Source organism: Salmo trutta, chromosome 18 (genome assembly GCF_901001165.1).
Source record: "Salmo trutta chromosome 18, fSalTru1.1, whole genome shotgun sequence".
NCBI lineage: Eukaryota > Metazoa > Chordata > Actinopteri > Salmoniformes > Salmonidae > Salmo > Salmo trutta.
The window spans coordinates 37943194-38013944 of NC_042974.1; the positions used below are offsets into that span (position 1 = coordinate 37943194).

Consider the following 70751-nt stretch of genomic DNA (forward strand, 5'->3'; position numbering starts at 1 on the left):
TTGAGACTGGTGTTTTGCAGGTACTATTTAATGAAGCTGCCAGTTGAGGACTTGTGAGGCATCTGTTTCTCAAACTAGACAATCTAATGTCCTCTTGCTCAGTTGTGCACCGGGGCCTTCCACTCCTCTTTCTATTCTGGTTAGAGCCAGTTGGCGCTGTTCTGTGAAGGGAGTAGTACACAGCGTAGTACAAGAGCTTCAGTTTCTTGGCGATTTCTCGCATGGAATAGCCTTCATTTCTCAGAACAAGAACAGACTGACAAGTTTCAGAAGAAAGTTCTTTGTTTCTGGCCATTTTGGGCCTGTAATTGAACCCACAAATGCTGATGCTCCAGATACTCAACTAGTCTAAAGAAAGCCAGTTTAATTGCTTCTTTAATCAGAACAACAGTTTTCAGCTGTGCTAACATAACTGCAAAATGGTTTTCTATTGATCAATTAGCCTTTTAAAACGATAAACTTGGATTAGCTAACACAACGTGCCATTGGAACACAGGAGTGATGGTTGCTGATAATGGGCGTCTGTACACCTATGTAGATATTTCCTTTACAGAATCTGCAGTTTCCAGCTACAATAGTCATTTACAACATTAACAATGTCTACACTGTATTTCGATTCAATTTGATGTTATTGGAATGGACAAAAAATTTGCTTTTCTTTCAAAAATAAGGACATTTCTAAGTGACCCCAAACTTTTGAACGGTAGTGTACATACCAACATCCAGGTGGTAAATGAGACAGTTTACTATCTTTGGCAGCCAGGTAAGCGGAGAGTTCCAAAATACAAAAATAAGGCTCTCGAAAAAACAAAAAGCATCAATAAATAAAATCACCAAACAGTACATTGTACGAAAGATCTGCTTCTGTATAAAGTGTCGTTTGAGGGCACCATTGGGATTGGAAGCAGGGCTTGCACCCTGCTGTGCTGAGGAGTGTGGTTGGAGAAGGTGGAGGAGGGCGAGGTCAAAGCAGCTACAACCCAGGTCTGCTACTGCGGGACATGAAGCCACCCCGGTTGTGGGAGCTTGCTGGGACTGAAACAGGCACCAGTAGAGCTGAGAAGAGAGGCGATCAGGACAAAGAAGACAAGTGTTAATGAGCATTGATAGTTAATACTCAAATTCGTCTCCATTTGAAGATAACTACTTTCCTCGTAACCGGAGGCTACGACCGAACTCTCTCATGAACATACTTAATTACCAAACACAACCCAGCGACAGGTTTTATTAACGGAGTGGCCGCATATCTTTTTTTCACGGATTAAAGGTCCCGAAGCGTCGGGGCATGTGCGGATCACCATCCGTTCTGTGTATGTGCTTCTTTACCTCTACTTTATGCACACATTTGAGGTCTCCTTCCCTTCACATTTCCCACTGTCAATCGTGAATGATAATTTCAAGTTTTACCAACCATTTTATCTCAATCAGTTTCATGGGGATATGCATTTAGATCTTCTTGAGTTATACAGTGTTGTTTTGAATTAGCCTACAGTGGTGTTTTGAATGATGTTCAGTGAGCACATTTTTTTAGCAAATGGTGCAAACTGTAGCATAGCCTACCTGTGTATTTTGCCTAGTGGCGCGCCCTGTTGAGTTTTGGCCACATGAAAGAAAAATGCAGTGGTGTTTTTGTCTTACAGTAATGTTACACTATGAGTTTATATTATGTGATCTTGCAGACATTGATTCAGCTTTGATCTAACTTTATTAAACGAAACCTGTTCGCCAGAGTAGACTGTTCTTTACAAGTAGAGCAGAGAAAGCATAAAGTAGTGAATAAACACAAGTGCAGAAGCGTCGGGATCTTTAGTCTGGGTAAATAAGGGTCAGTGAAAAGTCAGATCCGCAGCCACAGCCTTTAAGAAATGATGAGGACCACTTAATGTGTCTGACCTGGGGGAGGGGCTTGTGTGTCAGGCTCCTCATTATCTTCAATGGGGGAGTGGCCCAGGGGGTGGTGGGCAAAGGAGTCCAGGAAGGAGGAGCTGCTGATGCCCAGACTGATGCCCGTCACTCCGATGCCCAGGGAGTCTGCCAGAATACCAGACAGAGACTCAATCAGTCGGTCTCAAAAATAAATGTGTAGAAAGTGTGTACAGTATGCAATGTAAAACGAGGTGCCCACCTGTACCCACAGATGCCCTGCCAGGACGTCCCTGTCCAATGTTGTCCAGCACCGTGAAGGAGCGGCGGTAAGGGGTGTCCGACTGCAACAGAACCCAGAGTTAAATCTCACTGACTGGGACGCAGGCAAACATATTCCACATTCATCCTTTACAAAATAAACCTACAAAATATACCTAAATCATGCTGTAGTGGTAATAATGTGTGACTATAGCCATACCCTGTAGGTGTGGGTGGTGTTGGGACGGGAGAATACGTCCAATTGATGAAGCCGATCCCGAGGAAGCAAACTACCTGCTTCATCTGTAACAGCACTGTGGGCACGACTGGACGAATCTCTATGCCGCTACACAAAATAGAATTGCGTTGTGTTATAAGCAGGTGATAGTAGTAAGTGTTTTATCAAGTCAGTTCAAGATGTACAACTAGTATGCAGTTTTACTCGTCCCATACCTGAGTAGGTCTGAAGTGCTGTCCAGAGTGCCTGGGCTCAGCGTCCCCTGTGCCGATGGGAGGAAGGAGTGTGTTCCTGCTCAGAGGCATCGGAGGAGAGGCCAGGTGGTCACTGGCTGTGGGTCTGGAGAGAGTAACAACTCTGTTCACCTTCCACGCTTTCTATAAAGTTACAGTCCGTTTAACATGGAGCAGACTGAAATCTCACTCCACACAAGGGTAAATGATATGCTCCACACAGATATTGTTCCACTCAAGGTTCATGACAAGTTCATCTGTTCGGGTACTTAGTCAGTCACACACACACACACACACACACACACACACACACACACACACAAAATTCCTCACAACCCTTCCCCTCCATTCTGCTGAACAGAATGCCACAAGGCACGAGTTAAAAGGCAAACCGCTTTCAAAGTAATCTCTCTGCACAGACGGTTCTCCAGCTTCAGAGCGACAGCAGAAGAAGAACGAGGGAGGGAGGGGTGTACATGGAGGAGGACAGGGACCAGATGGAGATTGGGTAACCCTCTTTAAGTTAACTCACAGGCGCGTCCCACGGATGACCTCATCCATGGAGCCAGCGGCACTGGACTGCGTAAGGCTGGGAACCAAGGGCAAAAGGGTGCGTGGAGGCGGGTTACGGCGTCTCGCCGACTGGGCAGGGCGGGTCAGGGAGGAGGAGCTCTGCTCTAGCACCCGGCGAGGACGTGGCTTGCTAAAAGGAATCACGATGGACCCTGGCCGATGGGTCATCACCCTCTCCTCAGGGTCCCTAAGAAGGAAAAGGAAGCAATTAACCTTTACTCAAAGTAAGATATGCATACACACCTACATATCCATAGCTAATAACCGTCTCTTCACCTCTTATTTAATAAGACGATAAGAAGTGATGAGTGGTTGACCCCTAGAGTTAGCTCCTAATGCTACACTCTACTAATAAAGATTCTTATACTAAATAATAATACTAATAAAAATTATTATAGTATCAGCATGAATATGATCAGTACTTATGATCTCCATACTGGGCTCTCTCCATCACTCCCAGGTTCCTCTGCTGCAGGGGGATGCCGTGGATGACTATGAGTTCGTTGAGGTTGTGATGCGTCACCGCCGCCTCTACTGGGACCCGACTGGACTGTAGGAGGGAGGGAGGCAGAAGGAGATAAGGAGTAAGAGTCATTCACCTAAAGTGGCCATTCACCTAATAAAACTACAGCCACCTCATTATCACTACGGACACTTGCACGTCACCTTAGCCCCAACTCAGCTTTTCTACATGCAACCAAGTGGAGAGGACCTACAACCACCCACTTGAGACCAAACAAACAGTTAGACAAAAAAGTAAATTAAAGCAAGTAGTAAGTAAAAGCATTCCAAAATTGTCATTGATACATTTTTTAAAAGACAGAGACGGGTGTAAAAAAAAACTAAAAAGTTGGTTAAGAAGTAAGAAAGTGACTAAAATTGGTTTGGTTTGAGTTATTCAACAGGCACAAGCACATTCAGTCTAAGAATGAATAAAAACATGCCGCTGTGGATGGCGTCGATCGGCAACATTTTGCCTCTAGGTGAGAGTTGCATACAGTGGATGATTTTTTCTGCTTTTTGGATTTCCGTCTGGGCTTGTGCTTTGAGCCCCTTGATTTTGTGGTCTTTGGGGGAAAAACGGATGACCAAATGAGAGAGAGAGAGAGAGAAAAGGATGTAGTAAGGAAGGACAGATTGGTGGTTAGAAGGGTGTGGAACAGACCAAGGAACAAGAAAGAGTAGGGGGCAAAAAGAAGGAAAGAAAAAAGGATTCAAGTTAATGAACTATCTGATAGCCTTAAAACAGAGTGAGAAAAACTCCTGACAGCAGGGGAAAACAATTCAGCATCAGTGTGTGACTGTGTTCCCAGTTTTGAGAACTAAGCCTAAACTCTCAAACTAATCTGAAGGTTATTGTAGAGTCCATTCACCGTGCTTACTAACATATCCTATTGATCTAAATCCTACATCCTAACAGTAGGATGTTCCACTCTGCGGGGAGGTAGAACCATTGGTGGGCCTTCTCCCCCCTCTCAGGTCACTGACCTGGGGTTGCGGGGTTCCTGTTAGCTGGGGCACCCTGCTTTGGCCCAGCCTGGGGAGCAGGGTAGGCAGTGTGGACAGGAGCAGGAAAGGGTTCTGAGCATCCGACTGGGATTGGTTGAAGTTCACTGCATTTTTCTCATCGTCTGTCAAAAAGAGGATGCAGAATACTGTCAACACAGGCTCAAGCAACAGATTATGCTGTGGGGATGGCATCATTTGGCAATGATGGATTTGTTGGTTTAAAAGTAAATGGCAAGTCTCTTTGTTGAGTAACAGAACACTAATGTATGACCCAGCATTGCCTATAAGACATTGCCCTATGGTTCTACCTGACACACAGCCCTCCCAGTGCCTGCGGACCAGCTCCTCCATCCAGCCAAACAGCTCTCGCCACACATCGTCAAACAGCAGGTCGAGGACTGCCTGTCTGCGACAGCGGTAGGGAGACACCGGAGGCAGGCCGTACCGCCGCCGACCAGCCCCCATGCACCCCCGCTCCCACTTGTCATCCCTGTAAAGGTCAAACCATAAATTAAACCATCAACACAACAGACCTGGGCAAAGTCATGTAAAATACTGTAAAATACTGAGCTTGGTTTAAGGTTACTTGGTAAAGTAGGCAAAAAGTAGGCAACAAGCTCAATCAAGTGCACCATACTGTAAAGTGTTTGAACTGCCCCTATAGATATACTGTAGGTTACTAAACAGGAGAGCTGGGAGGTGACCCACAAATCCCTGCAGTCAAAGGCCAGGTACTCCTCCATCAGGCCTTCAGCCTCGATCACCCTGGGCCTGTCATGACCTCTGGATCCACGGGGAGTACCAGGTGGGTGGTCAACATCCTCACTGGGCCTGGACAGCACAGCCTTCCAACCCTGCACACACAGACTGGACACACAAACACGGTTCCTAAAAAGCATCAGTCCTATTTTTTTGGCTAGCCAAAGTAGCCTAGCTAGCCTAGCCAGTACATGTACACCTTGCAAAAAATACAAAAAATAACACATATTACTTTATATATTTTTTTGGGGGGGGAGATGCCTGTTTTACATGTTATTTTGGCATTAATAAATGTCACATGAGTTTGCAAGCAATGTAAAAATGTTTTATTTTTTATGAGTTAATAAAGCCACATACAAACTTCTCTTTTTCGCTTTCTTGAGTAAGGCCTAGCTCAATGCTTTCTGTGGTGGTGGGGCAGCCAGCGGAAAATACGGAGCGTAGGTGTTGGTAACGTTCTCTAGTTGAGCCGTGATTGGCTCAGTGTTCTGTCACTCACTGGGACACTACGTCACCGCCAAATCTAAGGGTAGAGCTCGAAAATTCAAGCCCTTTGGGTGCTGCAATTAGAGTTACATTAGAAGTGCCCATCCAAGAAGGCTCAAGGTCATTGCCCACAGATAAAATGATATCAAACCACATATCTACAGCAGCTTTGATTGGACTGATCATGTCAACATCATACTTTTAAAATCTTGAATCAAGTCGACAATCTACTGGCAAATCTAGTAGTTTTAATCCTTGTCATATGAAGAGAAATAATGAAGTGAAATTATAGATAAAATGTATTGGACATTGGACATAAACATTACACAACAAGTTGGAGATTGCAAACTCAACAATGAGTGGTTTGGAAGGAATCAGTGGCTAACTGCAAGCATTTCAAAGCAATCACTAGCCTGCTATTCAGTGGAGTGGGTGTGTGGTCCCAATTCTGGGTTTAAAGGTCTCTTTTCCAAGCTTAAAATGATAAACATTCAACATTGTCCATGCTATCAACCCAGCATGATTTCTGCCGCGCTCTAAACAACTGTTAACTCGGAACTGGGAAATTTGACTTCAGTGAGTTCAAGACACCTGGGAACTAGCTAAAAAAGATAGGTTTGGAATGTTCATCCAACTCGGAATTGCAAGTCTGGAATTCGGGTCTCTTTCTAGAGCTCCGACCTGAAGATCACTGATGTCATCATGATTCGCCTTTGATTGGTAAACATACTAAGTGTATGTTGTGTAGTAAGCTGTTAATAGCCCATGTGCCTCACCTTAATAATTTGGTCCTGTTTCCCCTCCTAATTTCACCTACTGTTCTGACTTAGTGGTGCACATGTAGCCTATAGCCGGTTTTAGAGAATGTAATCATTGAATATTGTAAGAGCTTTCATTGTCTGCTTATATGCCCCCTTTATTTAACCCACGGTTCTGACTTGGTGTACAGGGAGAACACTGTAAGAACGGCCGTGTTCTGAATTCTGTCGCTGTACATTTTAAAAGTGCTGAACAAATAGTTATATTGAGTACGTCTGTCCTAGCTCGCTCATGAATGTCTTAATCGAAATTAAAGATTGCCTCTTATCCGCTTGGCGACCCCTTATGCCTTTGTTGGTACATCTCAATTGTTAGTAAAAACCACATTTGTTTAAGCAAGTCAGCCATATCAGCTGTGTTTTTTTTAAGGCATTAAATGAGGCTGAATGAACTGTTTCGCTGCCAGACAAGGCTCCACTGATAGCCAGGTGTAGCAGTGGTAAGGTGTTGGGACTGCTGTTGGGACAGCTTTATGTAGGCCCTACGTGTGCCACAGTTATATTGCAATTAATATATTGTTAAGTGTTGTGTTGTGTAGTGGGTTTGCTGGCATGCATCTAAAAAAACGTGGGGGGATTTGCCCCACCAAGATTTACATGCTAAAATCGCAACTGATGCCTTGTAACTTACACACGCTGACTTACTTAAGTTGACTTGCTGTTTGACAAGCCACACAGTATGTAGGTCACAAAACCACAAAGCAAACGGACATCCATAATTGATGGGTTAACAGCATCAGTAGTTAGTGCTCACTCTGTGCAGGGGCCAGGCTTGTCCTTGTCCTGGGGCTTGCTACTGATGCTGTCCTTTTGTCCAGCTGCACTGCTGCTGGCTGTCCCGGTCCCCTCCCCTGAAGTGGCGTACCACTGGAAGCCCTCGTCACTGGGACACACCAGCTGACTACCCAGGATCCTGTGGGTTCACATAGCAGGGTGGAGGGGGTCAAACAGTGATTACCACCTAAATGAATCCAACCGATAGGAAAATGTATTAAACCCCCCCCCCCCCCCAAACACACACTGAGACAATGGTTTATGATATCTTATTGGGAATGGGGCCCAAGGGCTTTGAGCCTATAATTATGTGGCAAGTAGTTTCTTCTCAGGTTTGAAAACAAATCTAAATCAGATTCATCTTAGGTACCTTCAAGTTGGACTGTTCTTTTAAGAGGTATCCCTTTATTGCACCCTAAGTACTTTCAGTGATACATTTGCAGGCGAGGAGTGGTGGAACAAGGCTAGAGTGGCAGTAATGTGTGACAGTGTGTGAGAAGTGAGGGGGGGAGTAGGGTGAGGACCCACCGTAGGTGAGGGAACCTGAAGGCCCACTGATGACACTCATCTTGCAGCCCCTGTAGATGCACCCCACCCTGCCCCTCATAAAGCTCCTCGTCAATCTCCTCAAACATCTGCTGCACCTGTCGCGACGCTGCCTTGTCAAATTCCTGAGGGATGGAGGGAGGGAGAAAGAGAGGTAGAGAGAGAGGAGGCCCTGAAGAGGAACACTATGACAGAAGGCAGTTGCTTTTAAAGCTAATCAAATATTAGCAGCACATCACTGAGTGTCGTTTATTTCACAGTAGGCTACAGTGTGCATGGCGATGGGCTCCTAGAACTCCCAGGGAACTGTGTATGTGGCAGTGTATGGGTGATCGTGCTGGAGTAAGTAGTATCACGTGCATATGTTTGTGAGAGAGAGTGTGTGCCTACACAGGCAGGTTGTGTTTACTGTACAATATAGGTTAGGACTATGACTCCTATGAGGCATTCTGAGGACATGGCGTGTAAATATATCATGGAGTTTTTATAAAGTTTCTGAGGGCAAGCTCTAAAAAGCTAAGAATCACCATGAAGTGAAACCATGCGGGAACTGACCTCTGCAGACAGAGTAGACTGTAAGTCATTACAATAAAATATGATAAGGCTAATTTAATGGAAATCTGTATAAAAGACTGTTGTAGCATTCAGCATGGCTAGGCCTAGCTAGTGCCTTCAGAAAGTATTCACACCCCTTGACTTTTTCCACATTTTGTTGTGTTACAGCCTGAATTTAAAATTGATTAAACTGAGATTGTGTCACTGGCCTACATACAATACCCCATAATGTAAAAGTTTGTTTTATTTTTTACAAATGAAATAAAAATGTAAAGCTGAAATGTCTTGAGTCGATAAGTATTAAACCCCTTTGTCATGGCAAGCCTATAATTGTTCAGCAGTAAAAATGTGTGCAATAATAGTGTTTAACATGATTTTTGAATGACTACCTCATCTCTGTACCCCACACAAGTCAGTTAAAAACAAATTCTTAACTACAATGACGGCCTACCGGGGAACAGTGGGTTAACTGCCTTGTTCAGGGGCAGAACAGATTTTTACCTTGTCCGCTCGGGGATTTGATCCTTACATATAAATATATGTAAGGTCCCTCAGTTGAGCAGCGAATTTCAAACACAGGTTCAACCACCAAGACCAGGGAGGTTTTCTAATGCCTCGCAAAGAAGGGCACCTTTTGGTAGATGGGTAAAAAAGAGCAGACACTGAACATCCCTTTGAGCATGGTGAAGTTATTAATAACACTTTGGATGGTGTATCAATACACCCAGTCACTACAAATATACAGGCGTCCTTTCTAACTCGGTTGCCGGAGAGGAAGGAAACCTCTCAGGGATTTCACCATGAGGCCAACTAGTGATTTTAAAACAGTTACAGGGTTTATTGGCTGTGATAGGAGAAAACTAAGGATGGACCAACGACATTGTAGTTGCGCCACAATACTAACCTAAATGACAGAGTTAAAAGAAGGAAGACTGTATAGAATAAAACTATTCCAAAACATGCACCATGTTTGCAATTAGGCACTAAAGTAAAACTGCAAAAAATGTGGCAAAGAAATGAACTTTACGCCCTGAATACAAAGCATTATGAATACACAACACAACACATCACTGACTACTACTCTTCATATTTTCAAGCATGGCTGTGGCTGCATCATGTTATGTTATGGGCAAGGATAAGGGAGTTTTTTAGGATAAAAATCAACTTAGAGCTAAGCACAGGCAAAATCCTACAGGAAAACCTGGTTCAGTCTGCTTTCCAACAGACACTGGGAGACAAATTCACCTTTCAGCAGGACAATAACCTAAAACACAAGGAGATGCTTACCAAGATTAAATTGAATGTCCCTGAGTGGCCTAGTTACAGTTTTGACTTAAATCGCCTTGAAAATCTATGGCAAGACTTGGCTGTCTAACAAAGATCAACAACCAACTTGACATGAATAATGTGCAAATATTCTGCAATCCAGGTGTGCAAAGCTCTTAGAGACGTACCCATAAAGACTCACAGCTGCAATCACAGCCTGTTTTCACTTTGTCATTATGGGGTATTGTGTGTAGATGGGTGAGAAAAAACATATATTTAATCCATTTTGAATTCAGGCTGTAACACAACAAAATGTGGAATAAATCAAGGGGTATGAGTACTTTCTGAAGGCACCATAAGCACTTGAAAATACTCAGAACATAGGGCAATTGAATGGTAAGATTCAGACAGCCAGCTGAGAAGGTGAGGCGAGACTCACATCATAGCCCCAGGAGAAGACAGAGCTCCTCTCTGTAGAGATACCCGTCCCTGTGTAGCTGTGGATACCAGACCAGGACCGCGTCGTGTCTCCAGTAGTGGCCGTTGGACAATCTGACCGGCGAGAGGCTGCAGATGTCGTCTCCGGGCTGCAGAAGAGGACAGACATTGTTTACATGTTGCTGTACATTAGTGTTGTGTGTTGTCGAGTGTGTGAGGGAATAATTTAGACCAGATTATGTAACTAACTGGCTACCTCCCTCTTTTTTGTCTCCTTGGCTTCACGCATCTAAACAGGATATGTGAAAGCAAAATTGCTGCTCCCTACAAGTGTACTTGGTATCGCCCGCCCGATTCTTTGAGAACAGGTCCTACCTGTTGTAAGTGGAGACAGCTTCCTGAAGGTCATGGAGGAGGCGCTGGGGGAGGAAGTCATCGTCTACCTCCTCTGGGAGAGGGTGATGGTCAAGGCTGCTTCGGGATATGCCCCGACTGCAGAGAAAGGAAAATACAGCTTTATTAAATATGAGTAAGCAATAGCATCGATAGATACATGGATATATCATTCTAATACTATAGTAGGTTGCTATGTATTGTTGTAAAAATACACTAATCCCAAACAAACAAGGAGTGAAGCATGAGGTGGGACTTTACATAATCAATTTAAAGCATTAAACATTATCCCATCCCATCCCTTTGTGTAGGGAGGCAACTGACCTTGGTGTGACAGATGGGCTGTAAAAAAATGTGATCTGATCAATACATTCTCCTTTTACATTGTCCTACGATCATGGACTGTGCATTAGCTAACGTTAGCTATTACTTACCAACAATGTAGCGTTAGTCAATCTAGGTTAGCTAGCTACCAAATCAGTATCTCGAATGACAGAAATTACTGTTAGCAAAGAATGATAAGCTTGGTCATTAGCAAACAAGCTTGCTTTACTTACATCTCAAGATTGTGCGATACTGGTCTCCTACTGTATCGCGAAATCATTATCCTTTTCCGTTTTTATCGGCTCATGCCCTCCTGAGTGTCCCCTCTCGTCGTGCATCCCTCTGATTCCTGTCCCCACTTTGTCTTTTGGAAGAGGTTTGCCATTTTTCCCCCGCCGGCAGGTCAATACGTACACACTTGCAAGATAGCTAGGTACTGTAACGTTAGCTAGCTGGCCTCGTTGTTACTGAACTTATTGAGGCTAACAGTAATTGCAGCTAACTTGCTAGCTAGCTAACTTAGTTACTCTAGAAAACTGAGAAAGAGAAGTATTGATCTACAATATAATACTTCAAACAAACCGTGGCCTAAAAATAAAGTATTTTATGTTTCAGCGCAAGTGTAATAATATATACCAATATTACAGTATCCATTACCACTAAAGAGGATTATCACAACAACAAGGATGTTATGGACACCCAATCCATTGGCCTGATGGGAAATGTATTTCAATCTAGTCTAATATGACCTTTCTCGTTAACATAAAAGACTACAAATCCATATGCTCTGTGCGATTTTCCTATCGCGCTCCTAAATTATATCCGTCTGTCACCGGGGAATTTTGGCCACACATAATTATTTAGATATTTTTTTGTAATTCCACATTTTATGTACATTTTACAAATGTTATATTGATTCGTTATACGTTTGGTCAATATTTAAACGTTTAAAGCACATTTTCATAGCAGTAAACAATTATTTCTGAGATAAATCCGTTTCATATAGGAACCATAGTAAAACTAGTTTTACAGCCGAGATGTATTAATGGTAGGACAAAAATTGTCTTAAAAACAGCATGAGAACGACAGAAGTTCACGACTAATTGTAATTTTATTGGACTCCGTCTTGAAGACCAACGTTACATCAGATACATAATAAACAAGGCAAGGTAATACCTCTGTCAGAACTGTCACTAACGTGGTTTTATCATGACTAGAATAGTATCGCGCTAGCTAGCTATCAGTCCAGTTTGCTTACTTTTATTGTCATGACTTCATTTGCAAATATCCTGTACTTTTTAGTTTAGGCCTATACATTGAAGACTTCGAGAGCTCAAGATAGCATGTGATCAATTTCAGTTACATAAGCAAACAGTTAGCTAGCCTAATTACATTATACCGTGATAGCAAGGTCTCCAGAGGCATGTCCAAACTAGAACCCTAGAGTTTACTTTAACAGTTAGCTAGCGAATCATTACATTAATCGGTAAGACGAGCTGAATAGTTTATTTTCCTATAATTCAATTAGCTATCATTCAAATGTCATTGTACATAGTGCAGTCAAAGTATTCATACCACTTGACTTTTTCCACATGTTACGGCTTTATTCTAAAATGGACGAAATTGTTTTCTTAATCTACACACTACCTCATAATGAAAAAGCAACACTTTTTTTTGTTTGTTTTTTTGTTTGGATCAAAAATAAAAACCTGATCACAATTATTCAGACCCTTTACTCAGTACTTTGTTGAAGCACGTTTGGCAGCGATTACATCCTTGAGTTTTCTTGGGAATGACGCTATTAGCTTGGCACACCTGTATACGGAGAGTTTCTCCCATTCTTTACTGAAGATCTTCTTAGGCTATGTCAGGTTGGATGGGAAGCTTTTCTGCACAGGGGGTTAAAGTCGGTACCAGAGTGCCAAGTCTAGGACAAAAAGGCTTCTCAACAGTTTTTACCCCCAAGCCATAAGACTCCTGAACGGGTAATCAAATGGCTACCTGGGCTATTTGCATTGTGTGCCCCCTCACAACCCCTCTTTTACGCTGCTGCTACTCTCTGTTTATCATATGCGTAGTCACTTTAACTATACATCCATGTACATACTACCTCAATTGGGTCGACCAACCAGTGCTTCCGCACATCGTCTAACCGGGCTATCTGCATTGTGTCCCACCACCCGCCATCCCCTCTTTTACGCTACTGCTACTCTCTGTTCATCATATGCATAGTCATTTTAACCATATCTCCATGTACATACCGGTTAGTCAGGCTGATTGAGGTAGTGTCTGTATGTAGCCTTGCTACTGTTATTTTTCTGTCTTTTTACTGTTTTATTTCTTTACTTACCTATTGTTCACATAATACCTTTTTTCACACTCTTGGTTAGAGCCTGTAAGTAATCATTTCACTGTAAGGTCTACACCTGTTTTATTCGGTGCACGTGACAAACTTTGATTTGTGCTCTTGCTGGGCCAGGTCTTAAGTGCTCTTTTCATCAAGGATCTCTTTACTTTGCATCTCCACAGCATGAGGCTGCCACAACCATGCTTCACCGTAGGGATGGTGCCAGGTCTCCTCTAGACGTGATGATGGCGGTCAGGCCAAAGAGTTCAATCTTGGTTTCATCAGACCATAAATGTTTGTTTTGTGGTGAGTCTTTTAGCATCCTTTTTGTGCCTTTTCCTGATGAGTGGCTTCCGTCTGGCCACTACCATCAGGCCTGATTGGTGGAGTGCTGTAGAGATGGGAGAACCTTCCAGAAGGACAACTACTTCCACAGAGGAACTCTGGAGCTCTGTCAGGTTCTTGGTCACCTCCCTGACCAAGACCCTTTTCCCCCGATTGCTGAGTTTGGCCTGGCGGCCAGCTCTAGGAAGGGTCTTGGTGGTTACAAACTACTTTCATTTAAGAATGGATGCCACTGTGTTCTTGGGGACCTTAAATGCTGTAGATATTTTTTTGGAACCCTTCCCTAGATCTGTGCCTCGACACAATCCTGTCTCGGAGCTCTACGAACAATTCCTTCGACCTCATGGGTTGGTTTTTGCTCTGACATGCAGTGTCAACTGTAGGACCTTATATAGACAGGTGTGTTTGTGGACATGTCCACAAAAGGCAATCAACTGAATTTACCACAGGTGGACTCCCCGAGTGACGCAGTGGTCTAAGGCACTGCGTCACTACAGTCCCTAGTTCGACTCCAGGCTGTATCTCATCCGGCTGTGACTGGGAGTCCCATAGGGCGGCGCACAATTTACCCAGCGTCGTCCGGGGTAGGTCGTCATTGTAAATAAGAATTTGTTCTTAACTGACTTGCCTAGTTAAATAAAGTTTTTTTTTTTTTATTATAAAGTTGTATAAAACATCTCAAGGATGGTCAATGGAAAAAGGATCCGCCTAAAGCTCAATTTCGAGTCTCATAGCAAAGGGTCTGAATACTTATGTTAGTAAGGTATTTCAGTTTTATTTTTTATACATTTGCAAAAATTGTAAACGTGTTTACTCTTTGTAATTGTGGGATATTGTGTGTAGATTGAGGAGGAAAATGTATTTAATACATTTTAGAATAAGGCTAATGTAACAATGTGGAAAGTCAAGGGGTCTGATTACTTTCTTAATGCGCTGTATGTCACAATGTCCTGACCTACAACAGTCTCTGCTGATATCAAAGTCAAGAAACATCACTTCTCTTGTTATTGCTTATATCATAGGTTCATCAAGCCATCCCCACTATGGACCTACTTAGGAGAACAGCCATACAAGAGGACATGGTCCAGTACGATCTCTTCTTGGTTCAGCCAAACCTCTCAGACACACTGGCTGACGAACTATGTCTGCAACACCTAGTGGAGGAGATTTTGGCCAAGGTTGCACCTCTCCTTATGCAGTATATCTGGCAACAGCAGCCATTCAACCTCAAGTACCACACTGAGAAAGGTACAGTACTTGTCCTGATCTGGATACAAATGTTCTTCAAGGTTTTAAGTATTTGTTATATAAATTAATTTCAAGCTTTGACTGATTGAATGGTGATGTCTTGATTGTACCTGCAGGGGGAGTTCCTGCACACATTGGAGGTAGCACTGTGTTTGGGGACAGTGTGGAGGATGAGTGGTTTATCGTATACCTCCTCCTCCAAATCACGCAAGCCTTCCCTGAACTTGCTGCCAGGTAGAGTGGAACATAGTCTGCAAAGCCCTGTAATACTTCCAGTTGGTTTCAATTCTTCTTTTGTGTGTTCTTTCCTACTGATATTTACTTTAACTTGATACAGGTTAGAGGACAATGATGGGGAGTTCCTTCTGATTGAAGCAGCAGACCATCTTCCCAAGTGGTTGAATCCAGAGAGCAGTGAAAACAGAGTAAGATGTCTATGTGTGATGATTACAATCTGTTTATCACTCTCTGTACATCGCTTCACATACCTGATTATCCCTTTGTTTGTTGTCTCTGTAGGTGCATATCAGGTCTCGCTCACTCCAGTCTCTCTCAATCTGTGTGTTTCTCTGGTTCTGGTCTGCTAGGTGTTCCTCCACAGAGGTGAGCTGTACATCCTGCCTTGTCCCTCCCGCTCTGGTGATGTTGGACTGCCCAGGGATGCGGTGCCCAATGTGACCCATGCTCTGGCACTGCTGTCATCCCACACACAGGCCTGTCTCGCAAGCCCCAAGATCCGCACTGCCCTGGGGAAAAGACTGGAGGGGTGAGTGACGCAGCAGAAACAACAATATGACTAAGTGATTGTAAGGTATCTGTTTGAGGGTAGATTTGGGCCTTATGATCGCTCAGAAATACATATTTAAGGGTATATAACTTTGTACGTCTAGCCACACATTCAAGCCTACTGTCATAATGACCGTGAGTCGGTGTATCTGGCTTCACAGATATCCAGAGAAGATCCAGGCAAACCTTCACCATGCTCACTGCTTCCTGCCTGCGGGCATCGCTACAGTGTTGGCACAGAGACCAGACCTGGTTGCCCCGGCAGTGTCAGCTTTCTACCTGAGAGATCCAGTAGATCTCCAGGCCTGTCGGACATTCCGGACCTTTCCTGCCGACACACGAGTCCTAACCTCAGTACACATAAGTTGCCTTTGACTGGTTGACGGGTGTATGCATTTTAGTGTTGTCACGATACCAATATTGTGATACATAGATTTTCCTTGGCAAAAAAGAACACGACACAGCCTAAACTCTATGGTCCTTTAAAACCTGCTTTTGTAAAATATGATGTGCTATAGCTTGCAAAATATACAAATGTGACTCTGGTTGGAAACATAAGGCTGTTTTTGTTTCTTTTACTTCCTAGTATCGCGATACTGGTATCATTACAACACAACTGCATTGTGTTATGCAGTGTAGTTTTGGTATATTAGTGCTGTATTTAGATGTTGTCTATTTGTATTTCCAGGTGACGTTCACCCGTTGCCTGTACGCCCAAATGCAGCAGCAGCATTTCACCCCCGACCGGAGGAGTGGGTTCACCCTGCCTGCCCGGTCCCACCCCCAGTACCGTGCCCACGAGCTGGGCATGAAACTGGTGAGTTCACCCCCACCCACTAACAATATTGACATTTCTTAGACTTGGGATAATTATTTATTGTGTAGTTCTTAGTTATTCTTGTCTCTGACCTTCCCAGGCCCATGGCTTTGAAATCCTGTGCTCCAAATGCAGACAGCCATCATTGGTGCCTGATGCTCCCATCAGCTGTAACCCCTTGTGGAAAGGATTTCTGAACAGTCTGAAGAAAAATGGTTATTTCAGAGTGAGTCATTACTCTGCCTTTAACAGAAAGGGTGATTGGCTCAAGGCTTGCAGTGTCTACTTTGCTTGCATATATTTATATATTTTTTTATAAATGATAGATATTTTGTATGTTACATTTTATAACATTTAGCAGACACTAGCTCATCGGTTTTGTACCAATGAACTTGAGTTTATTAAACCGCTGTAATCTTGACAGCATGTACAATTGCTTCAACTGATCGTTAACCCAGTGAACTGATTACACATGTTCAAGAGTATCGATTTTTCTATAATTGGTTAGCAACAGACAAAAAAATATTAGCAATCTTGCAAACAAAAGTAAATAATTGTTTAGATTGTGAGACTGCTAATCTCTGTTGCTAGTTAACCAGTAAGGGGGGGGAAAGAAACTATTGAACAGACTCCTATATTACTCATAACAGTCCTCTATTTCGCGTTTCATTGAGGATAGCGGTGTTGTGCTGTTAGCATTGCAATTGTCAGTGATTCATAGCGTTATACCTTTTGGTGACATATTGTGTTGTCTGTGGCAGGGGGAGCTGGAGGGCTCTGCACATTACAGAAAACTGATGACCTCAGCAGAGAACTTCTTTAAGCAGTCAATCACCCCAACACACAGGTGAGTGCTCTCAGCTTGTGTGTGTAGGTACACGTGTGGTATTTTCAATGCCGTGGTTTTAGAGGCCCTCTTAGCCGCAGAGACAAATGTAGCTGTTTTTAAAGCTAATTTCCTGCAATTTTACCATGGGGCAGAGAGAAAAAAAGTGCAGTTTCAAACATAAATTCTTGCAATTCTACACATTTCGTCATGGGGCTGAGAATTTTCAGTTGTAAAGCTAATTTCCTAACAATTATGCGCATTTTGACATGGCGTAAGCCATCTGAGTGACTCAAACATGAGAAAATTACATTTTGGGAATTTCAGATTCTCCCTGACTGTCTAGTTTTTATTTTGGTGATTGTTAGTTCTTAAAGAGGATCTTATTGAAAAATATATTGCTCCATTAGCTATTCTACATACTTTCTATCTGGTTTTAGTCATTTAAGTTTACACTGAAAATTCTTTAGCAGTGCGCCACTGCTAAGTGCATATAGGGGAAACACTGTGTGAATACACTATCCTGTGTGTGTTTGTAGCTCAGGTGGCAGGGCCCCAGCTGAGGAGGTCCTTCAGCTATTACAGAGCTGTGCTCCCTACAACCTGGATGAGCTGAGTAAACGGGAGGCCCATCTACCCCCAGAGGATAGTGAGTACAACACCTCACTTTACTGTAGTACAACAGTCAGTCTTGTACCAGCTCAGGTGCATTGAGTAAAGTTCCTTTTATTACATCTCACTCACTGAACTCATATGTTCACACCACAAAGTAGCATGCTGGCTTTCATGTTAGATAAAACCAAATCAAATCAAATTTATTTGTATAGCCCTTCGTATATCAGCTGAAATCTCAAAGTGCTGTACAGAAACCCAGCCTAAAACCCCAAACAGCAAGCAAAGCATATGAAAGAAGCACGGTGGCTAGGAAAAACTCCCTAGAAAGGCCAAAAACCTAGGAAGAAACCTAGAGAGGAACCAGGCTATGAGGGGTGGCCAGTCCTCTTCTGGCTGTGCCGGGTGGATATTATAACAGAACATGGTCAAGTTGTTAATCTTCATAAATGACCAGCATGGTCAAATAATAATAATCATAGTAGTTGTCGAGGGTGCAACAAGCACGTCCGGTGAACAGGTCAGGGTTCCGTAGCCGCAGGCAGAACAGTTGAAACTGGAGCAGCAGCATGGCCAGGTGGACTGGGGACAGCAAGGAGTCATGCCAGGTAGTCCCGAGGCATGGTCCTAGGGCTCAGGTCCTCCGAGAGAAAGAGAGAATTAGAGAGGGCATATTTAAATTCACACAGGACACCGGATAAGACAAGAGAATACTCCAGATGTAACAGACTGACCCTAGCCCCCCGACACATAAACTACTGCAGCATAAATACTGGAGGCTGAGACAGGAGGGATCAGAAGACACTGTGGCCCCATCCGATGATACCCCCGGACAGGGCCAAACAGGCAGGATATAACCCCACCCACTTTGCCAAAGCACAGCCCCCACACCACTGGAGGGATGTCTACAACCACCAACTTACCGTCCTAAGACAAGGCCGAGTATAGCCCACAAAATCTCCGCCAAGGCACAACCCAAGGGGGGGCGCCAACCCAGACAGGAAGACCACGTCAGTGACTCAACCCACTCAAGTGACGCACCCCTCCCATGGACGGCATGGAAGAACACCAGTAAGTCAGTGACTCTAACCCTGTAATAGGGTTAGAGGCAGAGAATCCCAGTGGAAAGAGGGGAACCGGCAAGGCAGAGAGAGCAAGGGCGGTTCGTTGCTCCAGCCTTTCCGTTCACCTTCACACTCCTGGGCCAGACTATACTTAATCATAGGACCTACTGAAGAGATAAGTCTTCAGTAAAGACTTAAAGGTTGAGACTGAGTCTGCGTCTCTCACATGGGTAGGCAAACCATTCCATAAAAATGGAGCTCTATAGGAGAAAGCCCTACCTCCAGCCGTTTGCTTAGAAATTCTAGGGACAATTAGGAGGCCTGCGTCTTGTGACCGTAGCGTACGTGTAGGTATGTATGGCAGGACCTAATCGGAAAGATAGGAAGGAGCAAGCCCATGTAATGCTTTGTAGGTTAGCAGTAAAACCTTGAAATCAGCCCTTGCCTTAACAGGAAGCCAGTGTAGGGAGGCTAGCACTGGAGTAATATGATCAAATTTTTTGGTTCTAGTCAGGATTCTAGCAGCCGTATTTAGCACTAACTGAAGTTTGTTTAGTGCTTTATCCGGGTAGCCGGAAAGTAGAGCATTGCAGTAGTCCAGCCTAGAAGTAACAAAAGCATGGATTAATTTTTCTGCGTCATTTTTGGACAAAGTTTCTGATTTTTGCAATGTTACGTAGATGGGAAAAAAGCTGTCCTTGAAACAGTCTTGATATGTTCTTCAAAAGAGAGATCAGGGTCCAGAGTAACGCCGAGGTCCTTCACAGTTTTATTTGAGACGACTGTACAACCATCCAGATTAATTGTCAGATTGAACAGAAGATCTCTTTGTTTCTTGGGACCTAGAACAAGCATCTCTGTTTTGTCCGAGTTTAAAAGCAGAAAGTTTGCAGCCATCCACTTCCTTATGTCTGAAACACAGGCTTCTAGCGAGGGCAATTTTGGGGCTTCACCATGTTTCATTGAAATGTACAGCTGTGTGTCGTCCGCATAGCAGTGAAATTTAACATTATGTTTTCCAATGACATCCCCAAGAGGTAAAATATATAGTGAAAACAATAGTGGTCCTAAAACGGAACCTTGAGGAACACCGAAATTTACAATTGATTTGTCAGAGGACGAACCATTCACAGAGACAAACTGATATCTTTCCGACAGATAAGATCTAAACCAGGCCAGAACTTGTCCATGTAGACCAATTTGGGTTTCCAATCTCTCCAAAAGAATGTGGTGATCGATTGTATCAAAAGCGGCACTAAGATCTAGGAGCTCGAGGACAGATGCAGAGCCTCGGTCTGACGTCATTAAAAGGTCATTTACCACCTTCACAAGTGGAGTCTCAGTGCTATGATGGGGTCTAAAACCAGACTGAAGCGTTTCGTATACATTGTTTGTCTTCAGGAAGGCAGTGAGTTGCTGCGCAACAGCTTTTTCTAAAATTTTTGAGAGGAATGGAAGATTCGATATAGGCCGATTTTTAGTTTTTTATAATTTCTGGGTCAAGATTCGGCTTTTTCAAGTGAGGCTTTATTACTGCCACTTTTAGTGAGCTTGGTACACATTCGGTGGATAGAGAGCCGTTTATTATGTTCAACATAGGAGGGCCAAGCACAGGAAGCAGCTCTTTCAGTAGTTTAGTTGGAATAGGGTCCAGTATGCAGCTTGAGAGTTTAGAGGCCATGATTATTTTCATCATTGCGTCAAGAGATATAGTACTAAAACACTTTAGTATCTCCCTTGATCCTAGGTCCTGGCAGATTTGTGCAGACTCAGGACAATGGAGCTTTGGAGAAATACCCAGATTTAAAGAGGAGTCCGTAATTTGCTTTCTAATGATCATGATCTTTTCCTCGAAGAAGTTCATAAATTTATTACTGCTGAAGTGAAAGCCATCCTCCATTTGCGAATGCTGCTTTTTAGTTAGCTATGCGACAGTATCAAAAAGAAATTTCGGATTGTTCTTATTTTCCTCAATTAAGTTGGAAAAATAGGATGATCGAGCAGCAGTGAGGGCTCTTCGATACTGCACGGTACTACTGTCTTTCCAAGCTAGTCGGAAGATTTCCAGTTTGGTGTGGCGCCATTTCCGTTCCAATTTTCTGGAAGCTTGCTTCAGAGCTCGTGTATTTTCTGTATACCAGGCAGCTAGTTTCTTATGACAGATGTTTTTAATTTTTAGGGGTGCAACTGCATCTAGGACATTGTGCAAGGTTAAATTGAGTTCCTCGGTTAGGTGGTTAACTGATTTTTGTCCTCTGACGTCCTTGGGTAGGCAGGGGGAGTCTGGAAGGGCATCAAGGAATCTTTGGGTTGTCTGAGAATTTCGCACGACTTTTAATGCTCCTTGGTTGGGGTCTGAGCAGATTATTTGTTGCAATTGTAAATGCAATAAAATGGTGGTCCGATAATCCAGGATTATGAGGAAAAACATTAACCTCTACGGGCTAGGGGGCAGTATTGAGAATTTTGGAAAAAATATGTGCCCATTTTTAACCTGTTACATCTAGGGGGCAGTATTTTCACGGCTGGATAAAAAACGTACCCGATTTAATCTGATTATTAGTCCTGCCCAGAAACTGGAATATGCATATAATTATTAGCTTTGGAGAGAAAACACTCCAAAGTTTCTGAAACTGTTTGAATGGTGTCTGTGAGTATAACAGAACTCCTATGGCAGGCAAAAACCTGAGATGCTTCTGTTCAGGAAGTACCCTGTCTGAACATTTCTTGCCCTTCTTGATTCTCTCTATCGTTTACAAAGGATCTCTGCTCTTACGTGACACTTCTCACGTCAACAATGGAGTCTCACAGCCCGGGAAAAACAGGAATGATGTCATTCAAAGCCCTGGCTGAAGCACACGAGAGCAAAAGCTGAGTGGTCAGTCAATGGACTAAGCCTTAGGCGCGTGACACGCCCCGCCCCCGGCTTTTGGTTTTTTCCTCAGTTTACAGACAGGCAGATTCCCGGTCGGAATATTATCGCTTCTCTACGAGATAAATTGCATAAATATTGGTTTTAAACAGCGGTTGACATGCTTCGAAGTACGGTAATGGAATATTTCGAAATTTTTTGTCATATTTTGCGTCATGCTCGTGGCCGAGATTTAGCGTTGGGATAGTGTCTAGAACGCACGAACAAAACGTCGCTGTTTGGATATAACGATGGATTATTTGGGACCAAACCTACATTTGTTATTGAAGTAGAAGTCCTGGCAGTGTATTCTGATGAAGAACAAGCAAGGTAAGAACATTTTTCTTATAGGAAATGTGATTTTGGTGAAGGCTACACTGGGTGGGTGTCTAAATAGCTAGCCCTGTAACGCCGGGCTATGTACTTACATTATTGCAAAATGTGCTTCATCCGAAAAGCTATTTTAAAATCGGACATATCGAGTGCATAGAGGAGTTCTGTATCTATAATTCTTAAAATAATTGTTATGCTTTTTGTGAACGTTTATCGTGAGTAATTTAGTAAAATCACCGGAAGTGTTCGGTGGGAATGCTAGTTCTGAACGTCACATGCTAATGTAAAAAGCTGGTTTTTGATATAAATATGAACTTGATTGAACAGACATGCATGTATTGTATAACACAATGTCCTAGGTGTGTCATCTGATGAAGATCATCAAAGGTTAGTGCTGCATTTAGATATGGTTTGGGTTTATGTGACATGATATGCTAGCTTGAAAAATGGCTGTGTGATTATTCCTGGCTGGGTACTCTGCTGACATAATCTAATGTTTTGCTTTCGCTGTAAAGCCTTTTTGAAATCGGACAGTTTGGTTAGATAAAGGAGAGTCTTGTCTTTAAATAGCTGTAACATAGTCATATGTTTGAAAAGTGTAAGTTTTCGGATTTAGAGGAGTTTGAATTTCGCGCCCCGCCCATCATTGGATATTGGAGCAGACGTTCCGCTAGCGGAACGTGTAGATGTAAGAGGTTAACTGCCTCCTACACCAACTCAGAAGCTAGAATATGTATAGTATTGTTCAGGTTTGGATAGAAAACACCCTAAAGTTTCTAAAACTGTTTGAATGGTGTCTGTGAGTATAACAGAACTCCTATGGCAGGCAAAAACCTGAGAAGGTTTCATGCAGGAAGTACCCTGTCTGACAAGGTGTTGTTGTTCTTGCTTCTGTTTATTGAAGAGTCAGGATCTTAGCTGTAACGTGACAATTCCTAGGGCTCCAATAGGCTCTCAGAACCCGGGAAAAACCTGAACGATGACGAGGCAGCCTCAGGCTGAAACACAGAATCCCCTTTTCCAAGTGTCCCATCAGAGGACAATAGAATTAGGCGTGTGCGCGATTCGACCCCGTGCTGTATTTTCCTTCAGCTGTTTAGCTAATTGCAGATTCCCGGTCGGAATATTATCGCTTTTCTACGAGATAAATTGCATATAAATTGATTTTAAACAGCGGTTGACATGCTTCGAAGTACGGTAATGGAATATTTAGAATTTTTTGTCACGTTCTGCGCCATGCGCACTACCGTGATTTACCATTCCGATAGTGTCTAGAACGCACGAACAAAACGCCGCTGTTTGGATATAACGATGGATTATTTGGGACCAAACCTACATTTGTAATTGAAGTAGAAGTCCTGGGAGTGCATTCTAACGAAGAACAGGAAAGGTAAGACCATTTTTTCTTATAGGAAATGTGATTTTGGTGAAGGCTAAACTGGGTGGGTGTCTAAATAGCTAGCCCGTGATGGCTGGGCTATGTACTTAGAATATTGCAAAATGTGCTTCATCCGAAAAGCTATTTTAAAATCGGACATATCGAGTGCATAGAGGAGTAATGTATCTATAATTCTTAAAATAATTGTTATGCTTTTTGTGAACGTTTATCGTGAGTAATTTAGCAAATTGTTAGTAAATTCCCCGGAAGTTTGCGGGGGGTATGCTTTTTCTGAACGTCACATGCTAATGTAAAAAGCTGGTTTTTGATATAAATATGAACTTGATTGAACAGGCATGCATGTATTGTATAACATAATGTCCTAGGTGTGTCATCTGATGAAGATCATAAAAGGTTAGTGCTGCATTTAGCTGTGGTTTGGGTTTTTGTGACATTATATGCTAGCTTGAAAAATGGGTATCTGATTATTTCTGGCTGGGTACTCTGCTGACATAATCTAATGTTTTGCTTTCATTGTAAAGCCTTTTTGAAATCGGACAGTGTGGTTAGATTAACGAGAGTCTTGTCTTTAAATAGCTGTAAAATAGTCATATGTTTGAGAAATTGAAGTAATAGTATTTCAAACGTTTTAAAAATCGCGCCACAGGATTCAACTGGCTGTTACGTAGGTGGGACGAATTCGTCCCGCCGGTCCCATTGAGGTTTAAGATCCACAACATTTTTCCATGGGACAAAACTAGGTCCAGAGTATGACTGTGGCAGTGAGTAGGTCCAGAGACATGTTGGACAAAACCCACTGAGTCTGATGATGGCTCCGAAAGCCTTTTGGAGTGGGTCTGTGGACTTTTCCATGTGAATGTTAAAGTCACCAAAAATTTGAATATTATCTGCTATGACTACAAGATCCGATAGGAATTCAGGGAACTCAGTCAGGAACACTGCATATGGCCCAGGAGGCCTGTAAACAGTAGCTATAAAAAGTGAGTGAGTCGGCTGCATAGATTTCATGACTAGAAGCTCAAAAGACAAACGTCATTGTTTTTTGTTTTTTTTGTAAATTGAAATTTGCTATCATAGATGTTAGCAACACCTCCGCCTTTGCCGGATGCACGGGGGGTATGGTCACTAGTGTAACCAGGGGGTGAGGCCTCATTTAACACAGTAAATTCATCAGGCTTAAGCCATGTTTCAGTCAGGCCAATCACATCAAGATTATGATCAGTGATTAGTTCATTGACTATAACTGCCTTGGAAGTGAGGGATCTAACATTAAGTAACCCAATTTTGAGATGTGAAGTATCGCAATCGCTTTCAATAATGGCAGGAATGGAGGAGGTCTTTATACTAGTGAGATTACTAAAGCGAACACCGCCATTTTTAATTTTGCCCAACCTAGATCGCGGCACAGACACGGTCTCAATGGGGAAAGCTGAGCTGACTACGCTGACTGTGCTAATGGCAGACTCCACTAAGCTGGCAGGCTGGCTAACAGCCTGCTGCCTGGCCTGCACCCTATTTCATTGTGGAGCTAGAGGAGTTAGAGCCCTGTCTATGTTTGTAGATAAGATGAGAGCACCCCTCCAGCTAGGATGGAGTCCGTCACTCCTCAACAGGCCAGGCTTGGTCGTGTTTGTGGGTGAGCCCCAGAAAGAGGGCCAGTTATCTACAAATTCTATCTTTTGGGAGGGGCAGAACACAGTTTTCAACCAGCGATTGAGTTGTGAGACTCTGCTGTAGAGCTCATCACTCCCCCTAACTGGGAGGGGGCCAGAGACAATTAATCGATGCCGACACATCTTTCTAGCTGATTTACACGCTGAAGCTATGTTGCGCTTGGTGACTTCTGACTGTTTCATCCTAACATCGTTGGTGCCGACGTGGATAACAATATCTCTATACTCTCTACACTCGCCAGTTTTAGCTTTAGCCAGCACCGTCTTTAGATTAGCCTTAACGTTGGTAGCCCTGACCCCTGGTAAACAGTGTATGATCGCTGGATGATTCGTTTTTAGTCTAATACTGCGGGTAATGGAGTCGCCAATGACTAGGGTTTTCAATTTGTCAGAGCTAATGGTGGGAGCCGTCGGCGTCTCAGACCCCACAGCGGGAGGAGTAGAGACCAGAGAAGTCTCGGCCTCTGACTCCGACTCGCTTAATGGGGAGAACTGGTTGAAAGTTTCTGTCGGCTGAATAAGCGACATCGGTTGAGCATTCCTACAGCGTTTCCCTCCAGAAGCCATGAGAAAGTTGTCCGGCTGCGGGGACCGTGCGAGGGGGTTTATACTAACGTTACTATCTGTACTTGCTGGTGGCACAGACGCTGTTTCATCCTTTCCTACACTGAAATTGCCCTTGCCTAACGATTGCGTCTGAAGCTGGGCTTGCAGCACAGCTATCCTTGCCGTAAGGCGATCGTTCTCCTGTATATTATAAGTACAACGACTGCAATTAGAAGGCATCATGTTAATGTTACTTAGCTTCGGCTGTTTGAAGTCCTGACGAACCATGTCCAGAAAAAACCTCCGGGGTAAAAAAGTTGAGTGAGGGTAAAAAGATACGGTAATGAAAAAGTAAAAACCGTCAGGTAGCAAAGTAAGATCGGCAACAAAAACGCACAGCAGCATAAACAAGTCTGCAAGTTGTGACCGGAAGTGATGAGTTGTGCAGTTTTATCACATAACACAATGCCACAGATGTCTCAAGTTTTGAGGGAGCGTGCAATTGGCATGCTGACTGCAGGAATGTCCACCAACCACAGTCATAAGGACTGCTCATTAGGGGAAGGGATCAGCCTGTAGTGAACATACCCATGTAGTAAACTGGACAAAGAAGCTGTTTCCATAAAGATGAGCTCAAGGTTGATGACAACACAGATTCTTCTCTTATCTCCCCCCCCCCCCCCCCATCTCCAGGTGAAAGTTGGCTGGATATTTCAGCCCAGGAGCTGGAGCATCTGTTGGAGGAAAGAGAGGGGAGTGGAGTGTGGTTGGGTGGCTCGAAGCCCAGCCTGAGCAAACATACGCAGGGGGGAAGGAGTGAGAAAGGGGAGGAGGAGGGCAGCTACAGCCTGGTGGCTGTGACTCAGGGCATGAAGAACTTCATCAACACCATGTCTTCACACGAGGGGGCCGAACTACCCTGGTGAGACTGAGTGACTGATTCACTGTCTGTCCACACTGTTCTACTTAGCAGTTAGCTTCCCACGTAAAGGGCTATGCAATAAAACTGTATAGAACGTTAATGTACGCTAGCTGACTAACGGGTATTCAGGTATATGTAATATATATGTCATTTGCCTTTGTTACAGGTCCCATTCAAATGAGCCGTTCAGGTTTGATCCAGAATCCATCGCTGGTGCACTGGACAGACTACTGGGTATGTAGTTGAATAAGGGCTACTGTTTTATGAAATCCATGTGTCACAGTAGAACTAGCTTGAAGTGGTGGTCTGCGTTAGAGCCCTGCACGGGTATGAATTTAAAGCTACAGCTCTCCCATGCCTGCAACATTCATGCCCTACCCAGGACAGATGTATTCTGCCAAATTTAAGGCCCGGCCCGAAATCTGAAATAACTTATTCTGTTTGTAAATCCATTAGCTGCTCCTCGCTGTCTCACTCGCTCCCTGTGCGCAGCCCTCTCTGCTCATGATGCTCTGAGTCTGAGTATCCATAGCAATGGATCAACTTGGGCTGCTCTGGTCAATAAAGAGACATGAGCGAGCAGTTGTGTAATATTCGTCACTCTGAACTTGAGGAACATTATTTTCTGTGAAATAATCTCCTGTTTTTTTATTGGACGAGGTTGAAGCACTTCTGAAATTGTTATGGTCTTAGTCAGATGGCACCAACAGACATGGAAGCTCTGCTTATATCTCCTAAGAAACTTTGCAGTATTGTTGTTTTTGTGTTAATTCTTACATTATTAGCCCAGAACGTTTTTTGTGTTATTAAATACAGCCGGAAATAACTTTAGGATATCAGAGCGGTGGTAACTTACCAGGAATATGACTTTCCCAAATTGGAGACTTTTTTCGTACCCCCAGGGCAATTGAACTTATCCCAAAGGCTGCTCTGAGTCACCACCGGTGGAGAAGAGGTATTCGGAGTGGACTTCTAGTCTGACTCTGGAGGGGAGCACACCATCCACCACTTTAGTGTATATTACTCGCTAATGTTCAGTCTCTGGACAAAGTAGACGAGCTCAGGGTGAGGATCTCCTTCCAGAGAGACATCAGGGACTGTAACATACTCTGTTTCACGGACTCATGACTCTCTCGGGACTTACTGTCCCCGTCCATACAGCCAGCTGGGTTCTTGGTACATCGTGCAGACAGGCATAAAGAACTCTCCGGGAAGAAGAAAGGCAGTGGTGTATGTTTCATGATTAATTACTCATGGTGTGATAACATACAGGAACTCAAGTCCTTTTGTTCACCCAACCTAGAATACCTCCCAATCAAGTGCCGATCGTATTACCTCCCAAGAGAATTCTCTTCTGTTATAGTCACAGCCGAGTATATTCCCCCTCAAGGAACTACACTGGACTTTATGCACACTGGATACCACAAATCCTGAGGCTGCATTTATTGTAGCTGGGGATTTTTAACAAAGCGAATGTGAGGAGAACACTACCGAAGTTCTATCAACACATTGACTGTAGTACTTGTTCTGGGAAAAACACAGGACAAGTGCTACTCCCCCTTTTGAAATGCCTACAAGACCCTCCCCTCCCTTCGACAAATCAGATCACGACTCCATTTTGCTACTCCCTTCCTATAGGTAGAAACTCCAACAGGAAGTACCTGTGCTAAGGTCTATTCAACGCTGGTCTGACCAATCGGAATCCATGCTTCAAGATTGTTTTGATCACGTGTACTGAGATATGTTCCAGGTAGCCTCTTAGAATAACATTGACGTATATGTGGACTGAGTTTATCAGGAAGTGTATAGGGGATATTGTTACCACTGACTATTGAAACCTATCCAAACTGGATAGATGGCAGCATTTGCACAACTGAAAGCTCGAACTACCACATTTAACCATGGCACAATGAAAGGGAATATGGTCGATTACAAAAGTGTAGTTATTCCCTCCATAAGGCAATCAAACAGGCAAAATGTCAGTACAGAGACAAAGTGGAGTTGAAATTCAATGACTGACATGTATATGGCAGGGTCTATAGACAATCACTGATTACAAAGAGAAAATGAGCCACGTTGCGGACACCGACGTCTTGCTCCCGGACAAGCTAAACCCCTTCACCCTCTGAGGATAACACAGCGCCACCAACGCGGCCCGCTCCCAAGAACTGTGGGCTCTCGTTCCCCGTGGCTGACGTGAGTAAGACCTTTTAGTGTGTTAACCCCCGCAAGGCTGCCGGCCCAGACTGCATCCCTAGCTGCGTCCTCGGCGCATGCGCAGACCAGCTGGCTGGAGTGTTTACGGACATATTCAATCTCTCCCTATCCCAGTCTGCTATCCCCACTTGCTTCAAGATGTCCAGCATTGTTCTTTTACACAAGAAAGCAAAGGTAACTGAACTAAATGACTATCACCCTGTAGCACTCACTTCTGTCATCATGAAGTGCTTTGAGAGGCTAGTTAAGGATCATATCCCTTCTACCTTACCTGACACCCTAAACCTACTTCAATTTGCTTACCGCCCCAATAGATCCACAGACGATGCAATCACCATCACATTGCCCTATCCCATCTGGACAAGAGGAATACCTACGTAAGAATGCTGTTCATTGACTATAGCTCAGCTTTCAACACCATAGTACCCTCCAACTCATTATTAAGCTCGGGGCCCTGGGTCTGAACCCCGTACTGTGCAACTAGGTCCTGGACTTCCTGACGGGCCGCCCCCAGGTGGTGAGGGTAGGAAACAACACATCCACTTCTCTGATCCTCAACCCAAGGGCCCCACAAGGGTGTGTGCTCAGCCCCCTTCTGTACTCCTTGTTCACCCATTAACTGCATGGCCATGCACGCCTCCAACTCAATGAAGTTTGCAGATGACACAACAGTAGTAGGCCTGATGACCAGCAATGACGAGGCCGCCTCAATGTCAACAAAACGAAGGAGCTGATCGTGGACTTCAGGAAACTGCAGAGGGAGCAAGCCCCTATCCACATCGTCAGGACTGTAGTGAAGGTGGAAAGTTAAGTTTCTCTGTGTACACATCACTGACAATCTCAAATAGTCCACCCACACAGACAGTGTGGTGAAGGCGCAGCAGCTCTTCTTCAACCTCAGCGGCCAAACCAAATTTCTATAGCCTCCTAAGACCCTCAACTTTTACAGATGCACAGTTGAGTGACTCCTGAGTGGCGCAGTAGTCTAAGGCACTGCATCAGTGCTTGAGGTGTCATTACAGATCCGGGTACGATCCCGGGCTTTGTCGCAGCCGGCTGCGACCGAGAGACCCATGAGGCGGTGCACAATTGGCCCAACATCATCCGGGTTAGGGAAGGGTTTGTCCTTGTCCCATCGCGCTCGATCCTGGGCTGTATTACCGCCTGGTATGGCAACTGCACTTCCCGCAATCGTGTTGTCTACTAAACGCATCACCGGGGGCACACTTCCTGCCCTCTAGGCCACGTACAGCACCCGATGTCACAGGAAGGCCAAAAAGATCAAGGACATCAACCACCTGAGCCACAGCCTGTTCACCTCGCTATAATTCAGAAGGCGAGGTCAGTACAGTTAAGCTTTTATTTTATTTATTTCACTTTAACTAGGTAAGTCAGTTAAGAACAAATTCTTATTTACAATGATGGCCTAGGAACTGTGGGATAACTGCCTTGTTCAGGGGCAGAACAACAGATTTATACCTTGTCAGCTCGGGGATTCGATCCAGCAACCTTTCGGTTACTGGCTCTGACCACTAGGCTACCTGCTGCCCCAGGTGCATCAAGCTGAGACAGAGACGGAAGCTATTTTTCAATCTCAAGGCCTTCAAACTGTTAATTTGCTGTCACTTGCCGCTACTCAACCCTGCACTTTAGAGGCTGCTGCCCTTTATACAAAACATGGAATCACTGTCCACGTACTGCTTTACTCATGTGTATATACTGTATTTTAGTCAATGCCCCTCCGATATTGCTCGTCTTAATATTTGTTTGTTAATTCCATTATTTTATATTTGTGTGAATTGATAGATACTACTGCACTGTTGGAGCTAGGAACAGAAGCATTTCGCTACATCCGTAATAACGGCTAAATATGTGGTGACCAATAACATTTTATTTGATATGCTTGTACTGTAGAGCAGAGTATACCTGAGTCCTGCCCTTACCTAGTTATTGATTAAAAAAAAGACAGGCCCGGCCCTAACCCGATGTATAATGTCGGGGCCTGTCTAGTCTGTACTTTTCAACAATGTGCTATGTAAATATTTCAGGGGCTAAGGACGAGGAGCTGGACTCAGACGACCTAGATGATGATGATGATGACGATGATGATGATGATGATGGAGTGAAGGGTCCTACTGGACCGCTAGGAGTAGGGCCAGAAGCTTTGGAAGGTCTTAAGAAGTACATGGCTGAGATGGACCATGAGCTTATGGGCACGAACATCGGACAGAGCTTCAACCAGCAGGCAAGTCTGACTTGTGGTGGATATTTATTACCTCTTGTTGCCGTGTGCAAATTCTGTAAAGAGTTATTTGGAGAGAGGCTGCATAAGTTGAATTGGTTGCATAGAATATGTTAAATAACGATTTTATTCTATGGTTCAAGCAGGACACCAGTAAAGCAGGCCCCGGCAAGGAGGATCTGCTGGGTGAGGATGATGAGGAGATCCAGCCCCTGAACATAGACCTTAACCTGGTCACTAACCTCCTGGAGTCTCTGAGCTCCCAGGCTGGGCTGGCCGGGCCTGCCTCTAACCTGCTGCAGAGTCTTGGCATCCACCTGCCCCCCAATACTGACCGTTCATGAGCACCTGCGCCCCAACACTGACTTTTCATTATGACCTAGCGTCCATATCTTACTGTCTGCACAGGACTTTAAACTCTTGGCTAAGAGTACACTGGGCCAGAATCAATATTGATCATCAGGATAGGGTTTGACAACTGGATCATGTTTGCATTCAGAATGGCAGGATCTAAAAGTTAACTGTAACCCTAAAACTTTGATTCTAACATGGAGACACTTGTATCCCTGTTGGATATATTAATCTGATTCTGACTGTCTTAAATGTGTTTTTTTTTCTTTTTTTTTTCTTTACAGCACTTAGAATGCATGAAATAGTCAAATAATAAAGCCATTACTTTTTGGGGACAAAATGTGTAACCATTTTCTAAATTAAGTTAAATGTGGTTTGAAGGCAGTGAAAATAACTTTTCTTCACTTACCCTGTGCCTTTATTGTTATTAAATATTAACAAGCCCAGCCAATTTCAATAATACATGTTCAGATAAATGCGTTGACTTGCTCTCTGACCAGGTTTCCATCTAACCTTTTCATCTGAGTAAAGTACTGTACATGTCGGATAAAAAATGTCAGGACCAGCCTGATGGGAAACAGCAAATTTGTCAGTAAACTTTCCAAATGTCAACAAAATATTCTAGACAAGGTGAGATTTTTGTCAGTAACATGAATTATGCAGGAAATGGTGGTGGAAACACCTTTATGCACAAATATTGATTTAATAATGTAAACCTGGAGTCATGCGACGATATGTTGTGTGGTCGTCCCACTACGACTCGGAAAGTTTGCAGTTTATTAGGTTACAGATTAAATATGTTATGAACTTCACAGGGTGGTGAGTTTGCTGCGCCTTTCCAATAGATATTTTATTTGACAAATAAAAATGATCTCGCTCTTATCCATAATAAACCTACCCCCCCACTGTATATGTGAGCTGTTGGCTAGTGTTTATATAACGCAACAGTTTTTGTGACAACAATGAGTAGAAAATGCACATTGAACTGATTTTTATTCGGTAGATTTACATGAACAACAACTTTTCTAAGTCCTATCAACTGATTTCAGCCAATGTATTGTATGTCTGTGGATTGACTGTTTGAATTGAATATTGGCAGTTGGAAAAATGCATGGAGTCATTCCTCTAAATTTGGATGGCTAACAAACTTACAAATTCTTCAAATGCATTATTTTATGCTATCTTATCATAGCACTGGCAAACCATGGCTGACCTTTAGCTTATAAGGTTCAAGACTATTCTCGTATTGTAATTTGATGGTCATCATGCGCTGCTTTTTGTCCGTTGTAGCTCAGTTGGTAGTGCATGGTGCTTGTAACGCCAGGGTAGTGGGTTCGATTCCCGGGACCGTACATATGTAAAACCTATACACGCGTGACTAAGTTGCTTCGGATAAAAGGGTCTGCTAAATGGCATATGTATCACAGCCTGGTACGGCAACTGCTCTACAGAGGGTGGTGTGGTCTGCACAACACATCACCGGGGGCAAACTACCTGCCCTCCATGACACCTATAGCACCTGATGTCAAAGGAAGGCAAAAAAGATAAGACAATAACCACTCGAGCCACTGCCTGTTCACACCACTACCATCCAGAAGGCAGCGTCAGTTCAGGTGCATTAAATCTGGGACCGAGAGACTGAAGAACAGCTTCTCTCTCAAGGCCATCAGACTGCTAAAAAGCAATTACTAACTCCGAGAGGCTGCTGCCTACATGGAGACCCAATCACTGGCCACTTTTACAAATGGATCACTAGTCACTTTAAACAATGGCCCTTTAATGTTTACATATCTTACATTACTCATATGTGTATATACTGTATTTTATACCATCTATTGCAGCTTGCCTATGCAGCTCGGCCATCGCTCATCCATATATTTATATGTACATATTCTCATTCACCCCTTTTAGATATGTGTGTATTAGGTGTTAGAGAATTGTTAGATATTACTGCGCTGTTGGAACCAGAAGCACTTACACTCGCATTAACATCTGCTAACCATGTGTATGTGACAAATGCAATTTGATTTGAGGGAGGCAACTGACTTCTGACTAGTCTCTAGGGTCAACTTCATCCTCCTACATGTTGGATCATCTACAACAGGCTGTACAACGGTCTTGTTAATCCGTGTGCCGTGTGGAGTAGCGCTGCAGCCAGCGGTGAGTAGGTCAGAGCAGCCATGTCCACCAAGAGGTGCTGTAGACCTCCCAGCAGCAGTATTGACAGCAGGTAGCCCATGAAGAGCAGGCTGTGCCAGCTACCCTCGCCCAGTGCCCGGGGGCCCTCTGGGTGCAGCAGGCACAGGAAGCCAAGCACCAGGCTCTGGTTCACCATCAGGGTGAAGTACAGGTCAAAAGGCGAGGTGTGGGAGCTGCTGTGGCGCCGGCGCTCGGTCTCAGCCACCTTGGCCAGCCAGGTCAGAGAGAGGCTGTGGAGAAGGAGGGCCAGCGGGGCGTAGAGACACTCCAGAACCTCCACTGACGGGTGACCCTGAGACGCTGCAGGGAGAAGGGGTAAGTTAGTGTACTGACACAACTGATTGACACGCCAACACATTCAATTTTATGAGACTATTAAGATTTCCCACATACCTCCCCCTTTGACTTTCCCCTCAAGCTAAACACTGTAAATGCATTTACTTGTGATAGTGACGGAGGTCAAAGTGATGACCGTGATAAGGCTCGTTAGGTGGACTGATGGTGGTACTGCCAGCCGCAGGCCGTGACTCCAGCCCACACAGAGCAGGGGCAGCAGGCGCATGGTGAGGGCGTACATGCCAGAGTGGGCACTGGCCTCTGCCCACACACCCAGCACAGCTTGGGCACTGCCACAGATAGAAGGCACCAGCAGGCGTTCACCCAGAGACAAAGAATAGGGCTTCAGTGGTGCCAGGCCCATGGCATGGAGGAGCAGCAAGTATAGCAGAGTAACCAGCACCTGGGAAAGACATGCCATAAACACAGGCAAACATTAGCCATCATTAGCCATTTTAAAGAGCAACTGCCCCTAAAAACCAACTTCTCCTTTTGAAAATGGCCTATTTGGCATCGATAAGTCAAACATTTATTCTAGTGTCAAAATTGACTATGAATTGTAAATAAGTGGTCATAGTCCGTGTCATCCAAAATTGAGATTTGCGAGATGATAGTATGTCACATAATGAGGGTTCCGTAACAGTTTTCCTTGGGTTGGGTTTATTTCAGTCAAGCCCACATACCCACAGCTGGCAGCACCCAAGCAATCATCAATTGGGAACACAGCTGCATGCGACCAGATTGACGATGGGCATTACAATTTGGTTTGACATTTGATATCCCTATGTGGCTAGTTAGGGACCATCAGTAAATTACACAATGTACATGGAACAATATCTTAAAATGTCAATAGCTCCCAATTTCATATACTTAATCTCGAACCAACTATAGATTGTAGAAATTCCTTTACAAATATTGAAAGCATTTAATGAGACAACAAAGGTCTGCAACATGAAAACATTTTCCCATTTACATTGTGTAATTTATTGACGGTCCCTAACTAGCCCTGTAGATAGGCTATCCAAAGTCAAACCAGCTTTGATACAGTCGCACACCAGCCGGCTGAAGATAATTTTACAATAATTCTGGTCATTATTATTTCTAGAAGTTACCACTTAGCAAAGGCCTAATGATGATAAGAGACATTGATGGCTCATGCAAAATCCAAACACCACAACTCAAAACCTGACACAGATTACTCTTATAGTAACCCTGAGCCAATCGTGCCCTACCTGGACAAATGTGATTGGTACAGCAAACGGGTAGTGGTACTGGGGAATGAAGATATCAGCAACAAAGCTGCGGAGCCGATCTGCCAGGGCATACAACACCATGACCAATAGCATTGCACTAAAGCTGAGTAATGGCACCAGAGGCTTCCATACATCAGGCAAAAACCTCCTCAGTGTACAAGCACTCTTCTTCCATCTCATCCACCAAGGACTGTTTAGGGAACACAATGGTACAGAGAGTAATACAGAAGGAGTGTACTTCAGGAGACTATTGATAGAAACATTTAAACAAATTGGAATACACTGCAACGAACTGCATATATCACGTGTCTGCAATTAAGTACTATTAAACTATTATTTACTATTATAGAAAACAGGTGACTACCATTCTGTCAGGAGACAGCCCCTGGTAGTAGGGTAGGTATCCCTGGGGTCCATCCTCATATTCCATCTGCCTCTCATCAACCCCTCTACTGCAGCAGGTAATGGAGGTAGAGAGCCATCGTTCCTCCACTCCCTAAAAAATGGGCGCTAACCAATCACTTCCATGGCATAAATCACATTAACATCTTTATTTCTTCATTAATTTACTTCACCATTACCGTGGGCGTTCTGTCTTTGTAACTGCCAAAATACTATGACAAAACAATACATTAAGAGTTTCATTCCAAAGCGCCATATATACATTTTCTGAAATGTTGGTAAATTAGCTTTTATTGTTTTAAAGAAATTATGAAAGAGTTTGATGTTTTATTTTCACTATCTAATGACATGGGGTTGTTATATTAGAGACCAATTATTTTGTTATATCTGCCTCACTATCAGATAAATAAGTAGTACTGCTAGGTTTTACACTGTCAAATGTAACATAACTACATTTTTAATAAAGAACTGCACAAATGATACATTTGTGACAAATACCTAAAAAATTATAATTCAATACAGTAATATGAGATCTGTATGTAAAACAATTACCTTGACATTTTAGTAATTTAAAACAGGGTTTCCCAAACTCTTCAAGTGGACTATACCCTATATTTACTCAGACAATACTCCATTAGAAAAATGTATGTTGTTTCCTAGATATTTCATATCCACCTTTCTATCTGTGATCTATAATATAGGGTGGAAAGATTGGTTTGTTTTTACAAAAGTGCTCTTAGTAACTATATCAGATTGAAAAAGTAATTATGTAAATAAGCCATTTATATTGTACTTATTAAACTGAACTTACTGAATGGACAATGATACTGTACATAGCAAGTCAAATCAAAGTTTATTTGTCACGTGCGCCGAATACAACAGGTGAAATGCTTACTTACAGGCTCTAACCAATTGTGCGAAAAAAAATGTGTGTGCGTGTGTGTGTGTAGGTAAGTAAAGAAATAAAACAACAGTAAAAAGACATTTGAAAATAAGAGTAGCAAGGCTATATACAGACACCGGTTAGTCAGGCTTATTGAGGTAGTATGTACATGTGGGTATGGTTAAAGTGACTATGCATATATGATGAACAGAGAGTAGCAGTAGCGTAAAAAGAGGGGTTGGCGGGTGGTGGGACACAATGCAGACAGTCTGGTTAACAAATGTGCGGGAGCACTGGTTGGTCGGGACAATTGAGGTAGTATGTACATGAATGTATGCCATGCGGTAGTAGAGAGAACAGTCTATGACTGGGGTGGCTGGGGTCTTTGACAATTTTCAGGGCCTTCCTCTGACACCGCCTGGTGTAGAGGTCCTGGATGGCAGGCAGCTTAGCCCCAGTGATGTACTAGGCCGTACACACTACCCTCTGAAGTGCCTTGCGGTCGGAGTCCGAGCAATTACCGTACCAGGCAGTGATGCAACCAGTCAGGATGCTCTCGATGTTGCAGCTGTAGAACCTTTTGAGGATCTCAGGACCCATGCCAAATCTTTTTAATTTCCTGAGGGGGGAATACGCTTTGTCGTGCCCTCTTCATGACTGTCTTGGTGTGTTTGGACCATTCTAATTTGTTGTTGATGTGGACACCAAGGAATTTGAAGCTCTCAACCTGCTACACTACAGCCTCGTTGATGAGAATGGGGACGTGCTCGGTGCTCCTTTTCCTGTAGTCCACAATCATCTCCTTAGTCTTGGTTACATTGAGGGATAGCTTGTTATTCTGGCACCACCCGGCCAGGTCTCTGACCTCCTCCCTATAGGCTTTCTCGTCGTTGTCGGTGATCAGGCCTACCACTGTTGTGTCGTCAGCAAACTTAATGATGGTGTTGGAGTCGTGCCTGGCCATGCAGTCGTGGGTGAACAGGGAGTACAGGAGGGGACTGAGCATGCACCCCTGGGGAGCTCCAGTGTTGAGGATCAGCGTGGCAGATGTGTTGCTACCTACCCTCACCACCTGGTGGCGGCCCGTCAGGAAGTCCAGGATCCAGTTGCAGAGTGAGGTGTTTAGTTCCAGGTTCCTTAGCTTAGTGACTTTGAGGGTACTATGGTGTTGAACGCTGAGCTGTAGTCAATGAATAGCATTCTCACATAGGTGTTCCTTTTGTCCAGGTGGGAAAGGGCAGTGTGGAGTGCAATAGAGATTGCATCATCTGTGGATCTGTTTGGGCGGTATGCAAATTGGAGTGGGTCTAGGGTTTCTGGGATAATGGTGTTGATGTGAGCCATTACCAGCCTTTCAAAGCACTTCATGGCTACGGACGTGAGTGCTACAGGTCTGTAGTCATTTAGGCAAGAATCCTTTGTGTTCTTGGGCACAGGGACTATGGTGGTCTGTTTGAAGCATGTTGGTAATATAGACTCAATCAGGGACATGTTGAAAATGTCAGTGAAGACACCTGCCAGTTGGTCAGCACATCAAATCCAATTTATTTATATAGCCCTTCGTACATCAGCTGATATCTCAAAGTGCTGTACAGAAACCCAGCCTAAAACCCCAAACAGCAAGCAATGCATGTGAAAGAAGCACGGTGGCTAGGAACAACTCCCTAGGAAAAACTCCCTAGAAAGGCCAAAAACCTAGGAAGAAACCTAGAGAGGAACCAGGCTATGAGGGGTGACCAGTCCTCTTCTGGCTGTGCCGGGTGGATATTATAACAGAACATGGTCAAGATGTTAAAATGTTCATAAATGGTCAAATAATAATAATCATAGTAGTTGTCGAGGGTGCAACAAGCACGTCCGGTGAACAGGTCAGGGTTCCATAGCCGCAGGCAGAACAGTTGAAACTGGAGCAGCAGCACGGCCAGGTGGACTGGGGACAGCAAGGAGTCATCATGCCAGGTAGTCCTGAGGCATGGTCCTAGGGCTCAGGTCCTCCGAGAGAAAGAAAGAAAGAAAGAGAGAAAGAGAGAATTAGAGAGAGCATATTTAAATTCACACAGGACACCGGATAAGACAAGAGAAATACTCCAGATGTAACAGACTGACCCTAGCCCCCCGACATAAACTACTGCAGCATAAATACTGGAGGCTGAGACAGGAGGGATCAGAAGACACTATGGCCCCATCCGATGATACCCCCGGACAGGGCCAAACAGGCAGGATATAACCCCACCCACTTTGCCAAAGCACAGCCCCCACACCACTAGAGGGATGCCCGGATGCACATGCCCGGAGCACACGTCCTGGTAATCCATCTGGCCCCGCAGCCTTGAGAATGTTGACCTGTTTAAAGGTCTTACTCACGTCGGCTACGGAGAGCGTGATCATACAGTTGTCCGGAACAGCTGATGCTCTCATGCATGCCTCAGAGTTGCTTGCCTCGAAGCGAGCATAGAAGTGATTTAGCTCATCTGGTAGGCTCGTGTCACTGGGCAGCTCGCGGCTGTGCTTCCCTTTGTAGTCTGTAATAGTTTGCAAGCCCTGCCACATCCAATGAGCATCAGAGCCGGTGTAGTATGATTCAATCTTAGCCCTGTATTGACGCTTTGCCTGTTTGATGGTTCGTCGTAGGGCATAGCGGGATTTCTTGTAAGCTTCCGGGTTAGAATCCCGCACCTTGAAAGCGGCAGCTCTACCCTTTAGCTCAGTTCGAATGTTGCCTGTAATCCATGGCTTCTGGTTGGGGTATGTATGTACAGTCACTGTGGGGACGACATCCTCGATGCACTTATTGATAAAGCCAGTGACTGATGTGATGTATTCCTCCATGTCATCAGAAGAATCCTGGAACATGTTCCAGTCTGTGATAGCAAAACAGTCCTGTAGTTTAGCATCTGCTTCATCTGACCATTTTTTTATAGACCGAGTCACTGGTGCTTCCTGCTTTAATTTTGGCTTGTAAGCAGGAATCAGGAGGATAGAGTTGTGGTCGGATTTACCAAATGGAGGGCGAGGGAGAGCATTGTACGCGTCTCTGTGTGTGGAGTACAGGTGATCTAGAATTTTTTTCCCTGTGGTTGCACATTTAACATGTTGATAGAGATTTGGTAGAACTGATTTAAGTTTCTCTGCATTAAGGTCTCCGGCCACTAGGAGCGCCGCCTCTGGTTGAGTGGTTTCCTGTTTGCTTATTTCCTTATACAGCTGGCTGAGTGCGGTCTTAGTACCGGCATCTGTCTGTGGTGGTAAATAAACAGCCACGAAAAGTATAGCTGAGAACTCTCTAGGCAAGTAGTGTGGCCTGCAATTTATCACAATATACTCTACTTCAGGCGAGCAAAATCTAGAGACTTCCTTAGATTCCGTGCACCAGCTGTTGTTTACAAATATGCACAGACCGCCCCCACTCATTTTACCAGAGTGTGCTGTTCTATCCTGCCGGTGCAGCGTGTATCCCGCTAGCTGAATATCCATGTCATCATTCAGCCATGATTCCGTGAAACATAGGATATTACAGTTTTTGATGTCCCGTTGGTAGGATATTCGTGATCGTACCTCGTCTAGTTTATTGTCCAATGATTGCACGTTGGCGAGTAATATTGACATTAACGGCAGCTTTCCTAGTTGCTTTCGTCGGGTCCGGCCGAGGCATCCCGCTCTTCTTCCTCTGCATTGCTTCCTTTTGCGAATAATTGGGATGTCTGCCCTGTGGGGTGTTTGGAGAATATCGTGTGAGTCCTGCTTGCTGCTGTTGTTGTTGTTGTTGAAAAAATCTTTGTCTAATCCGAGGTGAGTGACCGCTGTCCTGATATCTAGAAGCTCTTTTCTGCCGTAAAATACGGTTGCAGAAACATTATGTACAAAATAATTTACAAATATCGCGGAAAAAACCCCACAAAATAGCACAATTGGTTAGGAGACCTTAAAACGGCGGCCATCTCCTCCGGCGCAATTATCTTCTGTAACCACTCACACACAAGAATCATGAACGTGCAGGTGACATAAGCACCATATAAAACACAAATAGACCAATACCAAGGATAATGTTTTCAAAGAAACAGAACATTTTAAATGGTTACACTGAAGAAAATGTACATAGTTTTAGCATGTAAAACTGATGGACTTACCATTGAGTTTGAATTGTTCCATTATGGTGTTTTTACATTAGGTGTTTATTCGATATTCCACAATCTCCTCCACTGTCCCTTGTCTCCTTCTCCTAACCAACCAATATCCACAGATGAAACAGGTTGATGTGGTTATATTGACCACAGATGAATGTTCCTTATCAAACAGGTTAAAAAAAGTTCCCTTGCTTTGTTCTCCGTATGGCAGTTGTGGATTGTCTGATGGCCAATGACCTGAGCGGAATGCATTTTCCATGAGAACCTTCACGAACACTAAGCACACAGTTATTGACATCTAGATGGACTTTAACCTCACCTGTTAGATTATAAACTCAGCAAAAAAAGAAATGTCCTCTCACTGTCAACTGTGTTTGTTTTCAGCAAACTTAACATGTGTAAATATTTGTATGACCATAAGATTCAACAACTGAGACAGAAACTGAACAAGTTCCACAGACATGTGACTAACCAAAATGGAATAATGTGTCCCTGAACAAAGGGGGGTCAAAATCAAAAGTAACAGTCAGTATCTAGTGTGGCCACCAGCTGCATTAAGTTCTGCAGTGCATCTCCTCCTCATGGACTGCACCAGATTAGCCAGTTCTCGCTTTGAGATGTTACCCTACTCTTCCACCAAGGCACCTGCAAGTTCCCAGACATTTCTGGGGGGAATGGTGTAACGCTCATTCCTTCGACGATAAACGCGAATCCGACCATCACCATCACCGCGACTCATCAGCGAAGAGCACTTTTTGCCAGTCCTGTCTGGTCCAGTGACGGTGTGTTTGTGCCCATAGGCGTCATTGTTGCCGGTGATGTCTGGTGAGGACCTGCCTTACAACAGGCCTACAAGCCCTCAGTCCAGCCTCTCTCAGCCTATTGCGGACAGTCTGAGCACTGATGGAGGGATTGTGCGTTCCTGGTGTAACTCAGGCAGTTGTTGTTGCCATCCTGTACCTGTCCCGCAGGTGTGATGTTTGGATGTACTGATCCTGTGCAGGTGTTGTTACACGTGGTCTGCCACTGCGAGGAGGATCAGCTGTCCATCCTGTCTCCCTGTAGCGCTGTCTTAGGCGTCTCACAGTACGGACATTGCAATTTATTGACCTGACCACATCTGACTCATGCCTCCTTGCAGCATGCCTAAGGCACGTTCACGCAGATGAGCATGGACCCTGGGCATCTTTCTTTTGGTGTTTTTCAGAGTCAGTAGAAAGGCCTCTTTAGTGTCCTAAGTTTTCATTACTGTGACCTTAGTTGTTGCCTACTGTCTGTAAGCTGTTAGTGTCTTAATGATCGTTCCACAGGTGCATGTTCATTAATTGTTTATGCTGCATTGAACAAGCATGGGAAACAGTGTTTAAACCATTTACAATGAAGATCTGTGAAGTTATTTGGATTTTTAAGAGTTATCTTTGAAAGACAGGGTCCTAAAAAAGGGACGTTGATTTTTTTTGATGAGTTTAGAATCCATAGGGGGACAGTAAAGTGTCTCTGTTGGTGGGCAAATACCACTAACAAAGACAGTATGTATGTATTCTACAGTAGGGAAATAATGTAAAATTGTCTTTGCATCAAACTCCATCTGTATCTTGTTTAACAGAAAAGGATCAACAAACAGTAGCTCTCTTAGATGAGTGATCCATATGTAATTACAAACAGGGTGGTTTGAGCCCTGAATTGTGATTAGCTAAAAGCCGTGGTATATCAGACCGTATACCAGAGGTATGACAAAACATATCGTTTTACTGCTCTAATTACATTGATAACCAGTTTATAATAGCAATAAGGCTCCTTGGGGGTTTGTGATATATGGCCACTTTGCGTCGTGCCTAAGAACAGCCCTTAGCCGTGTTATATTGGCCATATACCACACCTCCTCGGGACTTATTGGTTAAATAGATCCCCCAGAGGTGGTCATAGGAAGGAGTGATTTGATCCCTGAGAGGAGAGGCGGTTGTGGTTTCAGAAAATCAGAGGTTTTAACCCATGCATGTCAGCTGGTTATCTATCCAGGATACAATTGTAGGCGTTGTATGCCTTGAAGCCATTTGGAAAATACCTGTGGGCCACATTGTAGATAGTTGTAAACATGTTATTGAGATGTTATAAAAGTAGCATGGCTTGGTCATGGTTTTATGCTTACAGAGCTTACAGTATATGTAGCCTAGTGGTAAAAGCACATAGAACTTTGTCATGAATGCTTTACATATTGTATGGAAGTACTGTTAGGTCTATCTTTGACTTTCATTTTTAAATAAACAATGCATTTGTCTGCTCCATCCTCTGCATTTGTATCCATCCTCTGCAAATGTGTCATACCGTACTGTTTAGTATGACTTCATCTGTGCATGGAGGTGTATCTAGTCCTACAGTAACCCTAGAGGGAATCTAATCACTGATCCTTCATGCACAAAACAATGGTGTGTTAAAAACAACCCAATTTGGGTGATTTGGTAACCCAGGGCTGGGTAAATATTGGACAGAACATATGCTGGGTTATTGTGACCCAGCCATTTGGATTGCGAGAATAACCCAACAAGTTGGGTTGTTGGGATTATCCAAACATGGTTTAAGGACTACAATACCAGAAAATGGTAAGACCCTCTGAAGAAGAAGACTACACAGGAACATTCAGTCTGCAGCTGTTGATGCACTGTTGATGCACACCACTATAGATATCTCTAAGGTATCTATTCTAAACAAACAGAGTGAAGGACAAGGCCCGCTGAACACTGTGTGTTACACCTCTGGAAGACCCATTCTAACAGACACGCCGAGACCAAGACGCTACGACTACAAAGGACATGGGGACCTCTGGTGGACAACACAACCAGAGACTTTCTGTCAACTGACTCCACAGACTGATCAGGTGTTTTCAGCAGAGCGAGATGACAAAGACATACAAGTGCGAATATGTACCTGCATTTCTAAATTCGAATGAGCGGTTGTTGGGGTGCTAAATATCCATTTTGTCGATGAGCGTATTCAGCTGTATGTACGATAGTTGAATTCCTTTGTCTCCCCCCAACATATAATCTATCCTGTGTGTGTGTTTTTATGTAATTCTGTGTCATTAGTTAGTTAGTAAATAAATAATTAAGCCAATTTGTGTATCGCTGATTCATCACAGAGATTAGGGTTCGTGCAGATTTATAGGATATTACGACATTCAGAATGAGACTGACATATGAGGTAATAATAATTAATGGATGACTAAGATGATAGCGATATATTCTGATATTGAGTTAATTCTGGAAACTCATTAAACAAAGGTTTTCTGTGGTGCCCCAAGATTGCTAATGAGTTAATTGTTACATGATTAATTTAATCATTGTAATAATTAAACATAGTTAATTGATTTGATAAAATAATTGTCATCGCATTAATGGTGCCAATGTCACGACACAGTTTTTTAAACATACTATTGTACCAATTTATGTACAGTTTATTACCATTTTATAACAGTTATAACCTACTAAATTAATAATAAACCTCCACAGTGGTGAATCATACATATTGCAGAAGAGTCTACTGTTTTTTCCACTGTAGAATTGAGGAATTAAACAATTTGCCAGAGTACAGGAACGCTCCTGCATGGGGATGAGGGGACAAATGAGATAAACCAGTCACATAATCTGGGACTGATACTGAGATACTGGCTCCATTACCTCTGCTTTTCTTTCCTCCCCTCATAATATGTTAACAACAACACAACTTTGATCTCTTGAGGTTCTTTCAACAGGAACTTATGTCCATGTGTTTCATATACAGAGCATCCTTACTTTGACTGCAACATCTGTAAGAACCACCAGATGACTCTCTTCTCTTCTTAACATAGCTGTTAAATGGTGCAATGTTCAGTGATAGCAGAAACATCAGGAAAATATGTTTATATTATTCGTAGCTCTACCAGGTACCGGACAAAATGTTGGAGCTCAACAAACTTTTAACTGAACTATGAATACACAAATGGCCTATGTACAGGTTGGTATCATCACTGATGCAAATACATTCACCTCCTCTCCCCTTATCCAATGTAATGCTGCAACATCATTGTTTTATTGTTCTGTAAAACATCATCCATCAAAGAACCTTTAATAAAAGATGGTCAAAGATCTAGGGCAATAATGACAAAGAAAACAAAACAGCTTAAAGTTATTATGACCATCAAGGTCAGACAACTCTCCAATGTCTTAAAAAAGTGATTATTTGAATCAGAATGGGCTCTGTCCACAGTCCCCCTCCCTCTCCATGAAGTATACACAGAAACCACACTGGGAATTCCACATAATTTCCCCGCCCTCTCGCTCCATCACAGACGGATGTCGTCCAGAAAGGTGAGCCTTCGTCCGAACAGCTGCTCCTCATAGGTCAACAGCTGCCTCAAGAAGTTCACGTTGGGCTCTGTGCATGCTCTCCTCTCCTTTAGCCAGTGGATGGCGTCCAGCACTGGTGCTGCATGAGGAAGGCTAGCATTAGCGCCGAGCTATGGCTCCGCCCCATGCTGCAGTGCACCAGCACTCGACCCCCAACCCCACGGTTCAGGGCCCCAGTGATGAACCTTGCCGCTTAGGGCAGCACCTCCACCAAGTCCTGTTGGGCATCAACATTCAGCCGTGGGTAGCTGAGGGTGCTGGGAAATGCATCTGGCAGGCAGCCGTAGCATTGACCACATGGGTGATTTGTAGGTTCTCGAGGATGTGGTAGTCAGAGGCCTGGGCAGATGAGCCCGGGTAGAGCTCCCCCTCCAGGCTCTCAGAGGGGTAGATGGTAAGGGTATACCTCTCGGGCTCCAGGAGAACCATGCCTGAGGTGCAGAGGAAGGGGTAGAGGCTGTGGAAGGCAGAGAAGCCTCCCAGTAGGAAGACATGATCCATGCCCAGGTCATTGAGCTGGAAGAAGCACCACTGCAGGAACGGGGAGGCTGCCCTGGCCTCCACACTGCCCACACAATGTGTAGCCTTGCTGCACACTCACCCTCTCTGGGAAGGCAGGAATTAACACTACCTGCACCTCAGGCTCACACACTGCTGGACAACAGTATGCATACAAGCATGTACGTGCGTTCACACACACACACGAGAGAAAATCATACACACAGAGCTCAAATGCATATTGTGTACGCAAATAATGCTTTTGATCGGTAGGGTGATCCTTGACGATAATGCAGATCGTGGTAATTTGACAGTTCCAGTCACAGGTCATGTCAACTTTAACCTCACATTTATATTTAATCTTATATCCACTTGATCTAATATTGTCTGCTTACCTACCTTGGGTCTGTCTCTGCACTGGAGTCATTGAGAAACATTTGGATGATTTGCTAGTACCATTGACTTCCCTGTAGGGGATGCTGTTTCTTGGTTGCAAGACGCTTATGCATTTTCTGGATTGTTCTATATCTAGACAGTTAGTCACTCTGAGACAAAGACAGAAAAACAGACCTGCATTACCTGGCCTAAACCAAGGACATTGCATGTATTATTTATTCAGCAATATATTTTACCAACAGAATCATATTCTTCAGGGATGCATGGCAACCCATATTAGACTACTGACAGAAGCTGAGATGCCTAGCTACAGTGGTGTAAAGTACTACTTATGTAGTTTTTGGGGGTAATCTGTACTTTACTTATTTATATTCTTATTTACTTATTTATATTTTTGCCAACTTTTACTTTTACTTCACTACATTCCTAAAGAAAATTATGTACTTTTTACTCCATACATTTTTCCTGACACCCAAAAGTACTCGTTACATTTTGAATACTTAACAGGACAGGAAAATATTCTAATTCACACTTATCAAGAGAACATCCCTGGTCATCCCTACTGCCTCTGGTCTGGCGGACTCACTAAACACATGCTTTGTTTGTAAATTATGTCTGAGTTTTGGGGAGTGCCACTGGCTATCCGTAAATTTAAAAAACAAGAGAATGGTGCCGTCTAGTTTGCTAAATATAAGGAATTTAAAATTATTTATACTTTTACTTTGAGTTTTGATACTTAAGTATATTTGAGCAATTATATTTACTTTTGATACCTAACTACACTGCTCAAAAAAATAAAGGGAACACTTTAACAACACAATGTAACTCCAAGTCAATCACACTTCTGTGAAATCAAACTGTCCACTTAGGAAGCAACACTGATTGACAATAAATTTCACATGCTGTTGTGCAAATGGAATAGACAACAGGTGGAAATTATAGGCAATTAGCAAGACACCCCCAATAAAGGAGTGGTTCTGCAGGTGGTGACCATAGACCACTTCTCAGTTCCTATGCTTCCTGGCTGATGTTTTGGTCACTTTTGAATGCTGGCGGTGCTTTCACTCTAGTGGTAGCATGAGACGGAGTCTACAACCCACACAAGTGGCTCAGGTAGTGCAGCTCATCCAGGATGGCACATCAATGCGAGCTGTGGCAAGAAGGTTTGATGTGTCTGTCAGCGTAGTGTCCAGAGCATGGAGGCGCTACCAGGAGACAGGCCAGTACATCAGGAGACGTGGAGGAGGCCGTAGGAGGGCAACAACCCAGCAGCAGGACCGCTACCTCCGCCTTTGTGCAAGGAGGAGCAGGAGAAGCACTGCCAGAGCCCTGCAAAATGACCTCCAGCAGGCCACAAATGTGCATGTGTCTGCTCAAACGGTCAGAAATAGACTCCATGAGGATGGTATGAGGGCCCGACATCCACAGGTGGGGGTTGTGCTTACAGCCCAACACCGTGCAGGACGTTTGGCATTTGCCAGAGAACACCAAGATTGGCAAATTCGCCACTGGTGCCCTGTGCTCTTCACAGATGAAAGCAGGTTCACACTGAGCACGTGACAGACGTGACAGAGTCTGGAGACGCTGTGGAGAACGTTCTGCTGCCTGCAACATCCTCCAGCATGACCGGTTTGGCAGTGGGTCAGTCATGGTGTGGGGTGGCATTTCTTTGGGGGGCCGCACAGCCCTCCATGTGCTCGCCAGAGGTAGCCGGACTGCCATTAGGTACCGAGATGAGATCCTCAGACCCCTTGTGAGACCATATGCTGGTGCGGTTGGCCCTGGGTTCCTCCTAATGCAAGACAATGCTAGACCTCATGTGGCTGGAGTGTGTCAGCAGTTCCTGCAAGAGGAAGGCATTGATGCTATGGACTGGCCCGCCCGTTTCCCAGACCTGAATCCAATTGAGCACATCTGGGACATCATGTCTCGCTCCATCCACCAACGCCACGTTGCACCACAGACTGTCCGCGAGTTGGCGGATGCTTTAGTCCAGGTCTGGGAGGAGATCCCTCAGGAGACCATCCGCCACCTCATCAGGAGCATGCCCAGGCATTGTAGGGAGGTCATACAGGCACGTGGAGGCCACACACACTACTGAGCCTCATTTTGACTTGTTTTAAGGACATTACATCAAAGTTGGATCAGCCTGTAGTGTGGTTTTCCACTTTAATTTTGAGTGTGACTCCAAATCCAGATCTCCATGGGTTGATAAATTGGATTTTCATTGATTATTTTTGTGTGATTTTGTTGTCAGCACATTCAACTATGTAAAGAAAAAAGTATTTAATAAGATTATTTCTTTCATTCAGATCTAGGATGTGTTGTTTAAGTGTTCCCTTTATTTTTTTGAGCAGTATATATTTAAAACCAAATACTTTTAGACTTACTCAAGTAGTATTTTACTGGGTGACTTTCACTTTTGCATAAGTCATTTTCTATTAAGGTATCTTTACTTTTACTCAAGTATGACAGTTGGGTACTTTTTCCACCACTGCCTAGCTAGTAGTAAGACAGAACACTCATCTGGACACCACTATGCCCATGTTTCCCAGTACCAGACATTTGGAAGGCACAGTTGCTGCCCCCTATGCCCCTCATCAGGGGGATATCCTTTCAGAGTGAGAATAGTCGAAATTCCAGTCAAATTCTCGACCAGTTTAACAAATATAAGGTTAAATGTCTGTCAATTTGCCACAAAACTGGTTTGCTTGGCTCAGCTGTAAAAGACGAGGTTAGTTTTTTCCTTGTTTTTTTACTCAGTCACTCTCACCTCCTTGGCAGGGCCTTATTCTAGCTGGTTGCCTCGACAACTTAGTTGTGATAAGGGCTCTAAAATGCCACATAGGTGCTGGCTGTGACAGGTGAAGGAGCAGAGTGACAGAAAGATGAAAATGGCCTTCTGTCTCCCTCTTTGCCCTATAGTCAGCCATGAACAATTATTCTATATCATTCTGTATTATTCTACAATTGACAGATCCTCTTTGGGCTAGGTGTCCTGCTAGCGGGATAATTCCGACAACATCCGGTGAAATTGGAGAGCGCCAAATTCAAATGACAAAATCGCAATATTAAACATTCATGAACATACAAGTGTCTCATATCATTTAAAAGCTTAAATTCTTGTTAATCCAATTGCAAAGGCTTTACGGCGAAAGCATACCATGCGATTCACAAAATCACAAAAGGCGATTAAATAAATCACTTACCTTTGAAGATCTTCCTCTGTTTGCAATCCCAAGGGTCCCAGCTACAACATGGATGGTCGTTTTGTTCAATAAAATCCTTCTTTATATCTAAAAAAGTCAGTTTAGTTGGCGCCATTGATTTCAGTAATCCACTCCTTCAACATGCAGACAAAGGAATCCAAAAGTCAAACAACATTTCTATACAATCCTCAGGTACCCTAATATGTAAATAAACAATCATATTTCATACGGAAAGAACGGTGTTCAATAGGAAAGGAAAATAACGAAGAGTGCGCCCTCAATCACATGCGCCAAAAGACTACTTTTCTTGTTGAGTTCCCTTTGGAAAGACTACTATTACTTGTTTGTTTTTCAAGAAACAAGCCTGAAATCCTGTATAAAGACTGTTGACATCTAGTGGAAGTCATAGGTACTGCAATCCGGGAGGAATATTTATATATAGACCCATAGACTTGCATTGGAAAAGCCTGTGACCTCCAAAAAAGAATTTCCTCGGGTTTTCGCCTGCCATATAAATTCAGTTATACTCACAGACATTATTTTAACAGTTTTAGAAACTTCAAAGAGTTTTATATCAAATTCTAACAATTATATGCATATCCTAGCTTCTGGGCCTGAATAACAGGCAGTTTACTTTGGGCACATCAGTCAGGTGGAAATTCAGGATACTTTAATCATTTTTACATATCTTACATTACTCATATCACATGTATGTATTGTGTTTTATACCATCTATTGCACCTTGCCTATGCCGCTCGGCCAACGCTCAACCGTATATTACATGTACAGATTCTCATTCACCCCTTTAGATTTGCATGTATTAGGTAGTTGTTGTGGAATTGTTAGGTTACTTGTTAGATATTACTGCACTGTCGGAACTAGAAGCACAAGCATTTCGCTACACTTGCATTAACATCTGCTAACCATGTGTATGTGACAAATAAAATTTGATTTGATGACCCAAGACGAGCATCATGATTTCACTATTTATAAGGCAACTCCTATAGTCTCTATTTTCCGTTAACATCATACCTGCTATAGTTCCTGAGTATTATCATGATCATCAAAAATGTAATTTGGTAATGTAAATAAGTCAAATAGATTAGGATCAGTTTCACTCTCCCCATTCACCAATCCATTTGTCAGTTATAAAAATCATTCAGTTTCCAAATCATAATCAAAACCCAATTAATTATCCAACCAAAATTTAGAATGACATTGTTCGGTGATTCTCATTGGTCCTATCACTCAAAGGCAAAAAAAAAATTGTTTTAACACACATCGACATTGGCAAAATGTACGTTTATATTAACATACAGTATAATTATCCTATAATTCTAGTATTAACTTTCTTATCACGATCATAATACAGATCAATATCTTAATGCATTATTAATCTAAATTACAATACATTTAGCAATGTGTAGACCTCAACAATCAACCTGATTCCCCAAAATAAACCATTTTTAAACAAGTCTAAATCAATTTTGGGCACAGCCTACCCTTAGTCAAAGGCAACGCCCTCTCCTTCTTCCTGTTGGTCCAAATCACAAATATGGCTTTAAACTTCATCATAATTATCAATACAATGACATAGGATTTACATTGCACCTCCTAACTCTTCCATTGGCTGTGAACAATCTTTAGGAACTGCTTTCATCCGTCATCTGTAACCGGGCAGAAGATTCTGGCTCGTTCAATCCCTGACCAGTCTGAGAACAGGTGTCTTATGACGCGCATCCACGTGACTTAGCTGTTGTTTTACTTTTCTTTTATGACGAATACCTATTGCCCGGTTGTAAAATTATCGCAATTTTACGTAAAAAAATACCCTAAACGATTGATTGTAAACATCGTTTGACGTGTTTCTACAAACAGTAATGGAACTTTTGGCCATTTCGTCTACGGATTTGCGTCCACGCCACATGGCATTGTAAAGTGTTCTGGATGGGTCAACAAAACGGACGTATTTGGAAATAAATTATGGGCTTTGCAGAACAAATGAACATTTCTTGTGGAAGTGGGTGCCCATCCGAGTGCATTCCGCCGAAGATCAGCAAAGGTAAGTAAATATTTCGAACATATTTTTAGAGATTTGTCGATGTCAGGGTTGTAGGCTAACTGTATAGCTTAGCATTGAAGGCTAAGTTCTGTACTCAGAATATTGAACAATGTGCTTTTTCCGTAAAGTTATTTTGAAATCTGACAAAGTGGCTGCATAAAGGAGTAGATTATCTCAAATTCTTTAGATAATTGTTCAATTTTTTTTTCAACGTTATGAGTTCTTCCGTAAATTAAATGTGCCAATTCACCGGAAGTTATCGGGGGAGAACATTTTCTGAACGTAACGCGCCAATGTAAAACTTTTGGATATAAATATAAACTTGATCAAACAAAAAATGCATGTATTGTCTAACATGATGTCCTAGGAGTGTCATCTGATGAAGATTGTCAAAGGTTAGTGCTTAATTTTAGCTGTATATCTGGTTTTGTGATGGCTATCGTGCTTCTTTTTCTTTTTTTTGCTGATGTGCTATGCTAAAATAATCTAATGTTTTGCTTTCACCGGAGAGCCTTTTTGAAATCGGACAATGTGATTGGATTAACGAGTAGAGTATCTTTAAAATGCCGTATAATACTTGAATTTTAATTTTGAGATAAAAAAATTTGAATTTCGCGCCGTGTTATCTCACTGGTTGTTGTCCAACCAATCCCGTTAACGGGATTGTATCCCCATTACCTTGGCACGAAGACAAATGAAAAACTCACTAAACCCAAATGAAATAGAACACTAACAACAAATCAAACATGGTATTTAAAAAACAACAACAAATAGTCATGACAAGTGTGTTGTGTGTGTGTATTTGCAAACCTTAAGGTAAAAACAAACAAAAATGGCCAGCCCTTATTTAATTTGGTAGTTTACAGCCTCAATCTTACTCACTGCTCTCCTTGAGACCACAGCGTCGGGAAACATTCCAAAGTGAGAAAATGACTGCCCCCATTATCCTTGAAGAAAATGTCAATTTCATAAGCATTCACTATACTAATATCATAATCAGTAACCCAAAGGTCCATTAATCATTTGTTTTAATGTACCCCAACGCTTATGTGCGCTTAATTTAGCATGTGCTACCCTTAGACACAGCAAAATGTATCTCGCCACCAAGTCTAACAATTCACTCCCATATTATATAATATGACTGGTCTCTCTTTTCCATAAGCATGTAACATTATCCTGGTATCGTTACTACATTTTTTTTCTGTTGCAAATGTAGTCAATTTCTCAGGGTAAGGAATCAGTGATATTTGATCCCAGGCATCTATTCAAAAGTTGTTTGAGACATAGTCTCCTATGTCTCCCTTAAAATACATACTGTAGGGGACTTCCATCAGTTCTGGAAGGAAGAATCCTTCACAAAACACATCAGATAATACAGTGTTTCATTAAGTGGAATCGACACCTACAATGAACAATAAACAATAAACAACCCGTAACCCCTTTCCAGTAATCTAATAATTTCATCCTGTTGCATTAATTTAGTTAAAATATAAACCTGTTGTTTAACCTTCAAAAAGTTGGTGCTGTCTCATCAGCGTAATAGTCAAAACTAAGTGTCACCCACTCTTAGCTACGATGTGGGCGTGCCTCAAGGGTCAATACTGTTCAGCCTGTACATTAATGATCTGCCTTCTGTCTGTACTGGGTCTGAAGTTCAAATGTATGCATATGATAAAGTGATATATCTGTATGCAAAGAGCAAACTGCACAATAACTCAATACTGTAATGGTCCAGGTTACAAAGTGGCTCAGTGACTCATGTTTGCATTTTACATTTTAGTCATTTAGCAGACGCTCTTATCCAGAGCGACTTACAGTAGTGAATGCATACATTTCATTTTTTTTTCTTCTCAGTACTGGTCCCCCGTGGGAATCGAAGCCACAACCCTGGTTTTGCAAACACCATGCTCTACCAACTGAGCCACAGTTTGCATCTCAATGTGAAAAAAACAGTCTGCATGTTGTTCACAAAGAGGGCAACTGATGCCACTGAGCCAGATGTCTATGTGTCAGGGGAGAAGCTCCAGGTGGTGTCCGATTTTATGTACCTTGGCATCATACTTGATTTCAACCTCTCTTTTAAAAAGCAGGTGAAAAGGGTAACTCAAATAACCAAATTCAACCTAGCTAATTTCCGATTTATACGAAATTGTTTGACTACAGGCGTAGCAAAACTGTACTTCAAATCTGTGATACTCCCCCACTTAACATACTGCTTGACTAGTTGGGCCCGAGCTGTACAACATTTAAACCCATTCAGTCTGTCTACAAACAGGCTCTCAAAGTGCTTAATAGGAAACCCAATAGCCATCATCAATGTTACATCCTCAGAAAGCAGCTCCTGAGTTGGAAAAATCTTGCGCAATACACCGACACGTCTTGTATTCAAGATCCTAAATGGCCTGGCTCTCCCTCCACTCAGTACTTTTGTTAAACAGAAAACCCAAACCTATGGCAGCAGATCCACAAGGTCTGCCATGAGAGGTGACTGTATAGTTCTCTGAAGGAAAAGTACCTATAGTCAATCTGCTTTCTCTGTGAGAGCTTCCAATGTCTGGAATACCCTGCCATCAGACACAGACAACTTTACCACCTATCACACCTTCACAAAAAACATGAAGACATGGGCTAAAGGCCAATCAGACTGGTGAACATAATCCCTACCTGTGTATTGCCGCTTTCCATGTTGTCTGCAGCTGGTGAGGTGTGGAAACACTTTGTTGCTTATATGTATTTTGTTTTGTTGCTTTTAGTGCTATTTCTCTGTCTGCATGTTACGTGTTGCTCATTCTATGTGTGTGTTCACCGCTCATTGATTGTCTATTGTTATTGTAATTGTTTTTAATAACCTGCCCTGGGACTGGTTGAAAATTAGCCGGCTGGCTAAAACCCACACTTTTACTGAAACGTTGATTAATGTGCACTGTCCCTGTAAAAATTTAAATAAACTCAGACTCAAACTGCAATCCACTTTAATGACAAGACAATGTTCCACGTAATGGAAACAGATTATAATGTTAGAATACATTAACTTCCTGAACAAATTCACTGGTGTTACCTGAACTATAAAACCCTGCAACAGTAATCAGAAATCATTAAAGAACGTTTCCAATTCAACTATTCAGACCTCTACTGCAAATGTCCAACTGCATCCCTTACAGCCCGATATAGCCCAGCGAGCATGACTCGCTTTTACCAGCGGACTAAAACATTGGAACTCTTCTATTCTTAGCAGTAGGAAAAACATAGAGTTGAAGTCAGAAGTTTACATACACTTAGGTTGGAGTCATTAAAACTTGTTTTTCAACCACCACACATTTCTTGTTAACCAACTATAGTTTTGGCAAGTTGGTTAGGACATCTACTTTGTGCATGACACAAGTCATTTTTCCAACAATTGTTTACAGACAGATTATTTCACTTATAATTCGCTGTATCACAATTCCAGTGGATCAGAAGTTTACATACACTAAGTTGACTGTGCCTTTAAACAGCTTGGAAAATTCCAGAAAATGATGTCATGGCTTTAGAAGCTTCTGATAGGCTAATTGACATCATTTGAGTCAATTGGAGGTGTACCTGTGGATGTATTTCAAGGCCTACCTTCAAACTCTGTGCCTCTTTGCTTGACATCATGGGAAAATCAAAAGAAATCAGCCAACACCTCAGAAAAAAAAATGTAGACCTCCACAAGTCTGGTTCATCCTTGGGAGCAATTTCCAAATGCCTGAAGGTAGCACATTCATCGGTACAAACAATAGTACGTAAGTATAAACACCATGGGACCACGCAGCCGTCATACCGCTCAGGAAGGAGACACGTTCTGTCTTCTAGAGATGAACATACTTTGGTGCAAAAAGTGCAAATCAATCCCAGAACAACAGCAAAGGACCTTGTGAAGATTCTGGAGGAAACAGGTACAAAAGTATCTTTATCCACAGTAAAACGAGTCCTATATTGACATAACCTGAAAGGCTGCTCAGCAAGGAAGAAGCCACTGCTCCAAAACCGCCATAAAAAAGCCAGTCAACGGTTTGCAACTGCACATGGGGACAAAGATTGCACTTTTTTGGAGAAATGTCCTCTGTTCTGATGAAAAAAAATAGGACTGTTTGGCCATAATGACCATCGATATGTTTGTTCGAAAAAGGGGGAGGATTGCAAGCCGAAGAACACCATCCCAACCGTGAAGCATGGGGGTGGCAGCATCATGTTTTGGGGTGCTTTGCTGCAGGAGGGACTGGTGCACTTCACAAAATAGATGGCATCATGAGGAAGGAAAATTATGTAGATATATTGAAGCAACATCTCAAGACATCAGTCAGGAAGATAAAGCTTGGTCACAAATGGGTCTTCCAATTGGACAATTACCCCAAACATACTTCCAAAGTTGTGGCAAAATGGCTTTAGGACAACAAAGTCAAGGTATTGGAGTGGCTATCACAAAGCCCTGACCTCAATACCAGAGCCTTTTCCTGCCCACAACTTCAGTTCATTGCAGTTGTATCCTGCAATAAGTAATGCCCCTGTTTAGATATCAGTTATGATCATTGTCACAGCTCTATCGCAATTACCTATCCTCTATTATTCGAATGCAATAGATGTAGGTAACTGTCCCTTATTTGATTGTTATTTAAATACTTCTCCATTCTCAATATGTTATTCCAGCAGACTATTTAGGTAAAAGACATTGTATTACATCAACATCGCTTCGCTATTTATGTTGAATAAATTAGCCTTTCAATTTGAACTGAGCTGTTAAAACGTTCAGTTGATATCTTTAACAAACACTGGTGGCAGTATCTGTCCAGGGAAAACATACCAATACTTGAATTACAATCAGAAACTCATATTTCAGTCAATATCATAGACTCAATGCTATTGAAATGACGAAGAAATCCAGCAAATAACCCAATTACGATGGTTTGTAGTCTTAACATCTGGCACATAATACCAACACAATTCCCAGGAAATAGCCCTACAGGTCCACACGTTGCTCTGCAGAGATTCTCACATGCGCAAAAGGAATAGATTAGCACTCAACGAGTTATTGATTAGGAAACAGATCTTGCGCCTTTTTAATAAAAACAGATTGTTTTCTCATGCAACATATTTCAATTACTTTAGTACATCACATTCATCCTGCAATGGTAATTTGTTTGATGGATACCCTAGGCTTTATACGACGTTATAAATTACGTTGAGATTCCATCTTAATTCGCCCTAACTTTACGGAAAAAGGTGTATTCAATAAATATAGCAACTCCTCTCATACTGGGAAGAAAAAAAACACAAAACAAATAATTTATAAAACCATCTCTGGATGTGAGAGATGCTATGTACTCTCTCATGCAAAGAAAGTGTGTGTTTAGGGCCTCCGAGTGGCGCAGTGGTCTAAGGCACGGCATCGCAGTGGGTTCGAGTCCAGCCTCTGTTGCAGCCGGCCGCGACTGGGAGGCCCATGGGGCGGCGCATAATTGGCCCAGCGTCGTCCGGGTTAGGGAGCGTTTGGCCGGCAGGGATATCCTTGTCTCATCACGCACTAGCGACTCCTGTGGCGGGCAGGGCGCAGTGCACGCTGACATGGTCGCCAGGTGTACGGTGTTTCCTTCGACACATTGGTGCGGCTGGCTTCCGGGTTGGATGGGCATTGTGTCTAGAAGCAGTGCGGCTTGGTTGGGTTGTGTTTCAGAGGACGCATGGCTCTCGACCTTCGCCTCTCCCGAGTCAGTACGGGAGTTGCAGCGATGAGCCAAGACTGTAACTACTACCAATTGGATACCACGAAATTGGGGAGGAAAATAAGGGGTGAAAAATACAAAAAAGTATAATAATAAAAAATAAAAAGAAGTTGTGTGTTTGCATGAGAGACGTGTGAGTTTGTTGTCAGCTGTTGGGACACGGGCCACGTCAGAACACTAGCCTGGTTGATTGGACGAGGGGACGCTTTTATGGAACAGTTAGGGAGGAGGCCTCGCTGTGCGTTTGTGAATGATAGAGTGTGTTTGGTTTCATCAGAAATACATTAGTGTGTGTGTGTGTGTGTGTGTGTGTGTGTGTGTGTGTGTGTGTGTGTGTGTGTGTGTGTGTATACGCATGTGTGTTAAGTCACTGCCAGGACCTGCTTGCAGAATCACCAGAATCACATTCCTTAGGTCTCCAATGTTGGAAGTGACAGTGTCCAAACGTGGGAATCAAATTCCAAGAGCAATGTCTTCTCATCCTAATCACTTCAGTTATCCTGTGGTGTCCTAGAGCACCTCTGTGTGAACTCAGATGTGAAAGCACTTATTTTTCCAGAATGTATTATCACAGATGATAGCATTTGAAACTCTGAGTTATCATTACAACAATATAACTATCCATCTTACAATCATACTGATATTATATTAATGAAACAAATACGTATCTGCCTGCCTGCCTGTGTGTTTGTGTGTGTGTGGCGCACACGCGACCATGGGTCTGTGAACAGTAGAGCAGTTTGCTCCCCTGTGTATAGCGCCCTGATACGCAACGCGCCTGTCACGTGACCTGTCAGTACTAATTGATATCAGTGCTTGTCCGGCTGTGGCAACTGCAGCCAGACAGAACACTGGCAAGCGTGAGTGAGAGAGAAGGAGGGAGTGAGATAGAGAGGTAGAGTGGAAGTTACCCATCCCAGGTCAATAATTCAATTATCAGAGTCAAAACACATAAGGATATTGGAAGACAAAAACTTAGTGAATTTGGGGAAATACAAATACTTAGGACGCAATGATGACCCAAATAGAGACGACGGTGCATTATGACAACGGATTCGGAGATGAGGAGGACTACATGATACAGGAGGATGAGTGGGACAGGGACATGTTGCTGGACCCTGCCTGGGAAAAACAGCAAAGAAAGGTAAATCGAGAGAAGATGACGACATGCACATAACAAATTAACTTTACGCACTGCAGTACTTTACGCACCGGTTTGGGAGTTTACGTGACAGCAAATTAACATTTGTTTGCATTTCCAAATTGTTTAATAATTAAATATTAAGTTATTCACGTTGAGCTCAGACTTCAAAGCGCTCTCTGGTTCCTGGTATTGGGTTCAGACGGAGCCAGGGGTCTGTCTTGGCTCCAGTTGACGGGAATATTGACGGACAGATGCGATGGGTACCAGCTAACAATAGCTCATTGAGCGGCTCTCGAAACTGCTGCCATTCCACTGATAAGCGAGGAATGTGAACTGTCAACAGATGCTTCTTAACACGCGATGACGTGCTTGGGATTAGAATGGATGCTATATCTAATTTTAACCTCGAGACCAAAAGGCATTATAGTGGGTTAATCAAGTATCCTTGGTATGGAATTGTTTTGTTTATAGAAACCACAAAATACTGTACCAATATAGGCCCCCAACTCAGTAGCCTATCTGTCAACTGGTCTAATACAGAAGGAGGTTACAGTATGTCTTCCTTTAGAAATGCTCACACTTTATTGTCATGGAAGAGGTTGAACTGTGTCTCAACTATCTTCATTTAACAAGGCTAAGCAAATATTTATTTTGTGGGTATTTTAGGTACATGCTAATTAAGGCCTTCTGCATGGTATAAGCATGGTATAGTTGGATAGCAGTGTTGACCACATGGGATTTGTTTGCAGTTCTCAGTAACTTCTTTGGCATCTTAATTTAAGGCTCTTTATTAGCTTTCCCTCCACTTTAATCCTATTACCCAGTAAGAGCCACCAGGGAAGACAGGGCTGCACTTGAATGAGACCTGCTGGCACACTGAACTGTCCTTACCTTTGTACACTAACTTGCCAATTAGGCTACCATGTTCTAGCACAGGCTAGGTGTGCCACCTGACTGTACCAGGTGCCACCTGATTCAGCCGGGTTTGGTGAACAGAGGCAAATTAGGCATGATTCTTGGAACCAAGAGTGAAAATAATGAATAAACAGCCTTCAACCAGTTCATGTGTTTGAACACCTCCTTCAATGACAGGGTTGGTCCCTATTGGACATGATTCATGAATATATTTAGCTCTGAACGTTAGGGCTGTTGGAGGGAGGAATGAGGTTGGCGGGGTTAGGTCTGGAGGACTAGCCATGTTTAACGAGGGGGCAGCAGTTCAATGTCACATACACTTTGGTCTGTTTTGTCATGCTGTGTCCTTTGTTCCAAAGCCTCTAATATTCCTAATTTAGACAGGCATTCCACCGGGCAGCCTCTCCAGGCGGGTGGCGTTAACCCACAGCCCTCTGGGGGACCAGGCTATGCACTATAAGAACTTAAGGTTCTCAAGGGCCAGAGGATCACTCCCCCAGTCATGCTGTGTGGACTGGAATGGCTTGAAAATACAACATGTCACTGAAGCATACAAACATTCTCTGTGTTTATGCACAGTACAGTCAACACTGTGTAGATGAAAGCTTGAAGCAGATTGACAGATCACATTCCTGATTGATGTAAGGAGTCTAATTGAGTCTGATCCAGTAAGGGATTTTGAGAAGGGATGTTCAATGTATCCCATTCAATAAACTGTAGATCACTCTCAGTTTGTGACACGTGCAAGAATTGACACATTTGAGTATTTCAATTAAGGCCCATAGCCCCCGCCCATTTTAACCTTTGCCCTTTCGGTATTCACTTACAGTATCTGGAAGGACTGGATAGAGAGTGAAAGCAATATGGCTATAGTTCCACTTATCCTTTTTGATTATCAGACACTTGTTATCATTTTAGTAAAAGTGTGGCTTTTTTCTTTTCAAAGAGAAGCACATGAGAGAAGAATGCACTTTACGCATGTGACATTTTCCTCTCATTTTGATATTCAGTTAAAATGTTTTCTTCCTGTCTCTTATCACTAGGGCCACCAGAGCAGGCTACATTTAACACCTTATATCATCAGCAGTGGTGTAAAGTACTTAAGTAAAAATACTTTTAAGTACTACTTAAGTTGTTTTTGGGGTATGTGTACTTTACTTTACTATTTATATTTTTGCTAACTTTTACTTCACTACATTCTGAAATAAAATAATGTACTTTTTACACCATACATTTTCTGTATGGTGTAAAAAGTACTCGTTACTCGTTACATTTTGACAGGAAAATGATCCAATTCACACATTTATCAAGAGAACATCCCTGGTCATCCCTACTGCATCTGATCTGGCGGACTCACTAAACACAAATGCTTTGTTTGTAATTTATGTCCGAGTGTGACCTTGGCAATTCGTAAATTAAAAAACAACAAGAAAATGGTGCCGTCTGGTTTGCTTAATATAAGGAATTTGAAATGATTTATACTTTTACTTTTGATACTTAAGTACATTTTAACAATTACATTTACTTTTGATACTTAAGTATATTTATAACCAAATACTTTTACTCAAGTAGTATTTTACTCGGTGACTTTCACTTTTACTTTAATCATTTTCCATTAAGTTATCTTAAGTATGACAATTGAGTACTTTTTCCACCACTGATCATCAGGAATGTGAGCTGGGATCTTCTCAAAGCTTTCATCTATACAGTGTTGATTGCCTCTGGGCTCTGTTTGCTATTGTGAGATCAAGTGACTTAATATAAACATAGCAGGAGAGAGTTGTGATATTTAAGTCATGCATAAGGATACAGTAGAAATCATGAGCGTTTTCGGAGAACAAATTATTGTATCCTTTACAATAGGCAGTAGGTTGGTTGGAGGGAATGTGTAATTTGAAACCTAGGGGTTTGCTGACCCTCGACAAATAGGTTAATCTCAATATGTGGCACTTGCCATAGGGACCACAGTCATCACAATTGGTCTCTGGCTAAGTCATGCTAAGCTGTTATCTTATTGTGTTACAACCAAGCTATACACTTGCAGTAGCTACCTTCATAAAGTATAGATGGCAAACACTTTCAACTGGGAAGGGTAAATTGGAAAATGTTATGTAAAATGGACTGTAAAGTTTTAAAACATTGTGGAACATTCTACCTTTGATGAATAAGACCCTTGATGGAAAACTCACTCAAGGTTCTCTGATTAGCTCACAGAAAGTCTCTCTACCATCAATGCTCAAACCCATCCTAAGTTATGTGAAATTGACATTGTACTGTTTGGATTTTACTCACCAAAATATCATTTTATTTGTAGACCTTCACAGCTTGGTGTAATTCCCACCTTAGGAAAGCAGAAACACAGATTGAGAACATTGAGGACGACTTCAGAAATGGCCTCAAACTCATGCTTCTCTTGGAAATTATTTCAGGTACTGTTTGTTGACTAAAGAGTTGATAATTGAATACATTGATTGGTACTCACAAAGAGTTTAATGCTGTTTGCTCCTTCCCTCAGGTGAGAGGTTACCTAAGCCTGACAGAGGGAAGATGCGTTTTCACAAGATTGCCAATGTCAACAAAGCCCTAGACTTCATCACCAGCAAGGGAGTGAAACTTGTCTCTATTGGAGCTGAAGGTGATATTTTATTTGGCCTGTACTTTACCTGTTGGCAGCTCAGTATCTTTTGATTCATTTGAATTATCCATTATCTAATTCACTGAAGCAGGTCTTATTCATCAAAGGTAGAATGTTCCACAATGTTTTAAAACTTTACAGTCCATTTTATATTAACTTTTACAATTATGTGATGGATCTGATGGTAGTTGGATTTTTTCTCTTCAGAAATTGTGGATGGTAACGTTAAGATGACTCTGGGAATGATTTGGACCATCATCCTCCGCTTTGCCATCCAGGACATCTCTGTAGAAGGTAATATAGGACAATTCTAACCAAATAGCGTACTTGAGGAAAAAAACCTGCCTTTGTTATTGTATTGTAAGTTATGTCCTTCATATGGATTCCCAGTGTTTTTATACTGCAGCTACCTTCTTGGACAGATGATCTGTATTGCCTTCCTGGTTTAATGAAATAGAGATCTCACTGGGGAATATTGCTGTTGAACAAATATTTCTCTCTCCTTTCAGAAACCTCTGCAAAGGAAGGCCTTCTCTTGTGGTGCCAGAGAAAGACTGCCCCCTACAGAAATGTCAATGTCCAGAACTTCCACATTAGGTAAGAACACTCTTAAGTCTTTTCCTAACCCTTTAGAGTCCAAGCCCTGTCTACCCCAGTTGATGGTGTTCTACTTAGCTATATGGAATTGTTTTAAGAAGATCATACCAAGAATAATTTTATTTTGAATTTTAAGACTTCTTGAAGTTGCCTAATATGTATTTTTCTATTTTATTATTTTCTATACTAATGTGTTAGTACTAAGTAATAAGACATGCAAAGCCTGCACACACTATAGTTCTCTAGGACCAGTGTTGGTGACCTCTGCTTTACTCAGTTATCATGCCAATCTGACCTCTGATCTGGTTCTCTCTGCTGCCTGCTGGTGAAGCTGGAAGGACGGACTGGCCTTCTGCGCCCTGATTCACAGACACAGACCTGACCTTATCGACTATGCTAAGCTCAACAAGGTCTCTTGTGTGTCCCAATCACTAACCATGATGGTGTCTGGTGCCTCCCACATACTAACAGAGAATATTAACTCCAGTCTTTTCCCACAGCGTAGATTAATAGAAAGTTATTATGTGGGTGGGTTGACTTTTGAGAAGCAGAAATAAGAGTGTTTCATTATGTTTAACTCAGGGGTTCTCAAACGTTTTGGGGCCAGGGACACCTTTTGTGATAGCAGGTTCATCAGGGACTCCCTCATGATCAGAACACAACTCGAGTGTGTTAAAAATGGTCTACAAGGACTTTTACAGTACATGGCTGGACAAACCAATTCTCAGGCCCGGGAAATCAAATTTAAAAGGCCTGCCTCTCGGCATTGGAGATAAAATGTTGCAGTTTTCAAGCTAATTTCCTGCAATTCTACACATTTTGTCTAAGGCAGAGATATTTTTTGTTGTTGCAGCTTTAAAGCTAATATCCTCCAATTCAACACATTTTGCCATGGCAAACGGTATCAGAGTATGGGGTCTCGGACCAGTCTCAGAGACAGCTTTTACCCACAAGCCATCAGACTGCTGAACTCCTGAACCGGAACCGACCACCTCCACACCAACAGTCTCCTTGCACTGACTCTTAGCACACATGCATTCGCTCACACATTCACTCACACACACTTCTACATATGCATAAACACACACACACACACACACACACACACACACACACACACACACACACACACACACACACACACACACACACACACACACACTAACAAGATCTCACGGTCTTACATCAATATTCAACGTTTGTCCAGGGGGGGATACACATCTATGATAAACATCCTGCAGGTTCATGCTCTGCAACAGAGCACGACCCTACCTACCGTAGAGTACGACCCTACCTCATACAGGAAGTAGCGCAGGTCCTAATCCAGGCACTTGTCATCTCCCGTCTGGAGTACTGCAACTCTCTGTTGGCTGGGCTGCCTGCTTGTGCCATCAAACCCCTGCAACTTATCCAGAAGGCTGCAGCCCACCTGGTTTTTAACCTTCCAAAGTTCTCACATGTCACCTTTCTCCTCCGTACACTCCACTGGCTTCCAGTCGAAGCTCTCTTCCACTACAAGACCATGATGCTTGCCTACGGAGCATCAAGAGGAACTGCCCCCTCCCTACCTTCAGACTATGCTCAAACCCTACATCCCGACCCGAGCACTCCGTTCTGCCACTCTGGTCTCTTGGCCCTCCCACCCCTACAGGAGAGTAGCTCCCGCTAAGCCCAGTCCAAGCTCTTCTCTGTCCTGGCACCCCAATGGTGGAACCAGCTTCCCCCGGAAGCTAGGACAGCAGAGTCCCTGCCCATCTTCCGAAAGCACCTGAAACCCTACCTCTTCAAATAGTATCTTAAATAATCCCCCTCCTCACCTCGGCTATTTCCAAATACCCTGGTATATGGTATATACAGTATACCGCCCAAGCCTAGTACACTCTGGGTAATTACATTTATTTATTTCATTTATTAGTGTGCTTTAATTGCTCTTATGCAAGCTTTTATATAACTGGTAGCAGATCTGCTCAAAGTTGAATTAGAATAACCATAGACCACTTAAACTGATACAAAACTTACACTCACGGGTGGCCAAAAATAAATTACTGAAAGCCACACCCTCACTAAACCACGCCTCCTATTTAACAAGGCCCCGCCATTACAATACATACATCCTGTCAATAAGATGGCACAGATGGATTCATCATTGTATCTAATGGTGGGTACAAATATCTACCTTTCTTCAATACATTTTAAATGTGTAACTTTTCTGCTAAGCAAAGGTACAGATCAGTACCATCAATAATCATTAGTGGACTCTTGGGGGTACATAAAATAGATTTGTGTCCTGGGAAGCAGAAATGTACCCTAACTGTATGTATTTATTTAAGAATATGTGATGATTGTAACTTTATTAAAGAGTAGACTACTACAGTGTGGAATATACAGATTTGTGTCCTTCCACCGTGTAACCTGTGGCCTTTATAACAAAAAATAACATAGCCCATTATGGTTTTCCCAGGAGGCTGAACTGACTTAGCCCTGACTGTGAATAGATGAAGAAATGTGAGCCACATCCCAATAGAGCCCAGGGTTTACCTCAGCTGTGGTGGGCAGATACCTCTAATGAAGCAGCTCTTTATAGGGCAATCAATCTATCCATTGTTGTTTGGGAATAAACATAACAATTGATAGTTCTGGGCAACCCAAACCCTTCAGAATGTTGTTTAATACAGAAAAGAGCCAGTTTTAGTAGAGGTGTCCCCGCTCTCTCTCGTACATATGCAAGTGGACACACACACACACACACAAACACACACACACCTCTGCACCCCCCCCCCCCCCAAACACTCCCATGCATGCATTGGACCTTGTCAGCTGTCATGTCTGGCTCCAGGTGAGTGGGCTCAGTAAGCCATGAGTGTTAGCTTGCTGAAATGGCTCCATGTGGGGAACAGGCCCATGGGTATCTGCCCGTCCTGGATCTCTGCAGCTGCTACTGTCCTGTAACAGGCTTTCCCCCCTCAGCCAGCATCAGTGGAACAGACTTAGGACAATAGCAGCAGCATGAGCCCTCTCCTCCCACTAAACAAACTGACTCACCCTACCCCATTAGTGAGGAGACACTTACTGACTGTCTGTCACCTGTTTGGTTAATACATCACTGGGTGCAGGACAGTTTGTAATCTGGTTTCAAATACTGTACATGTTTTTTCATGTTAAAAGTAAATGAAAACATGATTATCTTACTTTTAAAAAGTGTAATGGTGTTAAGGTGGTGTTGAAAGACAGCTATATACTAACTGCTATGTAACAATATAATTGGAAAGTATTTTTCTATAATACTGATTATTTTCTAGGATGATCCTATGGGGAACCTGAACCTGGCGTTTGAAATAGCAGAGAAGCACCTGGATATTCCCAAGATGCTGGATGCAGAAGGTAATGTCTTCTAAGGAAACAGCGTTTTGAATTCGGCATTAGCTATAGGCATCTTGTTTTGCTCAATATGAAAACATAAACCATCTTATTTGGTACTGTAATGGTGGGAGTCAGACTATGGGCTTTGTTGCAGGATTGGCTGGATGAGATTGCCAGGAGGATTGTCTGTACTTGTATGAACATTGTAATGATAAAGTCCTATGTGCCTGGTATCCCCACAGATTTGATAAGTGCAGCAAGGCCAGACAACAGGACTGTTATGACCTATATGTCCAGTTTGTATCACACATTTGCAATGGTACAGAAGGTGAGGGCACATTGGTCAAGTTTTAGGTCCTTGTTTAGTCCCGTGGCCATAGACCACCCCACTTTCCTTCCAGGATAGCCCTGGGCTAAGACGTTCAGGTGTGGAGTCTCTATCTGTGGTCCTTTTCCTCTGTCAGTGCTCTTGTGTTTCCTGTCTCCACCTTCAGTGTCTTCCTCCTTCTCTACTTGTCGTCTGTCACCCTCTTCTGTCCCTCCGTCCACACTGTAGACATCATCAACACTCCTAAGCCTGATGAGAGAGCTATCATGACCTATGTGTCCTGCTTCTATCATGCTTTTGCTGGAGCTGAGCAGGTATACAGCTTGCACCATGAACAATTTGAATCGAGTTTGTGAATGCAATGTGTTTTGGGTACAATATCCCCAAATCATTTGATGATTTGTCAATCATTCCACTTAAAATAAGCACACGATAATCCAATCATTCACATTTTTTAAGGTCTTATTTCCCCGCCACTACCAAAAACACATATCCTGGTTTGTCCTCTTCGCTTGTTTGACACCATAATTCTACTATGTTGGTAAATTGTGATTTTGACATTGACATGCATGTTTTTGAAACGATACACACAGATTGCATTAAATGTATGACTTAAATGGTGTGCATGTTGGTGGGGTGGGGGTAATTGGATGAGGAATAGCATTAGATATCTGACATCAACACTCTCACCTCACCTCTCTTTCTTCCCTGACCTCATCTCTCTTTCCTCCCTCCCCTTGGTAGGCTGAGACAGCGGCCAACAGGATCTGTAAAGTGCTGGGTGTGAACCAGGAGAATGAGAAACTTATGGAGGAATACGAGAAACTGGCCAGCGAGGTAAAGCATACTTTGGGATATTTGCTTTCATATTGGTGAACTCTCTTAGGGCCATACTTCTACCCCAATTGGAAAACTCAGAAAGTTCACCGTCTCACATCCCTATACACACAAACTTGCAGGAATGAAATTTCCAAGTATTCAAATCAAATTCAATGTCCAATTCAACTTAATTGAATTGAGAGGAATAACAACACACAAACCCAATAGCTCCACTCCATCATTACCTTCTGTATTCCGTAGCTACTGGAGTGGATCCGCCGAACCACCCCATGGCTGGAGAACAGGGCCGCAGAGAAGACCATGGTTGAGATGCAGAGGAAGCTGGAGGATTTCAGGGACTACCGCCGCATGCACAAGCCCCCCAAGGTGCAGGAGAAGTGCCAGCTGGAGATCAGCTTCAACACCCTGCAGACTAAGCTGCGCTTAAGCAACCGGCCCGCCTTTATGCCCTCTGAGGGAAAGATGGTATCTGTAAGTGTTAACACCGAACATTCAATGATAAATCATATAAAACTGATTAAACACAAGCCACCAGTCAAAGTACAGTAGCTATAGATATCTATGGATGTAGGTAATCCAAAAGACCAAGGTAAAGACCAAGGCACTCTTACCAGAATGTTGATGAAGTTAAAAAGCTGGTTTAATAGCATATCAACTGAGCGTGATGGTTTGCTGCTTTTGACCCGTGTATTTGTGTCTCCATGTGGCTGTAGGACATAGCCAGTGCATGGCAGGGGCTGGACGGGGCCGAGAAAGGTTATGAGGAGTGGCTTCTGACCGAGATCCGCAGGCTGGAGAGACTGGACCACCTGGCTGAAAAGTTTTGCCAGAAAGCCACCACCCATGAAACCTGGGCTAGTGGTCAGTCTGGGCTATTATTGTCTGTCTGTGCAGTGTTTACTTATGTCTCTGGTATGTCTAGAGTTTGACCTTTGAATGTAAGTGATTAGCTCCAAATCCTTTGAGATTTTTCAATGGGAAAATGTCATAGTAAATCTTCAGCATTTGTTTTGAATAACGGGAGATTCATGACCGTTGCTCTCTGTCTCTGTCTCTCTCTCTGTCTCTCTCTCTGTCTCTCTCTCTCTGTCTCTCTCAATTCAATTCAATTGGCATGGGAAACACATGTTAACATTGCCAAAGCAAGTGAAGTAGATAATAAACAAAAGTGAAATAAAAAATAATCTCTATCTCGCTCTCTCTCTGTGACCAAGGTAAAGAGCTGATTCTATCTCAGAAGGACTATGAGACAGCCACCCTGACGGAGGTGCGGGCATTGCTAAGGAAACACGAGGCGTTTGAGAGTGACCTGGCTGCTCACCAGGACAGGGTGGAGCAGATAGCTGCCATCGCACAGGAGCTCAAGTGAGGACTTTTTCTCTAACCCTCACTCCTAACCATCATCCCTACCAAATCCTATTCCTAAAATCATGGCTTTGACAAGGAATACAATCTGCATTCTACTGAAAGGAAAATTCCACCCAAAATCCAGTCCATTGTTGATATACTCCCCAAATGTTTTGCATGTCAGCAATCAAGTTTTTAAGATATAGAACTTTCAAAATACATAAATATGGTATGATGCACTTTGCCTGTGATTAGGTATGGCAACAAATACATTATAAGTTATGTTAATTTGCTTTCTCCATTCTGACCATTTTCATCAATTTTGTAAATTTCTAAATTTCCTGAACAAATTTCCACACTGTACAACATTTGTTTTGTCTTTGTGTGCCTCTATTTCGTAAATAAGTCACTTTTCCTTCATCAGAATAATTATTCTCCTCTGTGACCATGTTTTTTCAATGGATTCACTTGCAGTTTTTATTTCAGTGGATTATATTGCAGTCGGACGATTTCCGGGGGTCTCTAATTGGCAAGCTTGTTCTCTCTAAGTTGTTGACTTGGTCTGTTAGCAAGTTATCTAGCAGTTTTCAGCTGTTAACAGTTTCTTATTGGCAATAAAAATGTATGATTGACATACTTTTTTCAGAGTCATTGCTGAATTATTTAATGTAACAAATAAAATATTAAAATACTGTTAGAGAAGGTACAGTAAAAATCCAAACTGGTCCATGCATCAATGCCAGTATTATGCTAGTAAAACACAGTAAACTTCCCAGCCCTAGATTGACCTGTATGTTTCCTGTGGTGTTGTGTAGTGAGCTGGACTATCATGGTGTGGCTGCTGTCAATCAGAGGTGTCAGAGCATCTGTGATCTGTGGGATCAACTTGGTACATTGACCCAGAAGAGGAGAGAGGCTGTGGAGGTGAGTGGCGGGGGTTGAGGTTTGGGACGTGACATACTATGTTCTCAGCTAAACTGGGCTAAACCCAGTGAAAAGCAAGCCGGCACAGTACATCTTGGTAGTGTGAAAAGAGAACCAGTTCCATGAATCCAGTTGAGAACTGAGGAGGTAAAGCAGTGAATGACGTAACCTTGAGTTGGGGTGGAGTGTTCACAGGACAGCTTAATCCAAAATAAAGCTAAATCTCATGTATATTCTATTGAGATAGCTAGGGATGGGGACTTGGAAATGAAGACACAGCTGATTATTGGTTGCCACTAAGTCTGCTGACCGAGATAAGGGGATGAACTAAAGGCACAATCATGTAGATATGGCTGCCTGTACAGTATCTGGCTGGCAGGATGCCCACACTCCCCTTCCTCTGAGCCCCTCTGATCCATACTGGATGCTCATGACCTGCAAATGTGTCAAGACCCTTATCCAGGCCTGGGATTAGGGTGACTGACATGGGCTGCTGTCTGCCACCTGCCCCTGCCCAAAGGGAATGGTCTAATCCATGCAGACCATCTTCCAAACTCAGGGGTCAATTGGGTCACATCAATGTGATGCATCCTGGGATTAGCATCCCAAACAGGTGAAGCAATATTGATGAATTGTCAATGAGATGAATGGCAAAGTTTTTTCTCGCTCCTGTTTTCCAGAGGACAGAGAAGCTGCTGGAAACCATTGATCAGTTGTTCCTGGAGTTTGCCAAGAGATCAGCACCTTTCAACAACTGGATGGAAGGGGCTATGGAGGATCTGCAGGATATGTTTATTGTACACACGATCGATGAGGTCCAGGTATGTAATACTCGCTGTTACCATTTAGTCATCCTACCGTTGTTACAAATGTTGCAGCTATGTAATTTTGGTTCAGTGCCCAAAGTACTTGCTTTGTACACTGCAACCTCTCCTCTCCTTCTCCCCTGCAGAGCCTGATATCCGCCCATGAGCAGTTCAAGGCCACCCTCCCAGAGGCAGACGGAGAGAGACAGGCCATCCTGGGGATCCACAATGAGGTGCAGAAGATCTCCCAGAGCTACGGCATCAAAGCCAACCTCCTCAACCTCTACAGCACCATCACCACAGAGGAGCTCCTCGCCAAGTGGGACAAGGTACAACCTCGAAAATTAACATACATAAACTTGAGACACGCATGCACACATATGCATTCACGCATGCACATACACAGCCAACTTCTGTCAGATTGATGTATGTGTTGTTGCCATGTTGCTGACCAGGTGAAGAAGCTGGTTCCCCAGAGAGAAGGCTCCCTCCAGGAGGAGCTAGCCCAGCAGCATACTAACGAGAGGCTGAGACGGCAGTTTGCTACCCAGGCTAACCTCATCGGACCCTGGATACAGACAAGGATGGAGGTCAGAGAGTCAGCCATCAGTTTAGTGTCTAAGGGTACCCTTGGATCCAGAACAAAAACCTGATTTGCTAATTTGTGTGGTGCTGACAGGAGATTGGGAGCTGCT

General features: G+C 43.0%; 4 protein-coding genes across 12 annotated transcripts in view; 2 read left to right on the plus strand and 2 right to left on the minus strand.

The window, feature by feature from the left end:
• Positions 1–724: 724 nt before the first annotated feature.
• Positions 725–11753, minus strand: LOC115153265 (protein FAM149B1). Of its 4 annotated transcripts, none has more exons than XM_029698522.1 (16): positions 11270–11753; positions 10695–10811; positions 10321–10468; positions 8043–8185; positions 7495–7653; positions 5386–5565; positions 4986–5167; positions 4657–4799; positions 4113–4235; positions 3606–3718; positions 3128–3355; positions 2578–2701; positions 2345–2470; positions 2126–2207; positions 1894–2031; positions 725–1056 (listed from the first exon to the last, which is right to left on the minus strand). In XM_029698522.1, the coding sequence occupies exons 1-16, from the start codon at positions 11314–11316 to the stop codon at positions 974–976; spliced, it is 2136 nt and encodes a 711-aa protein (XP_029554382.1). In that variant the 5' UTR covers positions 11317–11753; the 3' UTR covers positions 725–973. The 4 variants fall into 4 exon arrangements, with proteins under 4 accessions (XP_029554382.1, XP_029554383.1, XP_029554380.1 ...); XM_029698523.1 differs by having other exon boundaries at positions 3591–3718; positions 5386–5544; positions 11270–11752; XM_029698520.1 differs by having other exon boundaries at positions 3591–3718; positions 11270–11752.
• On the plus strand, positions 10764–32585 carry ecd (ecdysoneless homolog (Drosophila)). 4 transcript variants are annotated; one of them, XM_029698527.1, is made up of 14 exons: positions 10764–10848; positions 14751–14976; positions 15093–15210; positions 15314–15401; positions 15564–15742; positions 15924–16116; positions 16451–16579; positions 16680–16805; positions 17341–17426; positions 17945–18054; positions 26637–26865; positions 27032–27099; positions 31131–31327; positions 31468–32585. In XM_029698527.1, exons 2-14 carry the CDS (start codon positions 14772–14774, stop codon positions 31666–31668), a joined length of 1929 nt encoding a protein of 642 aa, XP_029554387.1. In that variant the 5' UTR covers positions 10764–10848; positions 14751–14771; the 3' UTR covers positions 31669–32585. The 4 variants fall into 4 exon arrangements, with proteins under 4 accessions (XP_029554387.1, XP_029554385.1, XP_029554388.1 ...); XM_029698525.1 differs by lacking the exon at positions 10764–10848 and adding an exon at positions 12051–12205; XM_029698528.1 differs by lacking the exon at positions 10764–10848 and adding an exon at positions 12052–12205 and having other exon boundaries at positions 31471–32585.
• A 1046-nt stretch (positions 32586–33631) lies between these two features.
• On the minus strand, positions 33632–41239 carry LOC115153267 (uncharacterized). The gene is made up of 5 exons (XM_029698529.1): positions 40876–41239; positions 35828–35959; positions 35443–35653; positions 34316–34613; positions 33632–34174 (listed from the first exon to the last, which is right to left on the minus strand). The coding sequence occupies exons 2-5, from the start codon at positions 35902–35904 to the stop codon at positions 33771–33773; spliced, it is 990 nt and encodes a 329-aa protein (XP_029554389.1). The 5' UTR covers positions 35905–35959; positions 40876–41239; the 3' UTR covers positions 33632–33770.
• A 16745-nt stretch (positions 41240–57984) lies between these two features.
• actn2b (actinin, alpha 2b) overlaps positions 57985–70751 on the plus strand; it is a 15826-nt gene continuing 3059 nt past the window's right edge. For 2 of the 3 annotated variants that reach the window (XR_003867674.1, XM_029698531.1), the window contains exons 1-17: positions 57985–58304; positions 61534–61648; positions 61735–61854; positions 62062–62148; positions 62364–62451; positions 62783–62861; positions 65751–65832; positions 66368–66453; positions 66884–66976; positions 67220–67450; positions 67693–67840; positions 68194–68344; positions 69142–69250; positions 69931–70071; positions 70203–70385; positions 70512–70646; positions 70736–70751. The exon at positions 70736–70751 is cut by the window's right edge and continues 164 nt beyond it. Coding sequence is in view for 2 of the 3 variants with exons in the window: in XM_029698531.1 (XP_029554391.1) it covers positions 58173–58304; positions 61534–61648; positions 61735–61854; positions 62062–62148; positions 62364–62451; positions 62783–62861; positions 65751–65832; positions 66368–66453; positions 66884–66976; positions 67220–67450; positions 67693–67840; positions 68194–68344; positions 69142–69250; positions 69931–70071; positions 70203–70385; positions 70512–70646; positions 70736–70751 (1996 nt within the window). In the remaining variant the exon portion in view is untranslated. Of the gene's footprint in view, positions 58305–61533; positions 61649–61734; positions 61855–62061; positions 62149–62363; positions 62452–62782; positions 62862–65750; positions 65833–66367; positions 66454–66883; positions 66977–67219; positions 67451–67692; positions 67841–68193; positions 68345–69141; positions 69251–69930; positions 70072–70202; positions 70386–70511; positions 70647–70735 lie in introns of those variants that run through there. The other variant, XM_029698532.1, reaches the window with a different exon arrangement.

Bases quoted from the DNA above. Each gene is read 5' to 3' on its own strand.
- LOC115153265 (XM_029698520.1), bottom strand. From the start codon at position 11,316: ATGATTTCGCGATACAGTAGGAGACCAGTATCGCACAATCTTGAGAT. The intron at 10,469-10,694 runs GTAGGACCTGTT...CCTCTTCTGCAG, and splicing joins GCTGTCTCCACTTACAACAG to CCCGGAGACGACATCTGCAG. The intron at 4,236-4,656 runs GTCAGTGACCTG...TTTCCCCCAAAG, and splicing joins CAGGAACCCCGCAACCCCAG to ACCACAAAATCAAGGGGCTC.
- ecd (XM_029698527.1), top strand. From the start codon at position 14,772: ATGGACCTACTTAGGAGAACAGCCATACAAGAGGACATGGTCCAGTAC. The intron at 15,211-15,313 runs GTAGAGTGGAAC...AACTTGATACAG, and splicing joins TTCCCTGAACTTGCTGCCAG to GTTAGAGGACAATGATGGGG. The intron at 15,402-15,563 runs GTAAGATGTCTA...CTGGTCTGCTAG, and splicing joins CAGAGAGCAGTGAAAACAGA to GTGTTCCTCCACAGAGGTGA.
- LOC115153267 (XM_029698529.1), bottom strand. From the start codon at position 35,904: ATGAGAGGCAGATGGAATATGAGGATGGACCCCAGGGATACCTACCCT. The intron at 35,654-35,827 runs GTAGTCACCTGT...TTCCCTAAACAG, and splicing joins GGCTGTCTCCTGACAGAATG to TCCTTGGTGGATGAGATGGA. The intron at 34,175-34,315 runs GTAAATGCATTT...TTCTCCCTGCAG, and splicing joins GACCTCCGTCACTATCACAA to CGTCTCAGGGTCACCCGTCA.